Genomic DNA, 72,089 nt, shown 5'->3' with positions numbered 1-72,089 from the left:
AGAGAAGGAAAGTGAATAAAGAAGATCATATAAGAAAAAGGAAAGAGAGATATAGACGAGAGGAGAGAGAAAAAAAGATAAACAAGGAGAGAGATGAGAGAAAGAGAGATAGGAGAGGAGAGAGAAAGAGAGAAAAAAAGAAAGAGATAAATGAGGAGAGAGAGAGAGAGAGAGATGAGAGGAAGAGAGAGAAAGAGATATGAGAGGAGAGAAAGAGAAATGAGAGGAGAGAAAGAGAGAGATAAAGGAGAGAAAGAAAGAGAAATAACGAGGAAGAAAGAGAGAGATGAGAGGAGGAGAGAGAAAGAGAGAGAGAGGAGAGTGAAAATTACCTTCATCAAAGGGTACCAGACCTTTTTTTCTCTCTCCTCTCTCTCTCTCCAAGATGTGCCCACATTTTGAACGTGAAAACTCTCAAATTTTATTGATGAGTATTGAAAAATCAAGGGTCCTTTGACATTTGTGTTTAGTATGTACTTATAGAATTGGGCCCAAACATAAATGCATGCCTAAAAACTACCTAAATTGATGATAATTACAATTTAATTGAATTAAAAAATCTAAAAATGGGTGAAAATGATTGTTTTACCCCTGCCCAACAATAGATGAAATTCCAAAACAATCCCTGCTGGGGCCCAAGAACTTGCGTAATCTTCCATGGATGATTCAGGGTTGCTCCGACATCCATTTGCTCAAAAGATGATTGCTTTCTTGTCGAGCTCTGCATGATGATTGATTTGATACTAACTTCGAGTTATGATCATGCTTTTCGGACACGATCATGCGACTCAAAATTTGTATAGATCTTGAAAACTTTCGATCAATAGTGTGCTTGTTTCTTGATGATTTTCTTTGATTTCTTTACTGTGTTGCACTGAGCATGCCGTCACGATCACGTTGCAATGAACACAGCTCGATTTCGCATCCGAACGAAGATTTTGTCGTCTTGGCCTTCTACTAGAATCTAAAAATCTAAAGGTCGGAATCTATAGAAACTTTGACGCCTTCGTGTGCCTAATCCAATTCATCGTATGCAAGGTTCGGACCAGATGTGGCCTTGGACCTTACACACATAATGCAATTGGTTTTGCGTTGATCGGGTATGCAAGCGTCGTGATATGCTCTCTCGAGCGAGGCGTACTGCTGCTAAATTTTCTGTAATTATCTTCACGAATCGTCAACTTCTCTCTAGTTTTCTTCCTGTTCGGGTATCGTCACGAGTCGTGCCACATATCAAAAAGCTCGTCTTGACAAGACGAACGTGCCCACCAAATTTGAGCGCGTTCTAACTCAGAATGAGTGAGATACGAGTCTTTGAAGTTTCTGCTCGAGACTGTGCACACTTAATGGAGATTGGTGTAGGGAGGCCGCACGGGAATAGCATGCGGCCTACCCTTTTTAATGTTTCATCTATAACTTTATCTTGGAGCTCCCGATTAAATCGAAACTTGACTTATAGGGGTTTTCGACCATGTCGGATCTAATAGCGATGGTCCCACAGCTATTTGATGTACCGAAAATAGAATTCTAGTTACATTGTCGTTTCAGGGTGCTAGAGGCTGATTTTTTCAAAATTGTTTCTTTCTCTATGCTGCCTTAGACATGTCGGATTGAGACAAAACTTGGCAAGCAGCCTTTTTAGAATGCTTAGGAAGATTTTGACCTATTCCAGGGCAATTCTGAGACTATCAGGAATTCCAAAGTATGTCGAGGCTTTATTGATTGACTTCTCTTTTATTCCGCATCGAGGACCCAAGGTGCTGAAAAATATATTCAAATACATAACTTCATGGCATCATTCACATAATACTATAGCATTCAGTATTCATCACATGAAAATCATCACACATCACTCATGCTTATCAATTATCAAGGTTAACACTTTGCCACTTGAGCTGATCAGTAAGTAGTCCAGTAAAAGATAACACTAGACAAGCACAGAACTAAATTTTTTGTGACGAATAAACGTGACGTATCCCTCTTCTCAGAGGTGTAAGTTCCAATCTAGGGAGAATTTCAAGATGGTTCAAACATGCAGCTTTATGCCTACACGTGGATCTTTAACATGGCAGTAGTTTGAAGGTGTTTAAACAACATTTGATAGGTCAAAGCTCAGCACAAAATGAGTGACAGTTGCTAGAATTTCCTGCAACTATGAACAGTGATATACCCTCACGTCTCGGGGTATAACTCTCAATCTATGGGGAATTTGAAAATGAGTGCAACATGCAACTTTAATCTCATTCATAGATCTTTCAAATGGTGGTAGTTTAAAGGTGTTTAGACATTTTTTGGTAGGTCAAAAAATTGGCGTAAACTAGGTGACAATTGCCGAAAATCCCAGCAACTGTGGACAAGACTCAAAGAGGCTTTTAACGTCTTCAATCTCATTGGACATAATTGAGGACCTTTTAACATCATAACCCTTGTTGGATGATTGCAGGGGATCTTTAAAATCATTACTATGCACAGATCGTTGAGTCTTCACCTTTATCAGACTGTCGTGGGGTGCTTTTAGTGCCATCACCCGTATTGGACAAATTTTGAATTTCTCTATAGTTATGTATTCACCGCCCTCAACAAACAGAACTTACCTTAGGATGAAGTCATGCAGAGTAGGAAGAGTGGGAAGAGCGGGAAGGAATACTGCTTCGATTGGGTGTTGAGGAAGCTTCAACTTGTAGCGTTGAACTCGTGAGGCCCTTTCATTTTCTTTTCTTTTCTCGACAAATCGAGCCTTTTGAGCTTGGGGCACTGGCACCGCATTTGCTTAGCGAATAGCCTCCCTCTTAATACTTTTCATCTTGCCACCGCCATGATACTCTTTCAATGGTTTGTGCGCCATAATAGGGGTTTGAAGAATGGGTGCTTTTGAGGTGTCAGGGACGGGAACTTGAGTCTGTTTGATCTTCTCTTGTTGTAAAGTTTCGAATTCATGAGTCTTCTTTAGAGGTGGAGATGATGCATTACCTACAACTATCTCACCGCTTTGTATAAATCTCTCCAAAACAAATCGAAATCCCCCGCAGTGACATATATGGTGCCCTTTTAGCTGGTGATATTGGCACCACAAGTTCTAGTCTTTTTCTCCCACCTATTTCAGCTTTTTGGGTGCACAAGGCATGCTCATTTCTTGTTGCATCATCATGTCAAAGAGGATGGGGAACACGTGGGGAGACAGTTTAGTCGTTGGGAAGCTCCAGGTCGGCTCTTCTTGGACTATGACCATATACGAAGCCTTTGTAGTCTCGAAAGTTTTCTTGAGACTATCCAAATTGATTTGCCCTTTTTGAATTAAGGCTTCAATGTTTTCTTTAAGTTGAAGACAATTTTGCATAGGGTGGCCTAACGTTTAGTGATAGATGCAGTAGTGTCCGTAATTGACAAGTCTTGTCTGTTCTGGCCTCCTGATGACAGGAAGAGTCACCATGCCTTGTTCAATTAACATCGTCAAAAGGATCGGGACCCATGTTTTGTTGAACCAATATTGCTGGCTCAATCTTTGCTCAAACTGTTCAGTCTAAAAGAAATTTTATGGCAGGGGTACCTTATTGTAACTCTATGTTTGGAGCTATTGTTGCTGGGGTTCCCCTTGATTTCTAGGTGATAACCCCCAAGAGTATCTAATGTTTGGAGAGGAGAAACATTAGCTGAGAGTTTAGGGTGAAGAGGTGTGGCAGTGACTGTTGTACTCTTCCCAGGAGTGGACTGAGTACCACTTAAAGGCAGGCCCAACCAAGGTCTCTACAAATTGCCGAAGAAGCAGTCTGGAATCTAAAGCTGATTTCTAACACGCTGACATAACATGAGCCACTTGCTGCTGGGGCGAGCTAGTGCCATCAAATACAAGCAACCTTCCCTCTTGATATCCGATTGGGAAGGGGATTTGATCAATAAAAAGTGGGTAAGGCTTCTTATAATGAACTCCTTCTTGTGTCTTTGAAGCTTGTAAGCCTTGGATGCTTTTGTTGATCATTCCGTGGATATCTTCTTGAGTAAATGCTGATGGCATAGCATGAGGTTGGGCTGGTCATCAAAGAAGATAGGGGGTTTTAGAGGTCATGGAGTTTAGGCCATTGAAGGAGGTCGGGGCCTCTCTTCTTCTTCACATTGGGGTTCAAGAGGGGAATTTTCCTCTTGATGAGAGGACACCATAGTCAGTCAAGCATCTTCGAGTCCTTTGAGTCTATCCATGATGTTGCTCAGCATGTTCTCAAGTTGAGCCATCGGATTTTTAGGTTCCTCCCCCCCCCACCCATGGCTTACTACCATTACATCAACTTGTTCGCCAGAGATCAGTAATTTGGCAACAGGGGTAATCCTATCTCTCTTTACACCATGATCTGGCAGTCCAAGTAATAAGGGCTCTGACTGGCTCGATTGAGCTTGAGACTGCCTTGCAGTTTGAGTGAGTACTGGGTCTTGATGCCCTTGGGGCCGCATTGCTGTTGGGTGTGGCGCTTGAAGGCCTTGGGGCCCTCATTCAACTCGAATGGGCTCAAGATGGCCTTGGGGCCATATTTCTGCTAATTTCTCATGATGGCCTTGGGGCCAAGAATCAAATGGATCAGGTTTATCTTCTTGTATCTCTGTGACGCAATAGTGAACAGTGCCCCCTGTCTTAAGCTCTTCCGTGGCTTGCAACAGATAGAACTGACTTTGCTTTAGTAGGTCTTCTGAGATCAAAGAATCTACTTTTCTCTTTCAAAGTGGTACTTTCATCCCTTGGTGCACAAATTCTAATAAATTTTCTCCCATAATCGGAACCGACTTTGACATCCCTCTCAACAAGCTCGCGTCATAAAAATGAGGGCAAAGTTGATCAACTAGGGCAATGTATGATGTTCAAGGAGAAGGGAGCTCGGAGTTGACTTTGGATGTCCAGATTTTCCTAGAGAAGGGATGTGTTGCTTTGTCATCTTATGGGGCACCATCTTGCCCTGAGTCCAGTCTCGAGGGCTAGCTCGTGCATAGAAAGAGGAAGGATGGCATAGAATGGTGCTCAATGGGAACTTCTTTGAGTACCATGTGGTCAGAGGTTTAGGGGCTGTTAAGGGTGCATTCAATACCCCTTTTCCCTTATAGCCAGTAACATCATGGGACCTGTGTGTGTGTGTATAGTCTATAGAAGTGCTTGGGGTGGTTTGTGATCCAACCTCCAATGAAGTGAAAGGCTTGGTATTTGGAATACTTGCCTCCACAATTCGAGAGACTTTAGAGTCGTTAGCATGCATGTGCAATTCTATATGAGACCTTCGATTGATTTGAAGGTCGTGTGCTCGTTTGGATGAAGTCTTTGGGTTACCCCGAGCTAAGTGATTATCATGGAATGCATTAACGGTTCGGAGACCGATTGTGATGGGTACATGTCCTAAAAGACTCAAAGCAGGTGAGGAGATGGGAGTAAGCTATTTCTTGCCCCATTTTGTCACGGTGATAGTTAAATCATCGACCATGATATGCGTGAGTGTATGCAGAATGACTTTGAAGCCACTCGAACTGACAAAGGAATTGCCAGGGTGTAGTGTGTGTGGCGACATGCTAGTACTAGTAGTGCCCTTATAGAGTGGGGGTGGGTTGGTCTTACGATTGCCCACATAGATGGTGATCCTAGAAGAGCCTATAGGATGAAAAGAAGAAGTGAGTGGGGGTGGGGTGGTCTTATGATTGCCCACATAGATGGTGATCCTAGAAGAGCCTATAAGATGAAAAGAAGAAGTGGCATGGGAACCACCTTCAATCTTAGGACTGGTAGAGCGTCTGCCAGTAACAGGTTGTGCATGAAAGGAGGTGGTTTTGGAGCCATCAGTGCAGCTGACATTAACAGACTTTCCTTTGATGTCGGAAGAGAGAGGAGAAGGAGTTTGAGTACCTTTTGCAAAAGTTTTCCTAGCCTGAACTAGGACAGCAAGACCAGCCAGGCCACTCGAGGAATACATGGGAGAAGTGGATTGAACTGACTTACTCCCCAAGGGTAAGGTCACAAATAGGGGAATGACGAAATCCCCGATTTGGATAAAAGATGAATGTTTAAACTACATTGTAAGTTTAGAAAAAGAAAGAAATGAGATGTGTGTTTGAGAACAATCCGGACCAACTATAGGGTGGCATGTCCCCAGTGGAGTTACCAGTTTTTCAGGCCTAATTTCTTAGTGAGAGAAAACCCTCTCTCAAACAACCACGAAGGGTCCACATGTACTCTTCCTGATGTTGATAAGAACCAAGAACGAGAGAGATTTTTTGACAAGTGTGTGTTTAAGTGCCTACCTCATCGTCAGGGGGTTCGGGGACAAGCCCGAGCAGTCACCCTCTTAGAATAGTTACGAAGCAATTCGATTGTCTGCTAGTGCTGTTTGGATACGAACTCTCCTCAAACTTCAACACGTCACCTCATTCCTTTGTCTCGAAACTTGCAATGTGAATTCAAAAGCTCTCCTTTATGATGGTTCACTCGAGTAGGGTCTGGCTGGCAAAGAAAGAATAAAGGAGAAGTGATGACAGAAATCCTTTTATCCACACAAACACTATGAAACTTGGCAATAAGAGCGACTAAAGAATCAAAACTCTCTCGACCACCAACTCATGATGACTCCTCCCAAGTGAGTGAGGACGAGAGCACATATATCTCCCACAACTCGACTCAATTGTATAGAGAGGAAGTTAGAGTGCCTATCTGAGTGTTAAAACTCTTAAGAAGGCTTTGAGAGATATCAAGTCGGCGTATGATGGATAGAGGGATAGAGAAGTTGGGGCTGCGTGTTGCCGCGGCTACGTATAAAACGGGGTATAGCACAGGAGAGGAAGAATGGGGCCGCAGATTTGTTGTGATCATGTTCAAGGCAAAGAAGAGAAGAGAATGAAGGGAGAATAACAGGGCCACAGGCTTGTTGCGGCTCCAGCTTGCTATGAGGAAGAGAAAAGCATAGAGAGAGATGGGACTGCAGGTGCTACAGCTTCGGGACTTAATGCGCACACGAGAACGAGAGAGAAACGGAGCCGCATGTGTTGTGGCTCCAAGATTTAATACGCACATGAGAATGAGAGAGAGAGAGAGAGAGAGAGACAGGGATGCGGGTGTTGCAGATTTGTGATTTAATAAGCACACAAAAATGAGAGAGAGGCGGGGTTGCAGGTGTTGCGGCTCCACTCACAGTAAAAGAGAGAAGGGCACAGAGAGAGACGAGAGAAGAGACGAGAACGCAAGTTTGCTGCAGTTTCGGGTTACTGTGAGGAAGAGAAGATGTTGTGAGCGAAACAAAGAGGAAAGAGAAGAAAGAGAGGAGAGAGAGTAGGTCTGAGGCGTGACCTAGCCTAGGTACGCCGCCTTAACCTCCTTGTTTGCACGCGAGAGAGAGAGAGAGAGTGGTTGGCCACGAGTCAAGGTTAGTGTGTATGGACCATGGAGTAGGCTAAGGTGTATGGATTAGGGTTATCCAAAGCCTAAATGGGGATGCAGGGACTTTGGTGTAGGTTAGGGTGTAGGGGCTAGAGGTAGTTTCTCTCTCTAAAAGTTCTCTCTCCTCACCACTGGATCCAAGAGTTAGAAGCACAGCGAGGCGAACACAAGTTAATGCCTCAATTTCATTCACAAATGATCCAGCCTTTTTATAATTGACCTAAGCTGGTGGAATACTCAAAACTAAGCCAAATTGCTGAAAATTACATATTAAATAAATTAAATTAAAATCTCGTTTTTGGGTATGATGACCAAAATACCCCTTCGATTTTTTGAGCAAATGGCAAAACCATCCCTCCTTGAGGAACCTCTTGCCATTGCTAGACTTTAGGAGCTTTTTTTAACCCTTGCGACAGTTACTCGGACAATCAATCATCATAGAATCAATGCTTGATCTATCACGAACATTTTGATGCCTTTTGATAGTCTTGAAATAGATTTTTCCAAGGGGGCAAAAATGTGGCCAAGTCCATACATAATCTTCGACTACCAATGCAGTACAATCTATGACGTTTCAAGTCTTCATTTTGATCATGAGTGAAAGAGGACATTGCCATGATCATTCTGCACCAAATTTTATCTGATTTGATCTCCATTTGAGCACATTCCAATTTTGGGAAGTCGTTGAAAAATGGGATTTCGGCGACTTGGAAATCCCACCATTTTCAACCTTGAAATTCACATTATTCGGCCCTCAATTAAGCGCAAAAACTATCCCAAATTGTACCCATTAGCGATACGATCACAATGGACTCGTATTTGCAACGATCTGACACCCGGATCTCAAGTTATTACTTCACGAAGTACGAGATATATTCTTTCAAAATTTTGATTTTTATGCTTTTGGGTTCATCTTCTCTCTAGAAATTCTCTCGTCTTGAGCCACGTCATGACGTGTGCCATATACCACGTCGTGACCTTACTTGTGTCCGAATTTGAGCGTGTTTCGACCCAACACAAACAAGTTACGAATATTTAAAAATCATTACGAGAGGTGAAAACATAGTTCTCATGAATGGAAACTGGTTCACCGAAGCCACACCGCAATAGTGTAAAACCCTCCCTTTTGTAGTAATTTGGTCCCAGAATGGCCCTAGTAGGTCCAATTGAGCCCAAATTTGGTCCCTGGGGTTTTTTTTAAGTTTCAAATCTAATGGTGGTAGTTTGGTACTATTTTGAGATCCCCAAAATAGGACTGTAGTTATAGGGTCTCTTTTTAGTATGATAGGAACTTGATTTACGAATCGAATTTCGTCCTAAGGATATCAAAACTTATCGAAATTTGACAAAACGTTATGAGCACCCTTTGGGCATCCCAAACTATCATTTTCATGCCTGTTGAAGCCGTTTCATTACTATTTTCAAGGTTGCCCAGTTTTAAGCTTATTTTGTAGTGTTTTCATGGTCCGACGATGTTTCGAGAACCGACAGGACTAGGTTGTTACTGGCTCTCTCCTTATGCGACTCGGGATATAAGTACATCAAAAAATATACATAACATAACGAAGTTTAGGTTCTTATAAGATTAAAGGAAAAGATTTATATTTAGAGATTAAGAAATTGACTTCCCTTGTGCAACGAACATCTCCCAAGCCTCGCACGTTCCAACTTATAATCTTCATGTGAGAAATAGATTCACCAGGTCTCTCTAGGAAGCCACCATCTTCATTAAAGTATACTGAGCAAGAGAAATCGTTGCTGCCACTACTATTAGAGCTCGACTAAGAGGCATTATGCAAGCTATAAGGACCCGAATTGATGAGGATAACACTTGATGATCTAGGAGTAGAGCTACATGCTGCTAGCCTTATCGATATGTTTTGACTTGAGCAGAGCCAAAGATCCAGAACCAAATAGCATTGGGACTGAAGGTTTGTTAGAACTGTCAAAGAGTTCAAATAAATCACCCTCTACTTCTTTTCTCACGGAGGGTGCATCTTGTTCAGGTCACGAGCTGCTTTAATCACTATATCTAGAGGCACAATAGCCTTAGGAGTGGGTGATTGAAAGGCCGAACCCATAACTTCCAGCATGTTCAAGTAAGTAGCAGGGTCAAAGGGGAAGAAGGGTTGTGGTGGTGGCTCTGCATCAACAACTGTGTAGCAAGGTCAAAGGGGAAGAAGGACTATGGTGGTGGCTATGATGACCCAAACTTTTCCCGGCCAATTAGAATGTATGGCGGGCTAAGGAGGCCAGTGCCGGTTGAGTTGTCCAGCGCCAGAAGGAGGCCAGCGCTGATTGAGTTTGCCAGCAGCGGTTGAGTTGTCCAGCGCCAAAAGGAGGCCAGTGACGGTTGAGTTGGCCAACGCTGGTTGAGTTGTCCAGTGCTAGAAGGAGGCCAGCACCTGTTGAGTTGTCCAGCACCAGAAGGAGGCCAGAACCGATTGGGAAGAGCAGCACAGGCTATGAAGAGGAAGAGCCAAGCATCGGTGCCTAGTGCTGATTGGATATGAGCAGCACCGGCTGTGTAGAAGGCCAGCGCCGGCTGTGTCTCTGACATGCATGAGTTGAAGGTGACACTTGTTTGATGCATGTTGATGTGAGTGCCACTTGGCCAATGTTTTAAGCCCCTCGGTGACACTTGGCCAGCCACCCCAAACATGAGAGTACTTAAGCCTCTTTTCTCACCCACGCCCCTCATTCTTACCCCTCTTTCTCTCTCTAAGACACAAGTGGAAGAGTGACGTTGTGAGCAGCCACTGTTGGGCGGGTGAGAGTTGTGAGCAAAGGTTGAAGGAGGCCCCATTGCTAATTAGGTAAGTGGATCCATTACCTTGTATTGTAGTCATGGGAATGCATGGAAACTTATGCATATGAATTAGTAATAGAAGTGTATGCAAAGTGGAAAAAAGAACCTTTGCCTTTTTCAATGGAAATTTGGGGTTTTTGTTCCATAATAATGATGAATGTAAGAATGAAGTTGTGATTTAGATTATATAAGAAATGCATGTTATGTGTGTTCACATTGTAAGAGAATGGAGGTTATCAAGTTCTTCATTATGAAATGGTGATTACAGAAGGCATTCTTGACACATGTTAAATGAAACGGTGAAATTTCAAGAATATGTGTGTTCTTGAATGAGGGCAAATGGAGTCCAATTGACCTCAAACTACCACCATTAGAAAGATACACGAGCTTAATATAATATTTGTTTATTCCCAATATTAAAATTCTTTACAAAAATGAATTTATATTTCGAAATGAGAGGGTATGTCACTGTAGACTATTTTCCTGGATTTGTCATTAATACCACTGTGTTTATCGATTTTATCTAACCAAATGACATTCATTTTTGGCCAAACCATAGCCATTTGAAAGATCTTTGAATGACTTAAAAGTTTCATGTAGAAAATATTTTGGAATTCTATTTAGATTGAAAGTTACGCTTCGTTTTATGAAGGTATGTCGTTGTGGACCGTTTTAGCAAAAGCATAGATTTAATGCCTCTGATGTCACTGAATTTGACTGACTAAAAATTATCTATTTTAGCCCAAACCCTATCCATTGGAACCGGTCATGAGTCATTCTTAATTCACATGTTGAGCACTTTATGAGGTTCCTTCTTGATTATGAAACATGGGAGGAATTTCAAAGACATGTCACTGTCTTCACTGTGCAACAGATTTCAGACTAAGTGTCTCTGTTCTTGGATTCTTTTGAGGTGCTAAATAAGGTACAATTGCGGTCAAACCACCTCTAATTGAAATATATATGTCTCTAACATAAAATTTATTTTGGAAATATCTTCAAATTCAAATGAACTAAAAATTTATATCCTTGTTTTGTCCTGGATGTCACTGCCTGAATTTTTATCTAGCGTGACATCGATACTCTGACTGCTGTTATATGAAATCTAGTTCTGCTATAAGAACTCTGATTTTGTTATATGAACTCTAATTCTATTGTATGAACTCTGATTCTATTATAAGAACTCTGATTCAGTTATATAAACTTTGATTCCGTTATATGAATTTTGATTATGTTATAAGAATTTTGATTCTGTTATATGAACACTGATTCTGTTGTATGAACTCTAATTCTGTTATAAGAACTCTGATTCTATTATAAGAACTTTGATTCTATTATATGAATGTTGATTCTGTTGTATGAAGTCTAATTCTGTTATAAGAACTCTGATTATGTTATAAGAACTCTGATTCTGTTATATATTGTCTGATTCTGTTATAAGAACTATGATTCTGTTATAAGAACTTTGGTTCTGTTATATGAGCTCTGATTCTGTTATATGGACTCTGATTCTGACCGCTACACAATGGACTCTCCATTGGTAGTGAGCCCTCGGACTCTGTAAATGTGAATATGGACTTGCCACATGATCATTCCCTAACTCCCGATGATAGAAAGGGAGTTAGGCTATGATAATACTTGGGAGGGTCGCGCCCCCCAAGATTTTGGGCACTATCTATCGTGACCCCTGTGGTAATATGACGTCCTCTAGTGGTGAGAGAGTAAGAGGGTAGTGTCTTGCAAGGCCTCAGCTTATCAAAAAACCCCAAAGCGCGTTGGGGATGTATGCGTGAGTGAGGACACTATGAAGTAAGGCGTCTACTTATCATTGTCCTCTCTCTTGAATGAGGATAGAAGTCCCAAGCTCAGGATTAGCTTAGCCTGATCACTATGGCTTCTACTTCGGGAGTTAACTACTATGTTCTGCTTGTCTAAATTATGTATTCTATAAGATGACTGTAACTGTGATATGCAAGTAATGTTCTGTTAACTTATTTTAATTCTTTTATATGGCCTTCACGTGCACTCTGATATGTGACCTTACTCTGTAAGACAAGATATGATTTCTGATGAACTGTGAGAATGTTAATGTGTATATACTGATAGTAAGGAATGCAAGGGTAGTGATCTACTTACTGGGCTTTTAGCTCATTCCATCTTAATTTCATAACTGTAGAGTGAAGGGTGGTGACAGCTGTGCTTAAGGTGGGTGACAGGTTTTGAGGGCTTAAAGCCTGAAATCAAGAAGTTTGAGAAACCGTCTTGCTAAGACTTCCGCAGTATGTTTTGGCGATTTCAGTGATATAATGTATTCCTCATTTTGTGTATCTTTTGGGCCAATAGTTCCTTAACGATCTTGTAAAGACTTTGATTTGGGAAGAAATGAATTGGCTGTACTTTTTGGAATGATAATTGTTGGATGTATGGATTTATTTTAGTTTTCTTTCGTGGTTTGCTCTCGATTCTGTGTTTTCATACGTTGAGCCACTCCCACCTGAGTGACATTCGCGATCCCGCACTCTGCCCCCTTCCCGCAGGGGTCAGGGAGTGGGTCAGAGAAAGTACCTAATTTTTTTAAAGAGAGAAACTATTTCAAATATTTTAGAGAGAAAAACTATCTCAAATTTTAACTTTTAGAGAGAGAAAGCTGTACACACCCCATTTTAAATATAGCAAATTTTGTGGTTTCCTGAACCCTTAAGACTACATTATCCTAGTAAACCCAAAATCCATAGTCCACACAGCCTACCCTGTGAACTAGAACCATTCTGCCTACCCAAGCATATACCCTGTTTTGACCCAGAATCCTGCAAGCGTCCTGTTTTACCAAAAAAATCATTAAAAATAGTAAAAAATCATTAAAAATAGTTAAAAATCCTTTTTGATCCAAATTTTCTCTAAGAGCTTTATAAGAGGTTGAACTACACACTGGAATCAACAAAATTTAGTTTTGGTTAGATTGGGTATGGAGGCCTAGCCCTGATTGGGTGACACCACTGGTGTCGCCCAAGCAACCCCTTTTGGCCCAAAACAGAAAATTTCCTTTGTGGGTCAATTTCTTGCTCCTTTGTGATGATTTTTACCATTTTGTTTGGGCGACACTAGGCGTGTCGCCCAGATCCGGATCCCAAAATTAGAATTTTGACTGGAGGATCTATTGGTTATGCAAATATTCCCAATAAATCCTTGGCCTTTATAAACTCTTTTTCGTGACCATAGGATACAAACTATTGCTTTACAGAAAGACAAACCTCTAGCTAAGAGAAAGATTAAAAACCCTAATCCTAACCCTAAGCCTGAAAAACCTTAGATCTTCAGGGCACAACAACCCTAGTTCTAAACCATCCTTAGGGCACAATAACCCTTTGAAATCAAATATCTGCTGGTCAACATCTAGATTAGAGAGGCAAAGAGGACGCTGGTTCTGATACGGGCGAGCCCTCAAAGGCTCGGGAGTCCCGAGCCATCTGACCCTGTTTGGTATTGTTTCTTCCTCTTTCTTTCTTGTTCTTCTTATTGTTTTCATTTTATTTTGATTTGTTTTGATTAATTTTCTTTAAAATCGTGTTTTGATGTTTTGGATCATGCTGGCTCTACCACAGATCTGCTCGTTTCCTGGTAGATCTGGCCTCATATCTAAATTCGATTTGTTCCAATTTCTCTATCACACCATCTTCATCAATTTAAGGTGTCAAGATCCGAGAGATCTTCGTTGGAAGTTATGTCTAATTTTCTTCATAAAAAGTTTGACGCTTGACTGTTTGTGATGAAAATTAGACAGATCTTTTGATGAAGATCTCTCGGATCTTGACACCTTAAACTAATGAAGATGATGTGATAGAGCAAGTGGGACAAATCAAATTCAGATATGAGCCAGATCTGCCCAGAAACGAGTAGATCTGCTTTTAGATCTGTGGCAGAGCCAGCATCGTCCAAAACATCAAAAGATTATTTTGAAGAAAATTAATCAAAACAAATCAAAATAAAATGAAAACAAGAAGAAGAACAAGAAAGAAAGAGGAAGAAACAATTCCAAATCGGGCTGGATGGCCCCAGACTCTCGAGCCTTCAAGGGCTCGCCTGTATCAGAACTAGTGTCCTCTTTGCCTCTCTGATCTGGACGTTGACTAGTAGATCTCTAATTTCAAAGGGTTTTGTATCCTAAGGATGGTCTAGAACTAGGGCTGTTGTGCCCTGAAGATCTAAGGTTTTTCAGGATTAGGGTTAAGATTAGGGTTTTCAAACTTTCTCCTAGCTGGAGGTCTGTCTTTCTTTGAAGTAGTAGTCTCTGTCTCCTATGGCCACAAAAAAGAGTTTATAAAGGCCAAGGATCTGTTGGGAAGGGCATCTTTCCATAACCAACGGATCCTTCAGCCAAAAATTCCAATTTTGGGGATCCAGATCTGGGTGACACTAGTGGTGTCGCCCAAACAAAATAGCAAAAACCTTCCGAAAAGGCAAGAAATCAAAGCCTTAGGGAAAATTTCCAATTTGGGACAAAAGGGGTTGGGCGACACCAGTGGTGTCTCCCAGGGGACACTACTCGTGCCGCCCAGTCTGCCCAAACGAAAAGTTGTCCAAATTGAAGTTTTTCGCTTAGAGTGTGTTCTTCAACCTCTTATGAAGCTCTCAAGGAAAATTTAGGTTAAAAAGGGATTTTTTTTTCTATTTTTAATGATTTATTTGGTAAAACATAGCATCTGCAGTTCTGAGTCAAAATAGGGTTTCTACAGGGTTCTGGGTAGGCAGATTGGTTCTTGGTCACAGGGTAAGCTGTGTGGACTATGGGTTTTAGGTTTACTAGGTTAATGTGGTCTTAAGGGTTCAGAAAACCATAGAATTTTTCAAATTTAAAATGGGGTGTTTACAAAAGTATGTTAAAATTTTAGAGAGAGAAAGTATCTTAAAATTTTAGAGAGAGAAAGTACCAAATTTTTTAGAGAGATGAATTATCTCAAAATTTTAGAAAGATAAACTATCTCAAATTTTAACTTTTAAAGAGAATGTATATTAAAATTTTAGAGAGAGAAAGTATGTTAAAATTTTAGAGAGAGATCAATACCAAAAATTTTAAAGAGATAAATTATCTCTTTTAAAGAGAGAAACTATCTCAAATTTTAAGTTTTAGAGAGAAACTATCATATTTTAGAGAGATAAAGTACATGCAAATTTTTAGAGAGAGAAACAATCTCATATTTTTATTTTTAGAGAGAGAAAATATATCAAATTTAGAGAGAGTCCCTAAAAAGTTTTAGAAATGGAAACTATCTCAAAAGAATTTAAAGAGACAAACTATATCAAATCTTAAGTTTTGGAGACAAATATTCTTAAATTTGTAGAGAGAGAATGTATTCTTAAACTTTTAGAGAAAAAACTATTATAAATTTTAGAAAGAGAAACGGCCAAAAAAAAATTTAGAGAGAGAACTATCTCATTCTTAGAGAGATAAACTATCTCGAAATTTAAGTTTTAGAGAGAAACTATCTCGATTTTTTAATTTTAGAAAGAGAGAATATATTAAAATTTTAGAAATAGAAATTATATCAAATTTTAGAGAGAGAAACTACCTAAAAAATTTTAGAGAGAGAAACTATCTCAAAATTTTTGGAGAGAGAAACTATCGCAAAATTTATGTTTTAGAGAGAAAAAGTATATTAAAATTTTCAAGAGGTAAACTATATCAAATTTTAAATAAAGAAAGTACATGAATTTTTAAAGAGAGAAACTATCTCAAAAAAATTTAAAGAGATAAACTATCTCAAGATTTAAGTTTTAGATAGAGAGTATGTCAAATTTATGTCAAATTTTAAACTTTAAAGAGAGAAAGTATATCAAACTTTAGATTGACAATATATCAAATTTTAAAGAGAAACTATTTCAAAATTTTAGAGAGATAAACTATTTGAAACTTGAAGTTTTAGAGAGAGAAACTATCTCAAACTTGAAGTTTCAGAGAGAGAAAGCATATTAAAATTTAAGAGAGTAACTATATCAAATTTTAGAGAGAGAAAATACATAAAACCTTTTAGAAAAAGAAACAATAGCAAAAATTTTATAGAAAAATTATCTCAAATTTTAACTTTTAGAAAGAGAAAGTATCTTAAAATTTGAGAGAAAAATTATATCATATTTTAGAGAGAGAAACAACTTAAAAATGTTTAGAATGAGAAACTATCTAAAAATTATTGAAAAGGGGAATTATCTCAAGTTTTAAGTTTTAGAGTATCTTAAAATTTTAGAAAGAGAAATTATATAAAATTTTAGAGAGAATAAAGCACCTAAAAAATTTAGAGAGAGAAATTATCTCAAAATTTTTAGATAGACAATTTCAAATTTTAAATTTTGGATAGAAGTATATTAAATTTTAGAGAGACAAACCATATCAAATTTTAGAGAGAGAAACTATCTCAAAATTTTTATAGATACATTATCCCAAATTTTGAGTTTTAGATAGAGAAAGCATATAAAAATTTTAGAGAGATAAATTGTATCAAGTTTTGTTACCAAACAATGGACAAAAAAGTGATTGCAAGCAATCCATGAACTCTGTATAGTTTATCCAAAAAAGAGATTTAAAGAATCCATGACAAAAATCCTTGATATTAAAAATCCATAGATTTCTTTGAATTTCAAATATATAATATTCCTAATTTACTCCTCTCAAAATGTTTGGTTCATTCTGTCTTGTTGAACCTATTCCTTGACAATGTTTGATTCATTCTGTGTTGTTGAACCTATTCCTTGACAATGTTTGGTTCATTGTCTTGTTGATGTGAATGTTGATTTGCGTGCACACCTCCCCTACCATTATTTCTTTATTCATGCCTAGCCTATTCATCTTTTGCCTATTTTTCTTCCTTCTTAAGCCCTATGACCAATATGTCTAGTGAACTATGTGCTAAAGCAACTGAAATTGATTTGAGATTCACATGGCCTTTGGTCCAGCTCAAAAAACAAAAAAGATAAAGATGAGAATAGCACTCTTGGAGGGGTAGATAGATGAATAGAGTCCTCAAGAAAACTATTAAAGAGAGAGAGATGCATCTATTGAATGGGACTTTTAGTCATGTGAGTGATGGCAGCACCAAAGGGAACCTCATGAAAACAAAGTATGAGAGAGAGAGAGAGAGAGGTGAACCTATGGGAGAAAAGAGTGAACCTAAGGGAATTCTAATTGGACATTAAGATGTCTTAATTTTACTTTAAACAACTCTTACCTGTCAATATCTCTATAATTTGCAAACTCCAATTCTTATACATGCCTGAGTAATTAAGGCCCATCAAAATTAATTTGTATCCTCTAAAAATATGCATATAATACTTTTTTTTTGGGAGAAAGAAATCCATAATAAAGGTGAAGAAAGATGGGCAATGAGAAGAAATACAGGAAGACTAGGCAGCTGCCACATGTATAAATGAGTACATAACACCAATATAGAAGCTATTTTCTGCAAGGACCAAACATGTTCTTTATTCTCTCTGTTTTTCTAGAGTAGAGTCTCTCTTTCTCTCTCTAGTGGTCCTCATTTTCCAGCTAAGCTTCTTAAACACTTTCAAATGGCTGATTTTATTGAGTGACTTGCAAATCTTATTCAATATAGGCAAGTCATCACTGTCAAAATCTTATCTCAATTATTTGAAGTCAACTACACAAATATTCCATCATTCTGCTCTATCAAATATTATACCTTGAAAAAAACCATAAATCTATATATTTTTTCTCACTAATTCCATCTATATCCTTTTAGATCTTCTCTTTATTTTTTTAGAGCTTTCTACTTGAACCACATCGCAACTCCTAACCAGTATTATATTACATCACCCATTTGATTCTACTGTCTCTTATCTTATTGTCTATTGAAACCATACCTAAGTTCCCCCAAGATTTTCTTATTTATACTAACTGAAAAAATGAAAGTGTTATTATAATTTATTACTAGCAAAATGTATCACGTACCTCAATCATCCAATGTTGAGAAAAAAAAGTATTCTCATAAATAGACATTAAGCATAGGAACAATTCATCTAAAAAAGCAATTAATGGTTGCAATATTGTGATACATGTAAATATAGCACGTCCTTCCTCGACCGCCTATTGTCAATAATAAACGATTATGATGAACAACTCATCCCATCCTCTGACCATTTCTCCCCATTGATTTACCTTAAAAAAAAAAAAACTAACCACTTACAGACAATGGACCATTACAAACTACTGTGCAACAGAGAGAGAGAAAGGTCTATTGTCAAGAACAAAGAGAGATTAATGTCAAGTAGCGGATTTGGGTACCATCAACATCTTTGGTTCACATACCGGAATGTGATAAAAGCGTGCAGCCTTTACTCAAAGTGGCCTTCCAACTTTTTTTTATCATTATAATCCATTTGGTCCACCTAAGCAACATCCCATCCTCCATCCAAAGGGTGGATTTTGACCTGTCTTACTCATACTAGAAAGCCCTTCTTAAAATGGTAGTTGCAGGCCCAGTATGTATCTTGTCACAAGATAATCTTTGTAATGATCAAACATTCTCTTTAATTAATCACAATTACACATTTCATAACTCTCATGATTACTAAAGCAACCATTATCTCGAAAAACTAATTGCAAATCTGTTCTGGGTAAAATCCAGAGAAACTCTTCTCAAATGCAATTTCAACAAAATGATACATTCATCAAGCATCAGGCCTCCAAATCAGTAAATCTGTCCATCCATACCAGTACCTATGTACATACATGCACATATACCTACACATACACGCCTGCTCCCATAGATAAATACAATAAATGTACATGTATGAATGTCTTAATAGCTTAAAAAAATGATATATGCACATTTCAGTGTGTTTGAAGTGTGCAAGTGCACAAGTGCGTGTACACAAGTGTGTGTACATTCACAAAACTCTTTCCAATAATGTGACCCTCTACTATATACAAAGAAAGTATTGGGAACCTATACTCACCATATTGGGTACTCATACTTACCATCCACTCATCAGTACTCATCCCTAGACTTTGGGGGTAGTATTTGTTCCCACAAAAAAACAAGGGTGGCCTTGGGAGCCCACAAGTCATATCCAACATCAATAAATAAGTATTGATAGTGGGTGTTGGATCTAAGTACCCTGCACCATACCCATACTGACCATTGCATACTTTCCCTAAAACAGCCCAACATCTTGAAAGACTAACATCATGGATTATTTGTGCATCCTCCATATGGACTCTTAACATCCTTACAAAATATACAAACAGTTTCGAAATGTACCCTCACAAACAGTTGATCATGCAAACTTCAAAAACATGAAACGTAGAAAACAAAAACTTGAATATTATTTACATGTATGCAATATTCAAAATATACATGCAAATACCCAATTAGGCCCATTCACATGCCTAATAAAAGCAGCAATTTACATGCATTACATGTGACAAAAACCTTCAAGGGTGAAACAAGTCCAACAAATGTGGGAAGTTTTGAAGTGAATTTCCTATTAGAATTTGGGAGGGGAATTTGGATAATGGCTGTCATGAAATGGACTGATACTAGTACAATAAGGTGATTTATGATTTACATTTTCATGAAGACTTGAAAAATCACATGTTGCCAAGAGGTAGTAAATTTGAGGACACTCAGAAGTATCTCAATTTTTTTGGACTTGTTTCACCCTTGAAGGTTTTTGTCCAATGTAATGCATGTAAATTGCTGCTTTCATTAGGTAAATGAATGGGCTTAATTGGGGAGATGCCAACTCAGCTTCAATATTGTCATCTCCAGCGTTCTCCACCCTTTGTGCTCCTCTCCACCTATAAATCAAAAAATAAAATTAAGAAAAGCAAGGGGTCAGCATCAAAGCAAAACTCCATGTTGTCAGAGAAAAAATTGCATGTCAAACAACAAAACTCACTTGTATTTTGTCCTTTACAGGCAGTCTTAGTAGAAGTGGGCATTGATGCTCTCTCTCTCTCTTCATCTCTCCCCACATCTTTCCCTTCAGCAGATGACAGACCCAAAATAATTAAACCCACACAATTCAATGACCAAATAGATAAAACAAAACAAAATTTTTTGCCTTAGAACCGAAAATAAAATACACACCCTTTACACCATGTCAAAATTCATTTCAACCTTTGTCATTCCTCTCAACTGCACTCTGTTCCGACGTCAAGAAAGCTCACTTTGGCATAAGAGATGACTTGCAGGTTTTGCATCACAACAGTCCATTTCCCTATATAGGATTTCTGTTTTACTATTATTGCATGGCTGATGGTAATATGACTGTTCCTCCGTACTATAATTTGGAACGTATGGATGATGATGTTGATCTGCATTGGAATTGGGCCTCATTGATACCATACTTTGTCTAACCAATCCCCATAGTTCTTGCCAACAAATTCTGATACTTCACTTTCAGAATCACCATCAGTTTGCGAAGGAGGATTCGTATCAGGGGTGGTAGTTCCACTGTGACTAGTAAGAGAAGGCCTTCTGGTCAACACATTGCTACAAGTGAATTCCTTCCTTTGATGCAGCAATGGATATGATTCACGGAGTTTGACATTATTCCTTATTCTGTCATATACCTGAAAAAGAATAACAAGGAGAACCAATCTTTGGTCATCCATAAAATATTTTTAAAAACAAAATGCCCAAACCTTTTCCCACGAGTATTTGGTTTTGAATTAGTTCTATGCATAATGCTTAAAACTCTAACTCTAAAGTCATCAAGGTTTTATGCCGCATGGGCACTTAGCGTTACAAGAAAAATGCATGTTAGAAATTTCGTTTTTTTTTTGTGGTTTTATACTCTTATTCAATTGTTTTGAATCTAGAGACTCTTATCTATCAAGAAATATGTGTTTTATAGAGATCACAGAAACCCCCTCCCCTGCCAAAGTTCTTCCAATTATGCATCCAGGGTTTTTAGCCCTATTGCAATGCTTATAATATGCTACCATTTAGAGATCATGTTGTACTCTAAGCCACAATTGAAGAATAAATTATCAAGAATGTACAACTTCAAATACATGGATAACTCGGAGATTTCAAATTGGATTATTCCTGTTGATTTTTAATTTACTAGCATCATGTTTTGTGACCCGCTATAATTCACGAAAAACAGGGCCCCAAAAATTGAAAGGTTACCCAAGACATGCGACCAGAGTTGTGGTCGGCTGAAGTGAAGATTAAAGATGTCAACGTACAGAAAAATACGATGGCTCAGAGCTACATAGATTTCTAACCAACGCCGAGGTTGATCTCTGACCGACTCCAGCTGATGGTATTCCTCCTCTCAGACTTCGCCAACCTTCTCCTAAGTTGCAGTCCTCTCTTTCCCCTCTGGGGTCGGGTCAAAGCTTGACAAATTCAGCTTTTGGTTCCTCGCTAGACCCCTCTGAAGGCCTTCACTCCCATCCCTCGGTGACGTTCTCTTTTGTCGACCGCATGGATGAAGCCAAAGCACAAGGAAAAATTCATCAAGTAATGCAGGTCATGGGCTTCCGCACAAAGGCCCTGATGGCCCGTTCCAAGAATTTTCAAGGCCGATGTTCAAGCTCGGCTCAAGGTAAGCCGGAAGGGTAATCGCGAGCTAGCAAATCTCAACTCAGGTATCAACTATGATCACCCTATCTCTATACCCCTTGCTATCTCGAGCTCACCATTAGCCCTCTCCCTAGTGGCTCAGTGGTTCGACGCTCTCCCAGGAATGCCTCTCTCTCTCTCTAAATTACTAATGCTGATCTTATCTTGGAATATCCAGGGTATGGGATTTCCTTTTGAAAAGCAATTTGTTTGAGACTTGTGCTTTAAACACCACCCAACTATCCTCGTACTCACTGAGACTAAACTCCCCTCCCCCACCCTTCAACAAGTTAGACAGGTCTGGGCTAGGAGGCCTTGTCAATGGGAAGCCCTTCCGGCTGTTGGGGATTGAGGGGGCATTTGGGTAACATGGAACCCAATAAAAAATGCTCTCAATTCCTCACTTATTGCATCCTATTCAGTCTCAGTGCTACTCACCAGGGTCTCTGACGGCCTCCCCTAGAAATTCTCAAAGATTTATGGCCCTAATCAAGGCACACTCAGACCCCAACTTTGGACCGAATTAAATTCGATAGCTTCGCCTCCTCACCTAATTTGGTGTTTAGGGGTTGACTTTAATGTCACCAGCTGGTCACACGAGCAAAATTCTTCTTCCAGAATTTCTCCAACCATGAACCTCTTCTTGGACTTCATCTCTAACAACCTTCTGCTGGATCTTCCAAACCAAGGCTCTCGATTTAACCACTCCTCTTCTCCCTCTCTTTCTAAACTGGATCGCTTCTTGATCTCACTAGATTGGAATGCCATCTTTGTTGGCACCCATGTGGTGGTTCCATCCATAGTAGTTGAAAACGCCTAGGAACCCGAATCGTTTTAGGAACCGGAATTGCGGAATCACGGCCGGCTAGAAGATTCTTGTCTTAGAAATCGATGTCCGTACAATAGGAATCATTAGAAACGAGATTCCTAGTTTTTTATAATCGTGTTTCGACTAAAATAGATCCAAATTTCATCCACAAATGGAATTGTGATTTCGTCCTCCTTGGAATCGAGATTCCCATCCCCCTGGAATCGACACTCCAGAAGTCAAGATTCATTAATATGCGGAATCGAATTTCCGACATCTATGGAATCGAGTTTCCAACATTTATGGAATCGAGTTTCTGACATATGTGGAACAAAGGTATGTTGTTGTTTCGAATCGTGATTCTAGCATATTTGGAATCAAGTTTCTGAAGTATATGGATCAGAGATCAATCCAGTTTGAGATCAAGATTTACAATAATAAGGACTATGGAATTCATTTGACGACCGCTACCAAGAATTGAGATTTCATTTTTATGGAGAAGGAAGCCACAAGCACATGTTGAGCCTTATCAACTTTAGAACCTATATTGGATGTCTTTTATTAGAAGGTTTCCCAAATTTTAAAATGATGGTGTTGATTATTGAACTTACGATCATTATATATAAAAAACAAGTATTTCTAAATTGTGATTTTGACTTCATTATTATGAAGACAAAATAGGAGTCTACACCATGGTTTTAGTTTTATTTGTATTTGTTGCATTTATCAGTTATATTTTAAATTTAGTAAAGCCCGTCCAAGGTGGCACAAGTACAATAATGAAACCCTGCAACCACTAAAAGCATTTGAAGGAAAGTTTCTACTCCAATTTCCTTTAGGAAGTACACAACCATCATAGACATTGGACATTATGTACTTTGAATTGGTGTATCAATTGACGTTAAATCAAAATTTAATCCTTGTTGAAATCCAAATTCAATATATTTGGGAACATCTACCCACAATTTATGGATTCAAGTTTCTAAATATATGTTGGATCGAGATTCTGAAATTAAGGAATCGAGTTTCCTTCGTTCTGATAAATGGTTTCTAAAGATGTGTTGAATCGAGATTCCGAAATTAAGGAATCAAGTTTCCTTGGTTCCGAAAAATGGTTTCTAAAGACATGTTGAATCGAGATTCCAAAATTAAAGAAATGAGTTTCGTTGGTTCCGAAAACCGGTTTCCATGGAGATTCCTTAACAGAAACGCGGAACTGGAAACGCGATGCCGGTGAAGAGATTTCAATAACTCTGATTCTACCTAACCCCACCTCAGACCATTGTCCCTTGTTACTTAACACCAACCCCTCAATTAGAGATTCAAAACCTTTCTGCTTCGAACTTTCCTGGCGACAAGAAAGTTCCCTCTCCTCCCTATTACCATCCTGGTGGACATCCCTCTCAAACTCAACCTTTGGGTGGGCTGGCTTTCGGGTTTTGGCTGCAAAGGAAACTGCATCTTCTGAAAGGTAACCTGAAGGTCTGAAGCAAGACCCTCCCCGGTCTTTTTGCATCGCAGAAAACTGACACTTTAGAGGAGATTAAACATTTAGGCGTGGAAGAGGAATCCAAACCCCTCCTTCCATCTAAGCCCCTTCGGAGGTCTAATCTTAAAGTTCTCTACCAATCTCTCCTAAAAAAAGAGATCTACTGGTCTCAAACGTCCAGGGTCAATTGGCTCAAGGTGGGGGACCTCAACACAAGGTTCTTCCACAGAATGGCCAACTGTAGGCGAAGGGATAACACTATCTCGCATCTCATGGTTGGGGGATAAGACTCCTAGATCAACCTTTTGAGATCGAGGAAGCAATTATCTCTTTCTTCAAAAACCTTTTCACAACACCCTCTTGGCCTAGACCAGAGATGGGGGACCTCCAATTTCGAACCCTCCCCTTTGAAAAGGCCCTTGGGCTAGAGAGACCGTTCTCAGAAGAAGAAATTATGTCCGCCATCTCTAGTCTGGCAGCAGATGGGTCTCCCGGTCCATATGGATTCCCCATTGCACCCTTCAAAGAGTTCTGGGATTTTTTTTAGGCCCGACTTCTTAGCACTCTTTTCAAAGTTTCACTCGAGAGGGGTGATCCACCGAGCAATGAATGCTCTACTTTTATATCTTTAGTCTGTACGATAGAAGGCATCAAATGCTTAACGGATTTTCGGCCTATACGTCTAATCAATTCGACTTAAAAAATATCGCTGAAGTGCTAGCATCTCGCTTAAAGGAGCTTTTCCCTTTGGCATTGATTTAAAAAATGCATCACCCAAGCCTAGGTAGTAAAATTGGGAGGTCCATCCCTAAGCGGTATGGAACCCGCCTAAGCGGCCGCCTAGGCGGTATGGAACCCGCCTAGAGGAGAAAAAAATGATTATTTTTTTTTCCGTTTTGTTATTTTGAAAGACTTAAAGGTTAAGAATGATGGCTTTTAGGTTCATTTGAATCCTAAACCCACAACAAGCCCCTTTAGACTAAAATAAACCTCCAAAAAACTACATTTCATTAGATTGATCATCAAATCATCGAAGTGTTTCTCAAAGTTTTGGAGTTCAAGCAACCAAAGTAAGTGTATTTTTTCGATTGCTTGCTTTATTTTGAGATGTCTTCTTCAGGAGTTAGTCAGAGTGAAGATCCGGGTTGGAAATATGGATACAACCCGAATTCAAATGACAAAAATTGTAATAGATGCAATTTTTGTGAAAAAGATACAAAAGGAGGCATAAACCGGTTTAAGAAACATCATTCCGGTATTAAGGGGGATGTTGCCCCTTGTAAAAATGTTCCTGAAGCTGTCAAAGAGGAGATTAAGCAATTTTTAAGTTATGTAAAACAAAAACAAGAACAAAATCTTTGTTATAGATCTATTTCTACTACTCCTAAAAAAAGTGATCCGAGTTGGAAGTATAGATATAACCCAACACCAAATGATAAAAATTGTATAAGGTGTAATTTTTGTGAAAAAGATACCAATGGGGGTATTACCCGATTCAAAAAACACCATGCTGGTGTTAGAGGTAATGTTGCTTCTTGTACAAAGGTTCCTGAAGCAGTTCGAGATAAGATTAGACATCTTTTGAATTTTGAAGAACCAAGAAAGAATGAAAATAAGCCTTGTTCTATGAAAGTATCTTCTCTAGCTTCTAGCCGTCGGAGTGGTGATTTGGGTTGGAAGTATGGTTATACGGGGGATGTTGCCCCGTATAAAAATATTCCTGAGGCTACCAAGGAGGAAATTATATAATATTTGAGTTCAAAGAAGCACAAAAAGAAGGGTACAGCAACCAAGACTCCTAGGGCCTCATCTGCACAGACTACACATGCTACTACGAGGAAGGTAGAAGAAGTGGAGGAGGAAGAGGCAGAGTCAGAAGAAACAGAGGAGGATGAACATTATATTGAAGAGGGAGATGACTCTAATGATGATGGCCTCGACTCTAATGCATATGATGAGGCTTGCGCTATTGATATGATGATGATGATGATTGAAGACTCTTGCCTCTTGGTGCTGAGTGTTGAGTCTGTTGACTTTTGTTAGACTGTATAGTCTAGTGTTGAGTCTGTTGACTGTTGTGTTCACTTTTGTTAGACTGTATATTTTCTAAATTTCTGTATATTTCTGTTGTGTTGGGTATTGACTTTTATATCACTTGTATGCTTTTACAGTTTACTGTATTAACAATATGAATTATCAAAATTCTCTCGACTTCTTTCTTTCTTTCTTTCTTTTTGTCAAGTTGGATTCTTGGAATATGGTATATTGGAACAATGGGATTTTTATTTTTTTTCAAGCGCTTTTTGATACACTGCCCTTCGGTAATCTCCCCCACCCAAAGCGCCTTTGTCAAAGATCGTCAGTTCTTGGACGGGGCCTTAATGGCCCCTGAATGTATTCACTTGAGACATACAGCAAAAACCCAGGTCTAATTGTGAAATTAGACAGGGAAAAGGCTTACGATCATGTGGATTGGGCAAAACTAGAAGAGACCCAATCTAGAATGGGATTTGAAAGCAAGTGGAGAGGTTGGATGAGGGCTTGCTTTACCCAACCTTACTTTTCCATCCTAATCAACGGGTCACTGGAAGGGTTCTTCTCCTCCTCTAGGGGGGTCTACGACAAGGGGATCCTCTATCCCCCTTCCTTTTTGCCATTATGACAGAAGTTTTCAGCTGCTCTATTTCAAGGATGTTTGCAACGGGTCTGATTAATGGATTCCCTAGTGGTAGAAATGGCCCTCTTGTTAGCACCTACAATATGCCAACGATACGTTGGTTTTTTGTAATGCTCTACGTTTTTGTAATGCTCTACCAGAAGAAGTCGACTATCTATTATGGTTTCTCAGATGTTTCGAATTTGTTACTGGCTTCAAGGTGAATTTCAAGAAATAAAAAATGATGGGGATAGCAACTGACCTTGCAGTAGTAAAAGGCTTCGCTGATCTTTGCGGCTGTGAAGCCGAAGAACTTCCTTCATTGTATCTTGGCCTACCTCTTTGTGTAGGCAAACTAAAAAAGAGGCTCTGGTCCTACATTCAAGACAAAGTGGATAGAAACTAACAAGTTCGAAGGGCAGGTTTCTATCCCCTGCTGGTAGGTCTACTCTTATCAAAGCCACCCTAGCCAACATCCCGGTATATAACAGACGTCCCTTTTTCGGATGGCTGCAGCTGTTTGCGATAGGATCGAAAAAGTAATCCGCAGATTCTTTAGTTGGCTGATGCCACTACACACAAGTTCCACCTTATCTCTTGGGACAAACTGTGCCACCCAAAAAGATAGGTGCGTTTGGGAATCAGAAATCTTAGAATCCAAAACTTCGCCCTACTAGGAAAATGGTGGTGGCAGCTTTTCACCTTAAGAGACCAATTGTGGATAGACATCTTGAGGTTCAAATACCGAATCCCCTACTCCCCTTGGATTCTTGAGATGAGACCTTATCCTAGAGCTTCGGGGTTTGGAGATCCATCATTTCGACCTTTCACAATTTTTATAAAGGTCTTAGGACCCACCCAAAAGAAGGAAATAGGGTACGTTTCTGGTTGGACCTTTGGTTTGGCCAATAAACTCTCAAGGATCAATTTCCATTCTTATTTTCATTGGCGCGCAACAAAGGGGCTACTGTTGCTGAAGAAATGACAATGACAGGATCTTTCAGATCATGGAACCCACACTTCAGGAGAGAAATTTCAGATGCTGAGATTAGGCAATTGTCATATCTCTCCTACTCCCTCCCCTCTCGCTTTCTAGCTCATCAAGGCCGGGATAGGGTTGTTTGGACATCCTCTGCCTCAGGAGTCCTCTCCGTCTCTTCCTTCTGCTCGTTTCTCTCTCAATCCCCAACCTTCCCTTTGCACCCTTCCTCTCGAGTGGCGCAAGCATGGAACTCCTTCGCCCCTCCAAGATTACAGGTGTTTACATGGATAGGGCTTTCTTTGAAAGCCTTAACAGTAGACCCACTCCAAAGGAGAGGTTTCTCCATGCCTAAAAGATGTTCTATGTGCCTCAACAACGAGGAATCCAACTCCCAACTATTCCTGTCATGCCCTTTTGCTTTTGAAGTGTGGGCAAATTACTTTCTCTTTTCAAAACTCAGTGGGTCACTCCCAAAGATGCTCCTCTAATTCTCAGTGCCATAGAACCATTTCCCTAGCCCAAAGCAGGAACTCAATTGGGGAAAACAGCAGTGGCAGGAACTTTTGGGGGGCACCGGTTTGAGCGCAATCAAAGGATATTTAGAGGAGAATCCTCAACCCCAAATCTCATCTTCACCAAAATTAAAGCTAAGCTGATTTTTTGGGCAGAGAGCCACAAATACTTCGAAGGTGTGGCTCCATTAGCCTTTTATCAGAACTGGAATGCGATACTTCATCATTCCAAAAGAAAAGTGCCTAAAGCCTCAAAATGTTGCCCGCCCGAACCGGAACACTTCAAACTCAACTTCGATGGGTGTTCTTTAGGGAACCCAGGTCCTTCAGGAGTTGGCGTCATCCTTAGGAATCACCTGGGGAAATCGATAGCAACCATCTCCAAATTTATCGGTCAGAAGGAATCCATGGAGGCAGAAGCTTCGGCACTCCTAGAGAGCATTAGGCTTCTCTCACTACATAGGATTGAGACTGTAATAGTAGAGGGATATTCCAAGAACGTGATCACCTGGGCCCAAAACTTCTCTTCCACTCCTTGGACTCTGTTTCACATCTTTGACGAAATATTCCAGCTTTGCAGGGGAATTCGGGTTTTCTAAAAGCACACGTGGAGGGAAGCAAACCACGACGCAGACACCCTGGCCAAAGCAGCAGCGACCAGTGAAGGACTTCTATGATGTTGGATGGCTTTATTAGTGAAGGACTGCTTATTTTTTGGATGGGTTTCTTTTTGTTGATTGCCTTGTTCTCAATGTAACCCTCTAAAAGATGGCCTTTTAATTCTGTCCCCTATCCTCTTTCTTCTCTCTCTCGCCCCTGTACCTCTGCTAGCCTCCTGTGGCTAGCTTCTACTATCTTACCCAGTTGGGACCCTTTACTATATATAAAAGTTAACATTCTCAAAAAGAAACAAAACAAAGACACCCTCAACTAGCAGCTTCTTCTTTTTTTCAGATCATCAATGAAAAAATTATTTTAAAAATAGAAGAACAAAGAACCTATAAGAACAAAAACCTATAAGAACAAAATACACAGGTCAAGAGATGTCAAGCAACATATCAGGAATCCTACATTGAAACTGCTTGAACAGAAAGCAACTCTCGAAGAACCCCTTGATCAACAAGGAAGTTGACCTCAGCCACTAAGGATTTGCACAAAGGTCACACCCATATTGTCATAAATGCCATTTATATCCAAAAGAATCATAAACCACGGTGTAGGGGACTCTTTACCGGCCCATCTTATGGCATTCAAACAATCTAAATGAAAGGGCAATTCTGTAGACCACTAAGCAATGTGTGAGCCTCCAACAGTGTGGAATCACAAAACCCAGAGGAGTCAAAAAATTTATGAGCTTCCTACCTTCTGTAACACAAATATTCCACTCGTACCTGCCCTGCCTGGATTAACCACAAAATCCACCAAAATTTAGCTTGACAGCACCCCAGCAGCCCAAACTGTGCTATGCCAAACCAAAGATGGACATGATAAGGCGAAAAGCTTCTAATCCTTGACTATCATTCTAAAGTATCTCCTCAAGTCAGAGAAAAAACCCGCATACTTTGTTTCTAGAGATACAGAAACAATATTAATAAGGAGCTGGATATTAGATGACTGAAAGACTATAAAAGTATATCTACGATGATTTCCTTTCGACCATAATAAAATGAGGCCAAGTTACAGCTAAGAATAAGGATAATAAAATATCTGCTCCACCAAGCAAACCAACTTTTCTCTACGCCAAGCAGTCAACTGTATACCTTTGCTAATGATCACAAACCAGAAAGGGGGTACAGTATCACCTAAAAGATCCACCTTACTCCTCAATAAAAAGTTATCAAATGACATAGCCCATCACTTAAGAGTGTCTTCCAATTGCCTTCTTCAAGGGAGACACCACAGCAAAACCTGCCACATGTTGGAAAGAATAGCTAACTTGGGTCCCTTATAAAAGAGCACTGAAAACAAATCTACAAACAAGTCCTGTAAATGCCAACTGCTACATCAAACTTCATATAAAACATAATGTCATCAACATCTCAGGCCAATTTACTCCACCTATCAATAACTAACCAAACTTTTCCATAAAAAAGATCCCCAACCTTTATGCTACCACCTCACCTTTATGCCACCCTTTACAAGGTATCTATTCATCATCTGCACATTCTAATATCCAAATCCATGTAAAGTGAAGGCCCATACTAAAGTTTATCGATATTACAAGATTTTAGACTTTGAACATCTGAAACCATAAATAGAATCCTGTACACGTCATTCCTTCCCTTGAGAACTGCAATTGCATCTCTTACAGTGGATATTTTGCCAACATTGGGATTTTGAAAATGGTGCAAAAGATAACGAAAAAAGGATTTAGTTAAGAAGGTCCTACCATCCTTAAAAAGCATCATTCCAAACGACAAGCCTTACTGCTGTTCCCGCCATGGATTAGGGAAGAGGTTACAGTTTTGATATTTTATGATGCCTCACACTAATCCATCCCCAAAAAGAAGATACATACCACCATTCTATCATAGATTTGGAAACTGGAAGAAATGACGCTAAAAACATATTTGTCTAAAAGTTAACAATTACAAACTTAAGCAAAATGCTTTTTTCCATTTTCAGAAGGCAATGAAAAATTGTATTGCCCAGACCATTGCATAGGCTTATAAACCAAATACAGGCATCATCTCAAAATAATATTTGGACCCAGCTTCTAATAGCTTCAATATAATATGCCCCCAAATTCCCCTGCTCCCATTTGCCTTGTTAAAAGAGATTGGTTGTTGCCAATGGTATCAATTCCCCACCATTCAGAACTACAGATAACATACCGTATCATTCATTAAGATAAAATGATTCATAACTAAGTCATCATAATATGCACAATGAAAAACAGCCAAAAAGCAACTTTGAAGCTTAAATCAGACAGGCGAATACCTAATGGAATATGAAAAAGTTTCTTAGATATGCCATTGCTGCAAACTAGGTCTTTCCACAGAAAAAGAAATATCTAGTTACCATTCCAATTTGGGATTCATTTGTCACTCTTGACATGTTATGAGCATTATGCATGATGGAACTTCCAAAATGATATGGCGCTGTGAAACATAAGAATCAAGAAAGACAAAGACCTGGTATAATGAGTGAGCTGAAAACAACAAAAAATAGGAAGATGTCACAAACCAAATGTATCACATTAGAAGTTCTTCCAGCAAGAGTTAATTGTAGGAATTGAAAGAATATTTAAAGAGTATAGAAAACAATGCTGAAAAGAAATGCTACAAAACAGCATCTTGAATGTTATATAATGACAATATGATAAAAGAATGCCACTATATATTCAGATTTTGTACAGTGACTTGTCCCTGATGTAAATATAATCATTTTGTCATATTTTAATTACTTTTGTTCAGGTTGAATTTTTCCTAGAATCTGAAACCAGAACAGTATCATTGTTCAGATGCCAGGGTTCTACTCTTCCATTTTAGAGTGATAGAAGAATTTGGAGATTACTTCTAAATTTCAAAACCAAGATAATTAGTTATCCTTTGATCAAGTAAGGAGCCAAGTAATGAAGATCTTTTCTTGTTCCCTAAACTGCATGACTTTTGTACTTTTTCTTCTTTGAAGAGTTGCTAATAATTTAAAACCAGTGTTATGGGACTTACTCAGGCAAGGCCGAGTAGCCCCAAGTTGTATGTACAACTTCAGGTACATAAAAGAAATTTAAAAAAAAAAAGAGAAACCTAAGAAAAGGAGAAGGTGTGAAATTTTATTGTATATAATTTGGATGTGTTTGGAAAAGATTGGTGAGTTCTTTTGCCATAGTACCTATTTTTATATTTTCCTTTTTTTGGGATTAAAAATGTTCCAAACTATAAATCATTTTTTTTAGATCTATTTCTCTATACTTTATAAGCTTCTTTGGAATTTTCAAGGTTGATTTTAGTTTTATTTTACTTTTCTTATATTTATTTTATTTTTCACATTTTTTATATCTTTAAAATTTTCTAGGGTTTTTTGCCCTGTGCAGGACTTAGGCTAGTCATTTAGACTCGCCCAAGTAACTCGCCTCAGCCAAAGGCTGAGTACCTTGGCCGAGGTGAGTCCCATAACATTGTTTAAAACAACAAAACATGAAACAGATTAACATAGACACTGACTGACACATCTGATTCATGTTTTAGGAACCAGTTCCTTCAGCTTCCTACCTTCTTCAATCAACCTAAGAAAGAAAAGACACAGCTCTACAATTTATAATATCCCGTACTATATTTAGAGAGATGTATCCGGAGATGAAGAGGCCACTAAAGAAATTCAGAGGCACCAATTATATCATAAAAATTGTTGCATGAATAAAGATTTTCGCTTCCCAATTATGAATAAGAAAAAATACATTTCTGATGGTCCCTAGGATGATTCAATACACTAACCTTCCTCCTCAATCTTAGCTACCAGGCCTAATCAAAAAATTAAATTTGCCAGTCCACTACATAAAGAAGCTGCCTCTAGAAACAGAACTCCAAACTGTCACTTCAAAGTACCTTCCTATGACTTACCCAGTAGTTTCTACTTTCTACAACAATGAACAGATTGTTTCAAGTATGATAAAAAGCAGAGGCCATAAACTATCCAAATGGAATATAGATAAGTTAAATCAGGAGGACTTAAGAAAGGAATAGAAGTTTTACCAGATCGAGAATCCTCAAATGATGCGTCAAAAGCACCAGGAGGAAGTGGCTGGAATACAATGCCAAGCATTGGGCCATCTTCATGGTAATGCCTTCCAAGCTTTCTTTTCACAGAAGAAATAGTGGGATCCTCACCATTCTCCTGAAAGTATATGTCTTCATCCAACACAGCATATCCCCTTCTCACTTTGCCATCCATATTGACATACTCATTGTAATTGTTGTGTAATGAAGAGTATATCAAAGGCTTCATATCGTAGTGATCCTCAGTCTGCAAAGATGACCTATCTTCTGAAGCTGAATCGCTTTCAGAAGAGGCATTATTATGCATAGCACTGCAAGTTCTAGTCAGAACATATCGATGCCTAGGCTCTGAGGTGAGACTGGGGTCATTAAATCTTTGGCTCTCTACTTTACTCAAATTAAAATTCTTGCTCTCCCCTTGTTTTGAGCTGCTAACTAAATCCTGTCTAATTCTCTGAGTATCTTGCTCTCCATTAGCGAGTGCATCTTCTTTGAAAACCTTTTTGTCCTTCAACCTTCTGTGCCAGAACCATACCTGAATCTGTTTCATAGATAAGCCCCATTTCCAGGCAAACTGTACTTTAAGGGACTCTGGCGGATACTTATGTTCTAAACAACCAAACAATGTAGTTGTCAATGGCACTTCCTAAAAAAGAGAATAATAGATGAAGCACACACACGCGCATGCACACACGCACGCGCACACAAACACACGGGTTCACCACTCATACCATTGTAGAACTTCTCTAAAGCCTCAAGTTGTGATGGGGTCTTCAGCTTTCTTTTCTTATTCTTCTCATGAAAGATCATATCATCATCGGAGGCAATATTACAGGATTCTAGAACATTCATAAGAAGAATGCAAGAATATGTTATGCTGATATTAGTGGAGCACAAATCATATTAATGATGAAACCAAATACGCAAGCATCAATACCCATCAACGAATGATCCATTCAGAATAGGCCTTCAGAACACAACCAACTCTTCTAGATTACCGGCATATAAGGAATGAATTATGTTATACAGTAATCAATATTCTTTCAAAAAGCAAATGCACAATGAGAACCATGTCAACATCGAGGAAAGACTAGAGCTACTGAAGTGAGAAAAAGAAAAAATAAGAGACGTATCACAGTTCACTCGTTATTAATCTAATTTTCCTACTTAAAAAACTGTTCAAAACACCAATTAGAGAAAATTTTCAAAAACTTGTAAGATTTATTTCGAAAGGTAAACAATTAATGAGAAAGAGTAGACTCTAGACTTAGGTGGGCTGGCCATGTGTGACGCCGACAAAGTAGAACACTCGTTAGGAGGTGCGAGTTAGTTCAAGTGGAAGGACTAAAAAGGGCATTGGGTAGGCCCAAAAGGACATGGTTGGAAGTAGTTCGAAAAGAAATGGGGACTTTTGGTCTCATTGAGGATATTGCCTTTTATAGAGCATAATGGAGAACCAAGATTCATGTAGCCAACCCCAATTAATTGAAAAAAGGCTAAAATGATGATGATGAAACACTTAATGAGAAACATGCCAATATCCCAAAAGACGAAGCCAAATACAGGGGAGAAAAGCATTCAAAAGAAATGAAGTGAAGGTTCACTATACTATGTAGCTGATTTTCTAATTGAAGAAACAATCAGAATTCATTAATCAGTGAAATTTACAGAAAATAATTACATCAATATATGCATGTATGAGCTCATGCTAACAAGTATAACCTTCCAAGTATCAACACATAGCAATAAATTTCCTCATGATGTTGATAAACTAATTTTGTTATATTTTTTATATAATCAGCTTTGGGTCGACAGAGTTAACACTCCATTGTAGCATTTTTTTAAAACCCTTTTATTTAAGCAAAACTTTGTTGTAGTTATGTTGGAAAATTTTGAAGTCAAAAAATAAGTAGAGTTTCATAAGTACTGCTGCAAGTGTACACTTCGTCATGCATATTGCCCAAATCATCATCATTAGTAACAACCATTCAGCTCCATACATCAAGAAAAGGAGAATTCCAAATTTCATTGAAGATTAATGTGCCTTCTTGCCTATTATACTGTTGCAAAGACACCTTATCTAGTGTCATCAGATGCTACTCAAACATCAACAGATGAGTGGTATTCGACAGCTGCTTTACGAGGAACCATGATGGACACAGCCAGTCAGTGACTAAATTTGCATAACTCTAACAAAATTGCTAATCCATCAAATGTTGAATGAACCCTTTATATGACACTTGTAAACTACAAAGACACTATTTAATGTCCAAAATACCATCAAAGCTTTGGCTTAAAGAATACAACCTGGGGAACTATTCTAATTTCTGTCAAACAAATATAAGCATTTCAACAGATCACTGCAATAGTGCATGTTCTCAGAGCTATCATTCATCGTACAGCCTGCAACTGGATATGATAACACAATTCCATCTCTCCCAATCTTATTCTTGGTTTTTTTTACAAAATAAAGAGACAGCCTCTCCAGCTAATAAAGTTTCCATAGGAAACTAATAAACTATGAACACAAGCCTAAACCAATTAATTTTCTAAGACTCAATGTAGGAAGCTACCAGAACCATGAGGAGATTAAGAAATTTAAGGAATGATTAAAACAAAAAAATGTAGAAATTTGTAGACTTGTTTGTTGTGATATTCTCCACAGGATATGAAGGTTCCAACAGCTAAAAGAAATTACATTTAAAGAGTATTGCACCCTCATATAAAAAAAGATTATTTGCCAATAGGAATAATGGGTTACAACCACACTGCTTCCAAAGTTGAAACCCAGCTAAACCTTCCAGAAAAGAATGATGGGTTGTTTACATATAAACTATGAAAGTATGAATGACACAATACCTAAGGGATGAAGAGAAATATAATGAAAATATTACAAGTTTGGAATATTAATTATCAACCATAAAATCTAGAAGTAAACCCTCAAATTCCAGATGAGTTCCATCAAAATTTGAGTTCTGTCCTTGAAGACTTACTAGCTCATAGTACTTCCCCGCAAATTCCAGATGAGTTCCATCAAATTTTGAGTTCTGTCCTTGAAGACTTACTAGCTCATAGTACTTCCAATTTCATCCATCAAGGGTATTTCAAAGTTGCGAAATATGAAGTTCCCATATCAAGACTTATCTTGATAATTTTTTTCACTAATTCCAAGATTTTGCTCGAGGTAAATTTTTTTCATTCATTTCCTAATCTAATTCTAAGATTTCTAAATCTTGATAAATTTTTTCACTAATTCCAAGATTTTGTTTGAGGTAAAAATCTTTCATTCATTTCCTATTCTAATTCTAAGATTCGTGTCAATTTTTCACAAAGCTATTATAAAAGAATCATCATATCCCCACCAACACTTCTAAATTTTTCTCATCACTGTACAACCCACAAATTGTTAGAGAGTAACTTGTAGGATAACTAAAATGCCATAAAACCTCCTGCAACTTATATGTACCACTTTTTGTATAATGTTAATCCACAGTGAACTGAAAAGGGAGATTAGGGTTCATGGACTCGAACCCCATGGCATGAATCTATTTGAGTCAACCATAATATTCGGCCCTCTATTCGTGTCAATAACTATCAGGTTCAAGATTTGCATATCATCCTAACCAAGAGAGAGAGAGAGAGAGAGGACCTGATCTAATACCAGCATGGAAAGTAAAATCTGCTATTGAAAACAGGATTATTAATTGTAATAAGAGTAGCAGATTCACATGGCAATAATCCCCACAAATCTACCCAAAAAACACTACCCCATCACACAAAGCATGAATCATTGAAAACCACACATAACCCATTAAAAAAAATCCAAGAAAAACTAGAAACAATCACCAAAAAGCAAAAAAGGATTCACTTTAGGCGAAAAGACAAAGAGAGAGAAAGGGAAAAAAAATTACCTCCCATCTTGGTTCTGAACTTCTGATCTCACATGAAAGAAGACACTGAAAGACCAAAAACCTTCAAAACCTGTTCTAATCCAGATAGAGAAAACCTCATATGATCTAGAGAAAGAAAGAAAGAGAGAACAAGGAACTTTGCGTGGGTTGGTTATGTTCTTTTCCCCTTTCTTCCATGTTTTTTCTCCTTTATTTTTTCCTTCCAATTTTCACAAGTCAAATCAAATCAAACCCTTTTTTTTCTCTCTCTCTCTCTATTTCCCTCTTTTTCATTAAGACGTTCTGCATTAAGGCCGTAATTAACCCTCGTCACACATTTGATTCCACTGTTTTTGTTTTCTGTTTTTTGTTTTTTGTTTTTGGTTTTTTGTTTTTTGTTTTTTTTTCATTGTTGAAGGCTTCTGACTTGGGATTAAGATGAGAGAGGTTGGCATGGATAAGGGAATAAAAGAATTACAAGCAATGGAATGAGGGAGGGAGAGAGGGCAGAGAGGGCTCTTTATCTCATTAACAGCATCCTCGAAATTGCTCCTGCTCATGCTAATATCAAAAAAAAGTATGGTGAGAGGGTCATGGAGAGGGGTATCTTACTTGATAACTTTGACAAAATTGCTCATGCTGTTACCAAGGTTTTGAATGGATGGATTATCTGGAATGTTTATATGAAAAATTGGGTCGGATCGACAGATTTGGATTAGAAAATAAGTTTAATCGGTCGGATTCGAACTAAAAAAATTTAAAAAAATCACTTATGGGCTTTCCATAAAAATGAGGGTAACATATTATGTATTTTTGTGAAAATAAAAATGAGGGTAACATATTATGTATTTTTGTGAAAATAAGTGGTATTGAGATGTCGTTTTCTCATTTGAATGTTTGTTGATCACGATGTTGGTGTGTTTCTACCCATTACTTTATAGGGCTTTTCACTTTCCCTTTATAGAGATGGTGAGGGAGGAAATGTTGGTTATGAGATGGATCTAAGCCCTTTTCTCTTATGACTTTGGTTTTTATATATTCCATGTTGTTTGTGATGTAATAAAAATAAAATTGATATTTTGAGGTTGGCATATGCGATTTGTATTTTGAATTAATGACATGGTCGCAAAATATCTAGCCTCTATCTAGTCTCTTTTTTTCTTTTCCCTTTGAGCAAAGTTTTATTTATTTATTTTATTTATTTTGTTTGTTTTATTTATTTTAATTATTAAAAAAAAAAAACTTGGTAGAAATTTGATCCGTGGACATAAGTTTGATTATCGAATTCCTATTATTTGGGAGTTGGAGCCAAAAAGAGGCTCGGCACATTTGAACTCCTATGTATATGTAATTATGAAGAGAAGCGATATGTTGGTAAAATTATCCTAACCAAAACGTTATCCCACCCCATTTTTTCTTTAGGTAGATCAGTAGGGAATACAGACCCCTACTCATTTTTAGAAATAATTAGCTGTTTTTTAATAAATCAGTGGGAAATCTCTACCCGATTTTCGATTGGTACACAAAGAAACTATTTACTTTTGGTACAAGGAGGTTACAAATACTCGTCTGATTGAAATATTTCAATCAGGTAATTGTAAGAGTATGACTAACATTGCTCATTAATAACATATCTCTTTTCCACAACTAAAACAGTTGTTCAACAATTAAAACTATCCTCTTAATCTACAATTGATTCTTTCAACCAACATTGCATGTTGATAACATATTTATTTTTTACAATTAAACTACTATTCTACATGTTTGGTTCGTGTGAAAATATTTTCACATCAAAAAATTCTCTCATGCGGTCAAATGTGGAAATATTTTTACATCAATTAGTTGTCAATTGGTATAAAAAGATACACTAAAATCAATTGATATGAATACAACATAAGATAATTTTTTCATATAAAAATATTTTCTTAAAAAACCATTTTCACGTGAAGCAAATGTGCCAACATGCATTGTCACGCCATTTCACTTCTCTGTCGATAGGCCTTGCTTCTCAGTGTAGATGGCCCCTACCGATCTCCTTAGGGATAGCTCACTTTTCCCATCTGCAATCTCTCTTTATTACATATCAGATAGACTCCACGATACCCCTCACTCTCTAAACTTCTAATAAGGAAATTTGAACTCAAGAGGATGCACATCATGTCTTCCATCTAAGTTCAAGGGATTTCATAACCTATATACTAATGTTATCAAATTCGTCTTTGCTTCTGTCGAAGAGGCCAAAGCTTTTGGATTTTAAGCATACACCGAAGCAAAGAGAAGCGTTGTGTTGTTACTTCGGTCAGATTCGAGTCGTTTCGAGCTGCATCGGCCTGCTTCGGGTCTACTTCGACCGAAGCTTCGGGCTGCTTTGGTCAGAAAAGAAATACTTATATAAAAGTATCTTTTTTAATTTATTAATTTTTTATTTTTTCCATCATTTTTATATATTTTTTATGTAAATATCTACTTTTTATATTAAATTAAATTTTAAAAAAAAGAAGGAAGTATGAAGTCTTCCCGAATTGCTTCATTTTTCTCATCAAAGAAGGCTCCAAAAGAAATATGACAACATTGCTATATAGGATATCCTTATCAATCCCATTTACTAAGGGATCTTATTGTTAATATTTTTGGATATCAACGTATTCAATGCATACTCTCGTTTACGTAGTTCACCTCTCTCATTTATCTCTTAGATCAAAGTTCAAGTTATGTTGGAGTCCAAATAAAATCAGTTGGAAAGGAGCTATTGAATTTTTCTTTTCTCAAAACCGCAAAATAGAAAAGCACGAACAAGTTCCCATGATTTGTTGCCTCATTAACAACTTCAAAACTCTTTAAAATTCAGATAGGACAATGTATTACTTTTCTTGCAAGCTTTGTTGGTTCTTGGGAGGGATACTCCAAATATATGTGAAGAGTCCGTGGATGCCCTTTAGATATATGTGAAGAGTGCCTTTCCCGGGTTCAAATTGAGAGATAAAGAGAGCTTTAGTTTGGTTTTGGGGTCGACTATATTAATATTGTTTCATTATTATGCTCTCTCAAGGACCATACTTTCAAAGTTAGACAATAAGTTACTTTTCTTTATATCATCCTATTACTGTAATATCGGTCTAAGGTTTATTATACTTTAAAATATATGACATTTATCGGCTAAGTTTTCCCTTGAAAGTTAATATATCAAAATTTATGTTCCTAAATATTATAAACTTTTCCAGATACGTTAAGAAAAATGTTTATGAGGAATGATTTGTCAAACATGATATGGAATGGTAGACTGATGGTAGGATTGTCATCAATACTGATGATTATTACTCAATTGTGAAAATTTAGTAACATAAAAGACTCTAAAACAGGTGGCTCTTTAGACAAAGAGAAGTCATTTTGTATCTTGGAAAAATATTACTCAAATTTGTATTTATTTGAGAAAAGGGAGCGGTTTGTATAGAGCTTAGGCTCTAAACAATCCAATTAGAACCTACCTTCAAATAATGTCGAGGAATGTGGTTTCAATACTGGAAATCTTTTTGATAGCCTTAAAACATATTTTCATATTTATTTATAAAGTTTAAAGCTTCAAAAATAGTATAGATCGAGATATCTATGAAAAACTTGAAAATCTTTAAAATTGACGGTCAAAAAATGCATTACATATCTCCAAAACTTGAAATCCATTTTTTTTCTCATGTCCATGCATCTTGACGTCGAGATGATCAATTTGAGGATATTTGAGCATCAAAACAACCTCTTCTAATGAAAGTTTTGTAGGCTCGAATTTGATTGTTTAGAGCCTCGGCTCTATATAAACTTTTCCCTTGAGAAAAAAAAGGTTCAAGTAGTAGAATTAGAATGAGTTATCTGAATAGTTATTTCAGCTCTATTACTATGTCTATTGAAAATAGTTGACATTGATTTTCCGTCATCTTTTGAACAACATAGATAGTTAGAATTGTCTAAAGAAGATGAACAAGATAACAGATGGACTGCAAATGCATCATAATAACACTGTCTATTATTTAGTGGTTGGATATATCAGTATATTTATAGAGATCTAGCCAGAAAAGGAGGTTCCTTACAAGCAATCTGTATCTATTTTAAAAAATTTGAAGTTATGAATAATGATAAGCGTGTTGTTAGGTCTGAAGTGTTTCTTTCAAATTATTTCTTAAGTCTTATGTTGAATTTATTTGAAACAGGTTAGAATTGACTTGGAATATTTTATAAGCATTAACACATAATGAACATTAGTCTTCTATGTCATAGAATAGTCTGTCTAGGCACTCTTCTTTAATCGTATAGTAGCAATCTCATCAACTCATCAATTGTTAACCTCTTTTAGTATGCATTTATTTTGATAAATCTAAAAATCCGATAATATCATCTCTATGCGTGTTATAGCTAAAAAATTAGTTCTTTTGTTATTTCATACACATACCCATATTGAATATTAATGATCCCCACTAATTTAATAATATTATTTGCACAAAACGGCTGTTTTGATGCGAAAAAAACCCTCAAATTAATCATCTCAACCTACAGATGTCAATATAAAAAAATATATTTCAAGTCATAAAAATAATACATCTCGTAGTAAATTATCTAGACTATTATTTAAAAAAATTTGACCCGAAGACCCCGTAATTGTCCATTCTAATGCCCAGAGTTGAGCTCTTGACATTGTTTGGTAGTTTGGTTACATAATGATAAGGCTCAATTCTTACCGATTTGTGAAGGTCAAAGTGAGCAAGGCATAAACGGAGGAGAAAGAGTTTCGTAAGGGTGACTACCAAAACTAAATCCCATTTATCAAAATACAATATTAATAGATAAAAGTTTATATAAGGCTACAATTTTAAAATGTAGAATTAAAGATACACCTCAAAAATCTATTGGAAAAGGTTGTTTTAATGTTGAAAAACCCTCTAATTGATCATCTCGAAATCGAGATGTACGAATATGAAAAAAAAAAAAAAAAGAAGTCTTAGAAATAGTGCATTTTGCAACACATTATCTAGACCATCCATTTTCATCATCTCTTATAGAAAATTAGGGGGCACGCCCCACTTAGATAAAACTATTTCTCTCATCTTGTTTTGTGATGATCTAAGGGTTGGGTGGAAATCTTGTTTTGTGATGATCTAAGGGTTGGGTAGAAGTAAATAGACGCTATCTCTCTTAAACTAGATTTTATGAGTTATACCTAAGTTTGAGATTTGTGATTAAAAAGAGTTCAAAAGTTCTATTGGAGAGTTTGGCCTAAACTTGCTTTTTCGGTTGAGATTGAAGGTTGATCATTGATCTCGTGTTATCAAATGGCAGTGACTCGGTGTGGATTGTAATAAATGCGGTTGAGGTAATATCCGACACTCTTTTTTTTTTTCTTATCATATTTAATTATATTGTATTTATATTCTCACCCGTAAGAATTGTGGTCATCTCTTTGATTAAATAAATTGGTTTAGTGGCATCAAGTTTTAGGATTTTAGATTTGCTAGTCTTTATTTTCTTTGAAGCAAAAGTTTATTGTATTAAAACTGCTTGTAAGTGATCTTTGCCAAAAGAAAAAAAAAAATATGGGTGAAAAATTCCTGTCAGCCCAAGGGCGTACTGCTACAGTAAACGCCAATGGCCTAAATTGAATATGGGTTGATCTGATGATCTCGAATGTCTGGTAGTGTTCGAATTTTAATTTTTTTTACAAATTGGATGGACCTGAAATTTGGAGCGTGTGTACATAAAAAATAGGTGAATATTTGAAAAATATGAAAAAAATACTTTATATGAAACAAATTGACCAAAATACCCCTGTAAAGTTTTAGGGGTGTTTTGATAAATATTTTTATTGATTGTTATTATTATTATTATTTATTAAGTGCACCTTGATAAGAAGAATATACACCTAAAATTTTAAGCGATTTAGATTTATAAAAAAAAAATTAAAATTAAAATACAAAAATAGGTCATGACCATCAGATCAACCCAAATTCAATCTGGGCCATTAGCGTTTATTGTAGCGATCAGTTAGTGGGCGTACAGAATCCACGCCACATATATATATATATATATATATATATATATATATATATATGGAATATACTACAAAACGTTTATAGGCGAAAATGAACACTGATTTCGCCTACCCTTATCACCGTCCAAAGTTCATCGCACGATCACGATTGTCCAGTAGTGTTTTATTTTTTATTATTTTTTTCAACAAATCAGAATGAGTTGAAATTTGAAGCGTGTGTTCATAAAAAATAAGTGAATCTACGAAAAATATCAAAAAGATGTTTTACATGAAAAAAATTAACTCAAATGCTACCAAAAAATTTTGGGAGTATTTTGGTCAATTTATTTTTCACGAATAATTTTTTTATATTTTCGTGTATGTGTGTATATATATATAGATATATATGCCTTGGCAAGATCACATTAGTCTTTCTTTCAATACCATCCACCAAAATTGGGTCTCATAAATAATAGTTCTCCAATGAAAAAGTAAAATCAACGATAAAAAAGTAATGTTTGTATAAAAAATAAAAAAAAGAAAATTTACATCAAAAGTTGAAAGAAAATTTGCACCAAAAGTTAAAAACGAAAAACACAATGTTTCGGCAGTGGATGTAGGCCATGATGTAAACAAACTTTTTATTCCACTAATATAAAAAGTGCCATGCAAGTATGAAGAATACAATAGTTATAAGTTCTTTTATATGCTCTAGAACATGATTTCTCTCTCTGTAGAATACCTATCCAAATTAGAAAGCAACGCCCAATCTCGCAACTAGCCACAAAGAAGAAAAAGTTTAATACTATTAATTTTTAGAGAGTTAGATCCAAATCTGGATTCAAGTCTCGTAAACTACCAAAATTTTAAAAATCGTTGATCAAGATTAAGAATTGGCGGGGCCTCACGTTTTGATTTATTGTTGCTTTTTACTCAAGCTTAAAGAAATTTCACTCCTATCTCTCTTCACGAACAAGTGAACAACTTATTTTAATTATTATTTAATATGACTTTTTTCAAAGATCAAAACTCTTTTTCTTTTGAACAATTTAGAACTCCAAGTTAATAGCTAAAACTTCACTTCGAATTTCCCACTTTTCTCACTACTCTCAAGAACCCTTTTGCTACTCTCTTCACCCTTTCAATGTTGAGTTTTTGTGTTGGCACATGGAATCAACCACTCTATTAGTACTGCTCTCTTCTTGCCACGGAGTCAACAATACTTGAAATAGTGATATATCTATGATTTTGCAAAATGCCAATCTAGATTGGAAGTGCTCAATTAATTTACGTCGATTTGATTAATTTCTTTACATGGATTATTAATTAGAAAGAAAATATAAATATAAAACCTTTAGAGAGAGAAAACATTATTAAAATTCAAGGGATAGAAATAATTAACTCGATAAATTACTTTTCAGGGGAAAAAAAAGAGAAAACATGAGTATGATTTCAAAAAATGCTGATCTAAATTGGAAGTGCTCAATTAATTTAGGCTGATTTGATTAATTTCTTTACATGGATTATTAGAGAGAGAAAAATTAGATATAAAACCATTAAAGAGATAAAACATTTTTAAAATTCAAGGGAAAGAAATAATTAACTCAATAAATTAGTTTTCAGGAAAAGAATAGAGAAAACATGAGTACACAAGACCCTCATCTTTACAATAGCAAGTGGCATCGACGATTATAACAATATAAAAATAGAAAGTTTGACCTATCCATTTTATTACCATAAATTATATTATAAACTTTTATTTTGACTATAAAATAAATATAATGGATAAAAAACATTCACATTAGACAAGATATCAGTATTTACATATTTTTTATCGAACAATTAAAAAAACCATACTTAGAAATACCACTATTTTTTCTTTTAGAAACCTACGAAGGTAAAAAATTTTCACATTTTTTTTAAAAGAATTTAAACCAAAACTGGTCGATCCAGCCGATGGATCCACTGATCTACCCCAATTTTCGGGTAGCCCATCCAGATCATCTCCGATTTTTAAAACCCTTTACAAAGTACAATACAAATACTTTTGACCCAAGGAGTAAATATACCATATGATGTCGCGGGATCACGTTATGCATGACGCGTACGCACGCGATGCCCGTAAATCCCTTCTCTCTCTCTTTAATTACGTGCAAATCGATAAGCCATTGGTGAGCTCCATCTCTCTGTAAATAAATATTCGAGGGACAAATTTCTGAGAAGGGGGAAGCTCTACGGTTCAAGCCTTCGAGGTGATATTTGATACGGTTTTGAAGGTAATAAAACAAAACGAAATATCTCTCTTTCTCTCTCTTCCAAATTATGGGATAGGTTTGAAAATCATCTCTACGATGCTGCTTTAGTTCTATCATTTTCCTCCACTTCATACTCTATTTGAATTAATCTTGCCGTTGTCTTCAGAAAAGCTTCAAAATCTTCATGAGAATGATTGAATTTTGTAAAATGATGGCGATTCTGGAACTGTTGACACTCCAAACGGTGAATTAGTTTGTGGATCATTGATTGTTACGCTCCTTGATCTATGGCATAGTCCTGTAATTTTCCATACTCAAGTTTTTCTCCTCATGACTTTGGTTTAGAGAATTGAAGGATCTTAGTGAAAAAACAATTCGTGTATTTGGGTTTTGGAGAATTTGATGGGACATGCCAAGTTTTTTATTAAACGACTGGAGGAGATGTTGTTTTATGGACACGTTGATCAGTGGCCAAGTGGGTGTGCAAAACCCAGCCTTATCGCGGAGGTTTGCCATTTTGTCGACGAAATGCCCGAGAGAAATTAAGTTTCATGGAATGATACAGTTACAGCTTGTGTACAAAGTGACATGTTCCAAGAGGCTTTTGAGCTCTTTGAACGAGCGCACGAGAAATTAAATTTGGATAAATTTGTAGCAGCCAGATAGTGGTTTGGAACTTTGGATCACGGAACTATGTCAACAGTTTCAGATAAAAAAACTTTGGATCATGGAAACTCTTTTCCTTAATGGTGTTTATTGTGTTATATTTGTTTGACCAGTCTCTATAGCCCAATTTTAACCTTTTCCACTTTTTGTATTTGTAGATATGATTTATAAAAATGGCTCTTTATGTGGATGATGATTTATTATTTTCTCAAATTTCTTGAATTCCTACAGTATTGGATCAACTCCTGGATGTTCTTTATACCAAGTCAAGGAGTTGTTAGCTCGGTTAGATTTGGTGGTCATTGGTGAACCCATTCAAGGAATAGTGTCTCTCTTTTTCAACAATCTATTTCTCTGGGATGTTTTCTTGGTTAACTCTGGGGCCTAGCCCTATGTAGATCTATTGGATTAAAAGGAAATATTTGCTGGCATTACTCTAGCTCCAGGTTTTTATTGTAATTTGTGGGATCTTTAGAGTAAGGGAAATGGATCAATGGGTACAAGAGTGGTATTGAATTGGACATGATGTATGTTGTAAATATGGATGCTTGGAGAAAGCTTTCGAAGTGTTTAATGGCTTGCCTTAAAAGAGGATTTATCCTTGGAATTGTATGGTGTCCTGAGTGCTTGTGCACATTCAGGCATAGCAAAAGAAGTGTACTGCTGTTTTGAGTCTAAGACGAAGGTTTATGATGTCAAGCCCAAAACGGAACATTATGGGTGCATGGTGGATTTGCTTGGAAGAACTGGCTTGTCAGGGGAAGGAAAAGAGCTCATTGCTGGCATAACTGTAAGGCCAGATCTTCTTGGTGCTTTTTATAGATTCATGGTAATCTTGAAATAGGTGAACTAGCAGGGAAACAAGTCATCAAGCTCAGAAAGCAGGTTCTAGGAAGAGGCGGTCAGGGTGGAGAATGCCAAAATGTGACGTTTGGACTTCCATTCTCATCTTGTCCCAAGTCATCAAGCTCAAGCCTCACAATAGTGGGTGCCATGCTCTTGGCTAATTTAATTTATCACAATAAGATCTCTAGTAATATATCACATTGTTATTAAAGAGGATGACCTTTTTCAAATTATTTTATCTTATGAGAACTAAATATCATTAATCTATGTTAGAAGATGAGTTATATATACAAAACATATAATTTCAACGTAGCGTACTATTAAGAATTTCTTTTATCATTAGATAGAACGATATTGAGTACTATAAGAGGGAGATAAAGTTTCTAATAAACTTTATACAAGGATGACTTTTGAATGAATTTCCATTTGATAGCTATTGTCAGTCACGCAGTCTAATAATGCCATACCTGGCGATTGTGTCATTTCCATACCCCTTAACAAATTATATCTTTCATGCGTTCAAGACCACCAATAGGATCCATTTTCACAAAATCTCAAAAAGGTTTTTTGTGATTTTATATATTTATTTTGATGAACTGAAAAAGAATGAATTTGGTAATAATTTCATTTTATTGTAAACTTGAGATGGTTATAAAAAATAACTGCTGATTGCTAAGACATACAGGTTCAGAGGTTAATGGACCTTGATGCCCACTTAAATACAACCAGGTTTTTGAAAGATGCAAATGTTAATGCTAGGTCATCTTATCATTCAACTTTATAGCAGAATGGAGAATGTGCAACCCATCCGCTAAGAGATATAGTCATGCTTCTGGATCACATCATCTCATTTTGTAGAACAATAATCTAAAATGTGTAGTGCACGTACCACTGCTATATTCATTTTTTTGGATGGGATTCAATAATATGGAGATATTTTTGTAGTAGCAAATAATCCAAGAGTCAAATATGCTTGCTCAATATCACCATGCATAAGCTTTTAGAACCTAAAGATCTGACTTTCATTTGGTTCTTTTTCACTTATATTTACCACAAAGCCCCTATCCCGTGTGTGTGTTCCCTTAATAAACCATCTCTCTCACCATTGGTCTCCCTCTGTCACTTTTTGCAGCCACCGCACTCTCCCTCAAATCGCCTGAAACCTCTTTGTGGATAGGGACAGAACCCCATTTACTGCACAGGTAGGTTTAGTTAAGAAATTACACTTCTTCTCCCTAAGCCTCTGCAATTCTTTCATTTTTTTTCACTTGTACTTTTCTCTCTCTTGATTTCAGATGAAAATTACAGTGAAGTTTAGTGTATAGAATGAACTTCCCAGTATTATTCAGCAAGGTGTAGAAACTGATTGTTTTCAGCTGTTTTTAGCGAGATCAATGCAAGTTTTTTTTTTTTTTAGGTTTGATTGACTGACCTGAAGTTCCAGGTTCTCCCTGTCTGTTTGTTCTGCACGGATGGGAAGTTCAGGTCTAGTATTCCATTTGATGGATCTAGAGTCCCTGTAGTCAATTATGTTTACACATTGTCAGTTTTTTGTTATTCATCTATGTCTTTCAGAAACAACAGTGTCTAGGTTGCAGAAGACTCTGTCGACAATCTCAAAGGTTTTGAAATCACCATTGTCTGATGCTTGAGTGTTGCCAATTTTTCTCATTGACTAGAAGGCCATGGAATAAACAAAATGTAACACAGAGAAAGTATATTGTATTCGGTCTAATTTGTGAAGGCAATAGACAAAATTGAAGAGGGATTTTTGAGGAACTGAATGTCAATTAAAGAGAGAGAAAGAGAGGAAAAAATAAAAAGACCTACAATTAAGGAACTGAGTAGTAAATGCTACAATTAAGGAACTGAGTAGTAAATGCAAATCATCATATGGGATGCCTGAGTGTCGCCAAGTAGGAGCATGTGGCTTATGGATTTTGACTGCACTCCTGTAATTCTCCTTGAAGGTCTCATTTATGTTACTATAGAAGTAGAACTTGGTCCATATTTCGATGGTTGGGGTTCTTAGTAGCCAATTGGCTGTACCGAGCTGTTCATCACTACTCTTAGTAGTCAACAATGGAGGGAGAAAATTAACTTCTTATTATCACCATCATCATAGCCTTTTCTCAATTAATTGGGGTAGGCTTATTATTTAATATAGCTTCTTTCAAAAATCAAAACTCTTTTTTTTGGATAATTTTTATATATAAAAAAAAACACTTCAAGTTAGTAGCTAAAACATAAAAGAACTAACTTAATCGCCTCTGTCTATTTTCTTGTACAGCTGATCATTCTCTTGGAGTTCTCATGTATTAACCTTTAAGTCTGAAAGGCCTTTGATTATGTATTAAACCCAAAAGATTTTATATACATAGTTGAATAGACTGTGCTAAGTTTATATATATATATAGATAGAGAGAGAGAGAGAGAGAGAGAGAGAGAGAGAGAGAGAGAGAGAGAGAGAGAGAGAGAGAGAGAATTATATTTTATGAATCAATTCTGTAAACAACCTGATGTGCTTTGATTTTTGGCTAAAATTTAAGTTTTTAACAATACTTTCAATGGATTCGATGCTTAATGGATGCACTGCAAAACTCCAGTGCATTGATGCTTTTCGCTTCTTTGAGTTTTCAATGAGTTAGGTCAAAGTGATGCTCAGGCTTCATATTATGAGGAATTTTGTGTTTTGTATGAATTTGTTAGTTTAAAACCCTGAGTATTATTACAAATGTTGGTTTGATTTATTTTTAGGTTCTATTATTTTTTTCTCTTGTGTGTGTGTGTGTGTGTGTGTGTGCTGTGAAAAATCATGGGATAGACTTTACACTCATGGTTAATGTATGTAATCCATTTTATTTGGTAGAAATATAAGTAATAGGGTTGTTTTCTATGTGTAATGACAGACAACCCTGGACAAAGCATTTGTCCAATTTTTTGAGATTTAGATTTGATGTTTCAACAAGTATGAGACTGAAATTTTTTGAGTCAAGCATGTCAGGAGTTGGTTTTTTGACAAATGCATTGATTTGATTTATGTCATGCTTGTTTCCATTATTTTGCAATTTCTATGCATTTTATTTTTCAATGACCTTTCTTTTCCATGTTGGAGGTGACAAACTGTATTTGGTATAGCAATCACAAAAACAAAATTGATTGCAAATCCTCCCCATTTTGGAGTTCTCTTTGTTGATATTTAGTGGGTGTACATTCTTCTAGGGCATTCATGGAACAAAATTCAGGTAGTCGACCCCAAGTAGTTGGGATAAGGGTCGGATAACTTTCTTCCAGGGCATTAATGGATGCCCTGTTAATTACATCCAAAAAGGGATCGCCTTGATTTTTTATGCCAAGGGCCATTACAAAGAGAGAGAGAGAGAAAAAAGATAATACAAAGGAGAAAGTAGCAGTTTGCTCTCTAACATATGACCAAAGATACTTACCATGTATCTTATGGATTTTGAAGTGCAGAAGAAATATGTGAAAAAGTTTTTATATGTGATGCAATGCAACAGAAAGGAAGCATGTTGTGTTGCAACCCAAGTGAAATCAGTTACTTATTCTAGGCTCTTGATAATCTAATTGTTTATGCAGGTCCCTCTTTTGGATATCAACTTAGCCTTCCATAATGACAGGTACACCTTTAGGGTTGCATTATCAGTAGGTCTCTACGCTGTGCATAATTAGGGTTTCCTGATTTTTAGTTATCATTGTGTGCTTCTGGACATATGACTTAAGTTTGGACAAGTTGGCCAGATATGAGGCAATCAATTGCAATGTATTGAAAGTTTTTGTTAAGTGTTTCAGGTCTTCTCACAATTTTTAAAGTAACTAACATATAGGTTTCTAAAGCTATTAGAATAATTTAGACCTTTGGATAATATTTAAAAATAGAAGTTTATGAAAAATTGTTCACTTGATATTTGTCTTGCTCTAGCGTTTCAGGTCTTCATCTTTTTGCCATGGGATTGATCTCAAGGAGAGTATGGAATGATAGAGCAAATTGAGGTAGGTTAATTGAATTAATTTAGTTTTTAGAATGCTTAGTGTGAGTCTTAATTTTTTCTGCATCATAGTTGGGTGCATTTTTTTTTGTTTTATTTTTTTGTAATTTCTTACAACAGTTTTAGTTTAAATATTCAATCGTACTTTTTCCATACATAAATTGTATGTGAGGACGCCTCGAATGTTTATCTGATACATCATGCAAGTGTGCATTTTGATGATGTGGACAGTGTAAGTTTTATTCTCAAGTGGTATATGGCTTACCATTGAAAAAAATAAAATGGTACGTGGTTTGGTGCTCTTAACTTAGTTTTATTCTCAAGTGGTATATGGTTTACCATTCAAAAAAATAAGATGGTACGTGGTTTGGTGCTCTTAACTTTTCCCAGTAAATACACAATAAATTGAGAACCAGATTACTTCTCCAAATGATTGTTTAGATCCCTTAAAAGGGATCACATCTTCACTTTTTCCCTTCAGACTATCTTAAAACAGAGTTACATGCCCAATGTAGTGCTGAAATTATCAAGATCTCATTCTTTACGGCTTTGTTGAAATCTAAGAATTGGTTGGCCATCATCAAAATGGGTTGACAGTTGCACTCCATTGTATTCAAACATACCCTATTTATATTATAAACCTACCGTTGTTTATCCAGATTAAATCTGAAAATGGACTGTGCTCTGTCAAGCGTCTAATAATTCTATTGAGAACTTTTATCTATTTCAAACATCTCCCTTGAGGATCAAAACACTTCTAGATTGAGGGATGCAAGTGTTTTTGGTTGCATCTTAAGGAGACACTAGTATCTTGTAATGATCTTTTTATAGATTTCTTTGTTTTTTCTACAGTTGATTTGGTTATTTTTATTTATGTTATTATTTTTTGTGGGATATAGTTTCTTAATTTTTGTTGCAGCTGAAATATACACTGCACAGTGGTACAAACAGATTCCAGATGCAAATATTAATGATGGTTGGGTGATAATACCTTTCTTCAGGAAATGGGCATGTGGAAATTGGGTGAGTTGTATGGGATTGTATACAATGAGACCATTTACCTTTGATGCTAGGTGGTCACAATTACTTACAACCATCCGATGTGAATAATTGCCTTTGATGCTAGCTTGGTCAATGGAATAATTGCAGCCAGCCAATTTCACATCCCATGGTCAAGATTAATGTCTCACTTTGTACCAAAGGTAAATGGTCTTATTCTATACTTTCCCAAGTGTTATTTTCTTGCTTAGGTGAAATGCGGATTTGACTCGTGTATTCCCTGTAAATATTTGGAAAGTGCTAACTGTATTAGCTCTGTAATATATATTTGGAAAGTGCTAACTGTATTAGCTCTGAAATAGATTCATTGGACGCTTTCATATATTTTAAAGACTTCATTCAACATCTATTTGAAGAGGAATTAGCATCCTACATTTCATTTCTAAAGTTGTTTCTTTTAGTTATCTGCACCATATACGGTGTTTGTGATCATACTTGTTTTGCAGGAGACAAAGATCTCGAATGTTGTTTAAAGATATTCGTATTTGGGAATTTTGGTTGAATCTTTATGCATGGATTTCTTAGCTAGTGGTGTACTCCAATCTTCTCATAATGGTCATAGTCATCGTCATTGTTGTGATCATGTAGTTGCATAGCCTACTTATCTTCTTTCTATAACTATAGAGCTCTTTTATTCAAAGTAAATACTAAACAAAAAATAGAAAAACTTTACTTGTTTAGAATGAACTACAAACTTTGGGAAAGCCTTCCAAACTATACATGCAAGGTTTTGTCAAGCTCCTCCAAGATACAACTCTAAGAAAATTGAGGGGAAATAGCAAATTCGTTTCTTTTGAAATTGGGGTTCATTGGCCCACACTTGACCTAGACAACCATCTCTCTCTCTTTCTCTCTCTCAATATATATGTGTATGCATACATACATATAAACATATATATACATACATATATACATACGAAAAAAAATTATATAAGGTTGAAGCCTTAAAATTGTAGAATTAAGGTGCACCTCAAAAATTCATCTAAAAAGGAAGTTTTGATGTTGGAAAACCATGTAATTGATCATCCCGACGTCAAGATGTATACATATGGGAAAAAAAAGGATTTTAAGTTCCAAAAATAGTAGATCTTGTAATGCATAATTTGGACCGCCTATTTTCAAGATTTTCATGAGTTTATCAATCTACTTGATTTGAACTACTTTTAGAGTTCGAAATTTTATAATTATAGATTTGTAGGTCATCTTAACTTTTTTGACACCAAAATTAAGTATGATGATAAAGTTTGGAGGTGCACCTTACTTTGATTGTCTAAGGTTGCAACCTTATGCAAACCACACATTATACATATATCAATATATATATCTATATATGAGTAGAGCTACCAATAGGTTGTAGTAATCTAAAATAAGTAGCAGTTTAGGTTATGCTTCCAGCCGTCAGATCTTGATTGGATGGTTGAAAATGCATGTTACTATTTGAATTTAAATCTTTTTTCTACGAATCGGATCAAAATGAAAATTTTGATATACTCTTTAAGAAAAAGACTTAACCTTTTATGAATATCTAATAGCCTCCTTTCCTTCATGCAAGCGACCTATGTGTACACCATGGGACACATTAGACCATATTCCATACCCAGACCCTAGTGCAGCCTTAGAAGATTCCCTATATATTCTTGAGATATTCCATCATCCTGAGATATCCAAATATCCTAAATTTCCCATTTTAGGAAATTGCAACCTGAAAATAAGCAAGAACTGTGCCAGAAAGAAAAAAAAAATCGGGAATTGCAGCCCCAAGGAAGTGTTCGATTTCGGTTAGACCACCACGATCAGACTTTGCACAGTCTCCAGTAGTGACCAAAACTGTCTGGGGTTTAATGCCAGGGGTGCGTCCCTGAGTTCATTTGGCTCAGTGCCACTCCTTGTGCTACCAAAATTTTGACGGCCTAGATTTAATCTGGATTGCTACCTTTCTTTTTTGACAAGTTTTTATCTAAAAAAGAACACATCTAGTTATTTTTAGGGGACCTTAGTGACGAAACCCTAACCCGAGCCTCTAATTCTGAAGATCCAACCCTAGACTTAGGTCATTCAAACCCTAGATCTAGGAAACTGTTCCAGCCAATGTCAAACAAATTCATTCAAATCAAAAGCCTCAGAAGTAAATTCCTAGGCACCAATCTACCTCGGAGTGCAATCTGACAAGACAGATATGCAATCTCGAAGATCAAGGAGCAAGACTCATCATCATTGTCTGATCTAGGCCCAACTTCAGTTGCCGGGCCTGAGGGCCCGACCTCGAGGTAAATGTTTTTGTGCTCTCTTCTTTTTATTATTTTCCTTCTTTTTATCATTATTAACTTTTATCTTACCTCTATTTTCTTTGTTATGCTTGTTTCTTCTTATTTTAGTGTCGTATTTCAGATTTACTTAAACCTGAGCCAACTCGGCTGGTGAGAAGAAAGGTCTTTCAAGGCTGATCTACTCATAAATTGTAAATAGGTGGAACCCACCTCTTCTGATATTTTAAAACTTTAAGGTTGGAGACCATCTTAGATAGATCGGACTTTTAAGTAGTACGCTTAATCTCAGAATCGTGTGAACAATTGTTCCTAAAATGCATATTCAAATTATTTTTGGAGGGTAGATTAGTGATTTTTTTGTTAGGTGTAAGCAGGTGCCATGGTTAGACATTTACCAGAGTAACCAGATGTTGTTGTCTTGAATGCTAATTTTAAAATTTCTTGTAGCATTTGTGATTAATATTCATTTTTTGTTTAACAAGAATGGTTGGTGATTTTCATTACTGGATGCCTGATTTGAGTTTTCTTATCACTGTGTTTAGCTTTATCACCCCTGTTCTTCCCAATGGTGTGAACTTGATCTAAGATGCCCCATGCAAGCTGATGATGATGATGATGATGATGATGATGATGATGATGATGATATATATATATATATATATATATATATATATAGATATATATTTATTTATTTATTTATTTTGCCTAAGATCTACCCTATGTATTTTTATCTTAAATAAGTAAAGATTACAGAGTTCGCAGCTACTAATTGTTGCAAAATAGTAACATAATATAAAAACACAAATATAAGAATGAAAACAGGAAACAAAGAAATATCAAATATAATCCACGAAGTATGAGTGTATTCTCTGATTTTGAATGTAAACACGAATTTAAATTTGCATAACTACTTACTGATTACATATACAAAGGCTGGCAAACTTTCTCCATTCTTTAGGATAGTAAGAAGGTAAAGCAGAGAGATGACAATCACACATTTGAAAATAATATAAAAGTCATATGAACGTTACCGACTTTTATCGATGTACAAGTGGCTGAAAATAGTAACTATCTTACTGTCTTCAGAAAGGAAGAAAGAAAAAAGCTAAGAAAAGAAGAGAAGAGAAGAAGGAGAGAAGAACTATGAGACTTGAGAGCTTGAGAACTTCGGCTGCTGCTGTGTCTAATCCTTGATGCGTTCTGCCTCTTTCATTCGATTGAATGGGTATTTATAGAGGAATACCCCATGAAACGAGTGGCTAAGGATGATGACTTGTTGACGAAGGAACCTTGGGATTGGTTGAAGGGAACTTGTGGTTGTAATTGGTTAGCGTGGTGATGAAGGATTCTTGGGGATAAGGGTGTTGTACGAAGAAGGACACGTGGCAATCTTCAAGGAGTAAAGATAGCAGATGACGTGATAGGGAATCTTGAACAGTTGAAGTATGTGCGATCGACGGTGGTCATGCAAAGTTTGTGCGAACGAAGAAGGAAGAGGAACGGTTGATGTGATATGATGTGACTCCAAATTAGTCACATCGTTCCAAGAGCATCTTACTATTGAGGAGTGTCTTGTCGCTGGGTACAAAGGAATCTTGTACTATTCCGTTATCTTGTCTTTTATGAGGAAGACAACCTTTCTTTTGAGAAGTCTTGTCGTTTTTTGAAGAAGAGAATATTTCTTGTCGGAGCATCTTTCTTTATTCTGGCTGGGTTATATCAGTGAATGATAAAGCTGAAGAGAATCTTTTGCATCTTGCTGGAGAGTAATAGGGCTTTATTGGACTGTATCGGGCTAGATTTCGGGCTGCTTTACTCTGTGGGCCTTTGGCTAAAGTCATCCATTAAGGGGTTGCCTGATTAGACAGTTTCTTCTGATGTTGCTGGTGCAATAGTGTCAAGAGCAAATACATGAAGAAGTGTTTGCTCTATTTCTTCGAAAGTAGCATTGGGATGTGTCTGTTTCAGCTTCTTTAGGTAGGCTGAGAATGTAGGTAGACTGATTGTATTATTTGATGGTGGATTGAGGTTATTGGTTTGCGGAGGTATTCTTTTCAGAGGTAAGGTGGCAAGATTGGTGCTGAAAATATCCCACCATTTGACTTTAAGGGTTTTTCCTAATTTGAGAATATACTCATAGTTATTAGTATTATTCTCAGAAATAGAGTATTCCCATTTTAAAATCCAAGGTATTTGGTAGATTGCCATGAAGTAAAGGTGGTAATCATCTTGGTCTGTACAAGTATTATGTTGTGCAAATTTTGTCTGTAAAATTTAGAAAGTATTAGGTAATATTTGGGTCTGAGATCCCCATAATAAGAACCAATGACGAAACCAACTTGGGAATCTTTCGAGGACAGGGAATTTGAATTGGAGATACCAGGAATGAGCATTATTTGGATTCTGGTAGGAGAATACCTTGTGCCATACGTCAATGTACTCAGAATATTTATAATATTTATATTGGAATTCCGAATTCAATAACTTTTTTCCTTGAAGGGGATTGCATCCCCAATCCTCATAAGAAAGTAATTTTTTGATTTGAAATTTAGAATAAGCATATACTTTAGTCGTGCCTTGATAAAAATGAACAATTGAAACCGAACCGGTTTCTATGAGAATAGCTTCACACCATTCATGGGTTTTGACTCCGTAGGATGGATTCAAATGATTTACAAGATTAAGGGGAGTTATTTTATTTGGGTCAAGTTGTACATGAGTATAAGAGATGGTTATATCTGATAGAAAAGCGGTGTCTATATAAATTGATTTGGCAGAGGTTGAGGTTTGTTTATTTGGGTATGTTGCCGGGGAAAACGTCGGACTTGGAGTAGATATTGGACTTTGTGGAGGAGCCTGTATTAAATATTCAGGTACATTTGAGGATCGGAGAGGTGACATGGGTGTCAGACTGAGAGAGGAATGGATGGGCATAAGAGGCCCATACCTGTTGCTTGGGACTAAATCCATTGGTTGTTTTCCTTTGGTATTTGAAGACTGAGGATTATTCATATTGGTATTTTTATTGGTAAGGAAGAGTTGCAAACCGTAGGACGAGAATCCGTAGGAGATGTGGGTATATACGGTCCCCCATGCAAAAATTCACGGGTTAAAAAGTCAGGTAAGGAATTGGAAGAACCGTGAAGATGTTCAATAGAAAAATCAAAAGCAGATAAAATAGCATGCCATCGGGCAAATATTTGCTTTGAAACAAGATTTTGGACATCCTTTTGCAGAATATCCTTGGCAGCTTTACAATCAGTGCAAATTAGAAAATGTTGATTTAGAATATCAGTTTGAAATTTGCAGACACAATGAATAATAGCAAGTAATTCTTTTTTCACAGTAGAGTAATTCTTATGGGTAGGATTCCAAGCTTTGGAAGTAAAACGTATTAATTGTTCTTTAGAATCAATTGATTGTAATCAATTGATTGTTTTAATATACCACCTAGTTCTAAGTCAGAAGCATCGCATTCAATAATTTTAAAAGCTATTGGATCAGATAAAGTTAAACATAGAAGTTCTTTGGCTTTGAGTTTAATTCGTTGTACCGCCAAAGTATGAATATTAGTTCAGGGTGGATGATTCTTTTTTAATCGATCATATAAAGGTTTAGCATCCAGAGCTAGATTTTGGTAAAAATCACTTATATAATTTAGACATCCTAAAAATCTTTGTAATTCAGTTTTATCTAAAATTTTGTCAGGAAATTTATCAGCAAAGAGAATTGATCTATCAATTGAAATGATTGTTCCTTGGTTGATATTGTGTCCTAGGAATCTTATTTTTGTTTGGAACAAATTTATCTTTTTAGCACAAACAACTAACCCAGCTGTTTTTACTGTGTGAATAAAAGTATGAAGATGCTTGAAATGTTGTTCAAGTGATTCAGAAAAGACTAGAACATCATCAATGTAAACTATCATGAATTTATAAAAGGGATTAAAGATATCATTCATTATTTTTTGAAATTCAGATGGAGCATTAGACCGAAAGGCATAACGTTCCATTCATATTGTCCAAAAGGGACATTGAAAGCTGTTTTATATTTATCTTCTTCTTTTATTTGGATTTGCCAAAAATCAGATTTTAAATCGAATTTGGAGAAGATTACAGCATGTAAAAGTCTATCAAGTAAATCTTTTTTATTTGGAATGGGATATCTAATCCATTGTAAGACTTTATTGAGGGGTTTATAATTAATAACTAATCGTGGAACTTCTCGTTCTTGCTCAGCATTTTTATTGACATAAAAAACAGAACAACTCCAGGAAGATGAATTAGGACGTATAAGTTTCTTTTGGAGTAAATCTTTTATTTCAAGCTGACATGTTTGTAATAATATTTTTCCAAACTAATGATCTTTTATCTAATCTACGATGTCCTACACTATCACACTATAAATGGTATAAAGACGTCTTTTTCTCTCGACTACTTATACGAGAAAATAGTCATCTTGACCACTGGAAAGAAAAGTTTGTAGTAGGACTACCTTACCTATTTGCTGAAAAGGTCAAAGAACGTCTAAAAAATAAGAATAGTGGTGTAATAAATTATTCTCAATATACGTTAGGAGAATTATCTTCAGAAATCTGTGCTGAAGGCTTAGGCCTATGTATAGATCTGAAACTCAAAAAGCAACTTGATAAACAGAATTTAAGTGGTAAAAAAGAATTAGGAGATTTCTGCCAACAATTTGGCTATCATATGGACCAAGGTCATATAGATAAAACTAAACCCCATAAAATCTATAAAGTATATAAAAAGAAAAAACATCGTAATAAACCAGACAAAACATATAAGTCTTTCCCAACCAAACAGAAAAAATATAAGAAATTTACAAAACGTTTTGCTTTCAAAACATCCCAAAATAAAACGAAATTACCTGTTTGTTATAAATGCGGCAAAGTCGGCCATTATAAAAGTCAATGTAAGGTTAAGCAAAAATTAGACTCTATTACATTAAATGAATCTATCAGAAATAAAATCTATGATATTATTCAATTATATGATTCGTCCGATAGTTCAGATTCAGACACTACTTCTTCCAGTAGTGATACTTCTTTTATAGGAACAATACATAATGATGAATTTTATTGGTCTGATAATAGTTCGAATACAGAAAACGAAATATGTCAATGTCCTATTACATCTTCTGATATTCATACATTAACAAAAGAAGACAATCTTATCTTAGATTTAATAGAAAAAATACCTGATCCTAATGAAAAAAGAGAAATAATTACTCAGTTTATCAATTTAACTAAAACAAAAACAAAACATACACCATTAGTTAAACCTCCTGATAATTATAATTTCTTTGACATCATGAAACGAATTAGTCAGCATGAAGCCACCCAAAAGGAATCTACTATTGCTGACCTCAAAGCTGAAGTTAATACAGTAAAGGTAGAATTAGCTCAATTAAAAACAAGAATTCAAATCCATGAACTTCATGATAATACTTCTGAACTACATACTGAAGAAGACATAGTAGAATTCAATCATTTACTTAAATCATATCATCCCAATGATTATTAAATGGATCAAGGCGAATCATCGAATAGACATTTGGTAAATGTTTTAAATAGAGTAATAACACAAAAATGGTATCAAATCCAACCCTGTTTTAGAGATCTACAGTTACTACTAGTTTTTCTATCTTAAGAAACTTAATAAATTAATCCATTAAAGAAAGTTGGTCCAATAATTGAGGTTAGAGACGCTCAGGACACCCAGTCAGTTGACCGTTTAGGCCAGGAGAGCCGCTGAGGTTTGGAAGACGTAAGAGGTAGTCAAGGAGGACTGTCCAGATAACACTCAATCGCAACCTAATAATGGAAAAATTTATTAAGAATCTGACGGATAAAACAACTAGTACAACTAATAGAACTTTAAGGATAAAAAACTAAGAGGAAATTATTATCAATGATATTGAAAACCAAATACAAAATTGGAATATACCTAAGGTTCCAATATTAGATATATACAAGAAAGGTACATTCGACCTCAAAATCGGATATGCTATAAAGACAGTAGAAGAGACTCTTTCTGTCACAAATAATCAAGAAGACTTTCAATTACTATCTCAAAAAATATTACAAGTCCATAAAAACAAAAGTTATAAATATCTACATATAGGATTAATAGAAATAGCTGTCAAACCCTTGACTCGCTTAGGATTAAATAATTCTATCCTAGTCTGTCTACGCGATACTAGGCATAATAGATTTTCTGATTCACTACTAGGAATGGTTGAATCTAGTTTATGTAGTGGACCAATATATTTCAACTGTTTTCCCAATTATTCTGTATCCCTTACAGATCCAAATATTTTAAATGTTTTATCTTTAAACCTTAAAACACAAGGATTTGATATGATAACAGGTTCTCAAAATATAGCCATTGTTTATAGAATATATTACAAAGTAATGACTACATTATGCCCAAACGTACTTCAAATAGATACTAGAGGACAAACAATATTTTTCCAAACTAATATGGAAAAATCAAATACAATTATACCAAAAACAATATCATGATCAGATATTGTTCTACCCCAAACATGGTCTATCCATAATGAAAACCAACCATCACAAAATCCCACTCAAAATATTCCAGACAAGATTATTGAATATACAGACGGAAATATTGAAATACAATTCACTACAAATAATAGAATTATAGATAATGCATTCATTACAAGTACTTCAAATACTCATTCTTTCAGAGAACCAGAACCTTCAAGAAAATCTATTCACACTTATAATAGGATTCTTCCTATCATAAATATTCCATCAACACCAAAACCACAAATTGATGGACTTCTTCGAACATCTGATAATATCATTATTCCCCAATATAGAGAAGCTCAAAGAGAACCTGCTGAAGCAGAATTCATTCAAGTATTACAACTTGAAGAAACATTCACTAAAGAAGATATTATCAATGATTTTTTATCCCCAGAAAATAAAAATATTAGAGAATGGTATGTCAAAGAATTTGAACCTAGATTAGTAGAATTATTTCACTCACAATTTAATAAATGGAGAAAAAAGGGAAATAGAGGAAAATGTTTCTTTAATTGGTTAAGAGACACCTTAAGCCAACACAATATCCCTATTCCTGACTTCGAAATAAATACCTTAGAAACCCAATACACAGTATTCAATACTACAGAAGGAAATATTATCAAATCTATACATCCTCCTGAACAAAGCTTGAAAATACAAGGAGTTGCTACTACAGTACCAACTGCAAAAACTCCAGAACAAAATATACGATCTTCATCTACAGCAACCCAAATGGTTGTCTATGAAACAGTAGCCACACCATATAAACTTAACAATGCCAATATAGCTCGTGTAGAATTACTCCCACACATAATTGAACAAAATAATTATACAAATCTTTGTCTTCATACGCTTGGACAACAAACAAATAGAATAGAAAATTTACTACAACCTCCCACTTACAAGGAGAAAAAACAATTATTTTTTAAACCACCTCCTGACTTGAATAAAGACAAATTTCATATCGGCGATGATAATACAACACTTATGGGTCAACTAATCTCTAAATTATCTAAATTAGAAATAAAAGATCCCAAACCAACAATCATTTTATCAGATAATGATAAAGGAAAAGCAAAAATCTCTGAACATGATAATATGACTCTACAAGAAGAAATACTTTTCCAAACCACTGAAATGAAGGAACCACCAATTGCCAATACAATACAAAATATGCAAACAGCGTTTTCTGAAATACAACTTACTCCTGATAGTATAAATCGTATCAATTATAGTAAAAACTGGCAACCAATAAATGCCCGACCATATTATAAAAGATCAACCCCAGTTGATATCCAATTAAAAGAAGACTTGACAAGTCATACTTTTACATATACAGGTCGAACAATTATAGATTGGAATATTGATGGAATCTCCGATCACCGAATACTAGATACAATGAAACACATGACTATGTATGCTTCGGCGTGTAAAATGGCTGGTAGTCATGACCAGGAAATAGCAAAAGCTATAGTCTCAGGATTCACTGGATGGCTAAGAGGATGGTGGGATTCCTATCTTAATGAACAAACAAAACAACAAATATTAACTAATACCCGACAATGGACAGCAAAAAATGAACATAACCAGGATATGGTATATTCTGAAAGTGATGCTGTCAATTCTTTAATATATACAATTGCCCTTCATTTTATAGGAAATACTTCGATACTTGCAGCACGAACTGCTGATCTTTTATCTAATCTACGATGTCCTACACTGTCACACTATAAATGGTATAAAGACGTCTTTTTCTCTCGACTACTTATACTAGAAGATAGTCATCTTGACCACTGGAAAGAAAAGTTTGTAGCAGGACTACCTTACCTATTTGCTGAAAAGGTCAAAGAACGTCTAAAAAATAAGAATAGTGGTGTAATAAATTATTCTCAATATACATTAGGAGAATTATCTTCAGAAATCTGTGCTGAAGGCTTAGCCCTATGTACAGATCTGAAACTCAAAAAGCAACTTGATAAACAGAATTTAAGTGGTAAAAAAGAATTAGGAGATTTCTGCCAACAATTTGGCTATCATATGGATCAAGGTCATATAGATAAAACTAAACCCCATAAAATCCATAAAGTATATAAAAAGAAAAAACATCGTAATAAACCAGACAAAACATATAAGTCTTTCCCAACCAAACAGAAAAAATATAAGAAATTTACAAAACGTTTTGCTTCCAAAACATCCCAAAATAAAACGAAATTACCTGTTTGTTATAAATGCGGCAAAGTCGGCCATTATAAAAGTCAATGCAAGGTTAAGCAAAAATTAGACTCTATTACATTAAATGAATCTATCAGAAATAAAATCTATGATATTATTCAATTATATGATTCGTCCGATAGTTCAGATTCAGACACTACTTCCAGTAGTGATACTTCTTTTATAGGAACAATACATAATGATGAATTTTATTGGTCTGATAATAGTTCGAATACAGAAAACGAAGTATGTCAATGTCCTATTACATCTTCTGATATGCATACATTAACAAAAGAAGACAATCTTATCTTAGATTTAATAGAAAAAATACCTGATCCTAATGAAAAAAGAGAAATAATTACTCAGTTTATCAATTTAACTAAAACAAAAACAAAACATACACCATTAGTTAAACCTCCTGATAATTATAATTTCTCTGACATCATGAAACGAATTAGTCAGCATGCTACTATTGCTGACCTCAAAGCTGAAGTTAATACAGTAAAGGTAGAATTAGCTCAATTAAAAGCAAGAATTCAAATCCTTGAACTTCATGATAATACTTCCGAACTACATACTGAAGAAGACATAGTAGAATTCAATCATTTACTTAAATCATATCATCCCAATGATTATCAAATGGATCAAGGCGAATCATCGAATAGACATTCGGTAAATGTTTTAAATAGAGTAATAACACAAAAATGGTTTGTATTAATAACCATAGTCATAAATGATGAATATGAATTCCAATCTTTAGCTTTAGTAGATTCAGGTGCTGATCTGAATTGCTTCAATGAAGGATTAGTCCCTACAAAATACTTTGATAAGACTACTCAAATCCTTACTTTGATAAGACTACTCAAATCCTTAATACGGCTGATGGTAGTAACTATTTATCAAATACAAATTATCCAATGCTAAAATTTGTACCGAAGGACATTGTTTTCCTACTCCATTCATAATGGTTAAAGGACTCAGTCAAGCTGTAATCCTTGGCGTACCCTTTCTTACTTTGTTATATCCAGTAACAATTTCTCATACAGGTATTGAAACAAATACTCATGGTACTCCTATTAGATTTGAATTTCTTGATAAGCCAAAAATTAAAGAAATTAATACTGTCAAACAAAATGTTAAACACAAAGAAAATTTTTTAGGATCTTTATAACTTGAAATCAAACATAAACTTATCAGTGAAAACCTCCAAACTCATGAGATAATGCAAAAAATACAACAACTCAAAAGTTTTATTGAAAAAGAAATATGCAATGAATTACCAAATGCCTTCTGGCATAGAAAACAACATATTGTTGGATTACCATATGAACCAAATTTTAGTGAAACAAAGATACCAACAAAAGCTAGACCAATTCAGATGAATATAGAATTATTACAAACATGTCAGCTTGAAATAAAAGATTTACTCCAAAAGAAACTTATACGTCCTAGTTCATCTCCCTGGAGTTGTTCTGCTTTTTATGTCAATAAAAATGCTGAGCAAGAACGAGAAGTTCCACGATTAGTTATTAATTATAAACCCCTCAATAAAGTCTTACAATGGATTAGATATCCCATTCCAAATAAAAAAGATTTACTTGATAGACTTTTACATGCTGTAATCTTCTCCAAATTCGATTTAAAATCTGGTTTTTGGCAAATCCAAATAAAAGAAGAAGATAAATATAAAACAGCATTCAATGTCCCTTTTGGACAATATGAATGGAACGTTATGCCTTTCGGTTTTAAAAACGCTCCATCTGAATTTCAAAAAATAATGAATGATATCTTTTATCCCTTTTATAAATTCATGATAGTTTACATTGATGATGTTCTAGTCTTTTCTGAATCACTTGAACAACATTTCAAGCATCTTCATACTTTTATTCACACAGTAAAAACAGCTGGGTTAGTTGTTTGTGCTAAAAAGATAAATTTGTTCCAAACAAAAATAAGATTCCTAGGACACAATATCAACCAAGGAACAATCATTTCAATTGATAGATCAATTCTCTTTGCTGATAAATTTCCTGACAAAATTTTAGATAAAACTGAATTACAAAGATTTTTAGGATGTCTAAATTATATAAGTGATTTTTACCAAAATCTAGCTCTGGATGCTAAACCTTTACATGATCGATTAAAAAAGAATCCTCCACCCTGGACTAATATTCATACTTTGGCTGTACAACGAATTAAACTCAAAGCCAAAGAACTTCCATGTTTAACTTTATCTGATCCAACAGCTTTTAAAATTATTGAATGCGATGCTTCTGACTTAGAACTAGGTGGTATATTAAAACAATCAATTGATTCTAAAGAACAATTAATACGTTTTACTTCCAAAGCTTGGAATTCTACCCAAAAGAATTACTCTACTGTGAAAAAAGAATTACTTGCTATTATTCATTGTGTCTGCAAATTTCAAACTGATATTCTAAATCAACATTTTCTAATTCGCACTGATTGTAAAGCTGCCAAGGATATTCTGCAAAAGGATGTCCAAAATCTTGTTTCAAAGCAAATATTTGCCCGATGGCATGCTATTTTATCTGCTTTTGATTTTTCTATTGAACATCTTCACGGTTCTTCCAATTCCTTACCTGACTTTTTAACCCGTGAATTTTTGCATGGGGGACCGTATATACCCACATCTCCTACGGATTCTCGTCCTACGGTTTGCAACTCTTCCTTACCAATAAAAATACCAATATGAATAATCCTCAGTCTTCAAATACCAAAGGAAAACAACCAATGGATTTAGTCCCAAGCAACAGGTATGGGCCTCTTATGCCCATCCATTCCTCTCTCAGTCTGACACCCATGTCACCTCTCCGATCCTCAAATGTACCTGAATATTTAATACAGACTCCTCCACAAAGTCCAATATCTACTCCAAGTCCGGCGTTTTCCCCGGCAACATACCCAAATAAACAAACCTCAACTTCTGCCAAATCAATTTATATAGACACCGCTTTTCTATCAGATATAACCATCTCTGATACTCATGCACAACTTGACCCAAATAAAATAGCTCCCCTTAATCTTGTAAATCATTTGAATCCATCCTACGGAGTCAAAACCCTTGAATGGTATGAAGCTATTCTCATAGAAACCGGTTTGGTTTCAATTGTTCATTTTTACCAAGGCACGACTAAAGTATATGCTTATTCTAAATTTCAAATCAAAAAATTACTTTCTTATGAGGATTGGGGATGCAATCCCCTTCAAGGAAAAAAGTTATTGAATCCGGAATTCCAATATAAATATTATAAATATTCTGAGTACATTGACGCATGGCACAAGATATTCTCCTACCAGAATCCAAATAATACTCATTCCTGGTATCTCCAATTCAAACTCCCTGTCCTCGAAAGATTCCCCAGTTGGTTTCGTCATTGGTTCTTATTATGGGGATCTCAGACCCAAATATTACCTGATACTTTCCAAATTTTACAGACAAAATTTGCACAACATAATACTTGTACAGACCAAGATGATTACCACCTTTACTTCATGGCAATCTACCAAATACCTTGGATTTTAAAATGGGAATACTCTATTTCTGAGAATAATACTAATAACTATGAGTATATTCCCAAATTAGGAAAAACCCTTAAAGTCAAATGGTGGGATATTTTTAGTACCAATCCTGCCACCTTACCTCTGAAAAGAATACCTCCGCAAACCAATAACCTCAATCCACCATCAAATAATACAGTCAGTCTACCTACATTCTCAGCCTACCTAAAGAAGCTGAAACAGACACATCCCAATGCTACTTTCGAAGAAATAGAGCAAACACTTCTTCATGTATTTGCTCCTGACATTATTGCACCAGCAACATCAGAAGAAACTGTCCAATCAGGCAACCCCTTAATGGATGACTTCAGCCAAAGGCCCACAGAGTAAAGCAGCTCGAAATCTAGCCCGATACAGTCCAATAAAGCCCTATTACTCTCCAGCAAGATGCAAAAGATTCTCTTCAGCTTTATCATTCACTGATATGACCCAGCCAGAATAAAGAAAGATGCTTCGACAAGAAATATTCTCTTCTTCAAAAAACGACAAGACTTCTCAAAAGAAAAGTTCTCTTCCTCATAAAAGACAAGATAACAGAATAGTACAAGATTCCTTTTTACCCAGCGACAAGACACTTCTCAATAGTAAGATGCTCTATGAACGATGTGACTAATTTGGAGTCACATCATATCACATCAACCGTTCCTCTTCCTTCTTCGTTCGCACAAACTTTGCATGACCACCGTCGATCGCACATACTTCAACTGTTCAAGATTCCCTGTCAGGTCATCTGCTATCTTTACTCCTTGAAGATTGCCACGTGTCCTTCGTACAACACCCTTTTCCCCAAGAATCCTTCATCACCACGCCAACCAATTACAACCACAAGTTCCCTTCAACCAATCCCAAGGTTCCTTCGTCAACAAGTCATCATCCTTAGCCACTCGTTTCATGGGGTATTCCTCTATAAATACCTATTCAATCGAATGAAAGAGGAAGAACGCATCAAGGATTAGGCACAGCAGCAGCCAAAGTTCTCAAGCTCTCAAGTCTCATAGTTCTTCTCTCCTTCTTCTCTTCTCTTCTTTTCTTAGCTTTCTTCTTTCTTCCTTTCTGAAGATAGTAAGATAGTTAATATTTTCAGCCACTTGTACATCGATAAAAGTCGGTAACGTTCATATGACTTTTATATTATTTTCAAATGTGTGATTGTCATCTCTCTCCTTTACCTTCTTACTATCCTAAAGAATGGAGAAAGTTTGCCAGCCTTTGTATATGTAATCAGTAAGTAGTTATGCAAATTTAAATTCGTGTTTACATTCAAAATCAGAGAATACACTCATACTTCGTGGATTATATTTGATATTTCTTTGTTTCCTGTTTTCATTCTTATATTTGTGTTTTTATATTATGTTACTATTTTGCAACAATTAATAGCTGCGAACTCTGTAATCTTTACTTATTTAAGATAAAAATACATAGGGTATATATATATATATATATATATATATATATATATATATATATATATATATATATATATATATATATATATATATATGAAAAATGCTAGGGTCAGCTCACCAGCTGATGGAATAGTATAAGTCCAACAACCCAGATTGAATATGGGTTGATCTGACGGTCAGGACTGTATTTCAGTAATATAATTTTAATATTTTTTAGGTGAATCCAAATAACATGAAATTTGGAGAGTCAACTCTTCTCATCAAGGGGCACCTAATTAAGATATTAAAAATTGATAATTCATATAAATTAAATTGACCAAAATACCCCTGAAACTTTTCAGGGGTATTTTAGTCAAATTACTTTTTGTCAATTATTTTTTTATATTTTTATTAGATGCCACTATTTTTTAAGAATAGACGGTCTAAATTTTAAGTGATTTGGATTTGTAGAAAAAAAATATTAAAATTAAATTACGAAAGACATCTGAGATCATTGGATTGGCCCAGATTCAATCTAGACCATTGGGTTTACACTGTTCCATCAGCCCATGGGCTGACAATAGCTTTTTCATATATATATATATTTATATATATATATATATAGATAGATATATAGGGTTTTGTTAGGTTATGCCACTTGGTAGTGTAGACTCTTAGTGTGCTCAACATTTTTTAATACAAAAATACCCTTGAGTTGTAATACAAAATTTTTCAAGTAGGGGCATTTTTGGTTATTTAGGAGGGTAGAATGGATATTTTTATAAGAAAATAGTGGTATTCTATTAGTAGTTAAAAATTAGTGCTTCTTGTGGGTGATGTCACACACCATATCGGTGATGTCACACACCATATCGGTGATGTCATTGTGCACTATTGTTAATAAATGCTTTTGTTTCTATTAGGAATTTCTAGTTTACCCTTGACTAATTACTTAAAATACGCCTAAACAAAAAATTACTATACTATAGGATAAGGGTATCTAAATGTCAAAAAATGTTGAGCACTTTCTACACCACAAGTGGTGTAGCCTAACAAAACCCATATATATATATATATATATATATATATATATATATATAAATGATGATTAAGGACCAGGTTGCTGATGTTGTTGCTACTAATGCACATTAACTTGGTTTGAGATGCATAATACGTTGTTGTTATGTAGTTGCTACATGCATTATTTCGATCTTTGGTCGTGCATTTTTGTGATTTTCAGCTGAGAACATTATCACTGGCAGCATACAAGATGTGACTCTCTCTTTCTCTCTCTCGCTCTCGATCTCGCTCATATGGTACACAGATTGATTAGTTCTTTCAATGGAATGCGATGGGTCTATGGATAACAAGACCGTGCAATCTGTTTCTGAGGACCACAACCTGCAATGAAATCAGTGGCAGCTTCTGGATTCCATTCTCCCAACAGGTGGTTTTGCTCATTCTTATGGCCTTGAGGCTGCAGTCCAAACAAGGTTACTCTCCGATCCAGATACCCTTGAAACCCACATAACCCATATTCTAGAAAACGTTGGCAGCCTTTTTTACGTTTATAAAGCAACAATCTCTCCAAATATGGAGACCTGGTTCGAGCTTGATCGAACACTGGATGCCACACTGACAAATGAGAAAAGTAGAACAACATCAAGCAACGGCCCAGTTTGGCACGCCTCCCCCACAGGTCTGTCCATCCACCTCTTCACCAATCCTTCAGCACTTTTCGCCACTCGGTGGAGCAGTGCTGCACCCCCCATTGGACCCACTAGGTTCAGCCTAGTCGAGGCTGAGATCATATCTCTAAGGGTCAAAAACATGTAAGCCCTTTGAGAAAAGCCATGACCAAACCCTAAGAGCCCACGTATGACGCCAACACTGGTGCATGATGAATTTTAATTTTATCACTCTTCAAAGCCAATTCTCTCATTGAGAAATGGAATCTCTGTAAACACTGAAGCACCCACCCTTAAGAGGCTGAACCTTGGGCAATGGATGACTTCGATGTCAGACTCTATAAGAAAACTCCAGGACCATGTCGAGCGGATTAATGGAAGGAGTTCTATTGTACTTATTGGAAGATGTGATCTAAGTCAAGAGAAGGATTGACATGAGTTTTGTGGCATTAATGATTGCATTTTCCTTGGCTTTTGATATTTGGGCATTTGAAGCCAAAAAATGCCTCTTGAGAAGTTGTGGGCGATGAGATGGGAATGTGGGAATAGTGAAGTTTCTCCAGTTGTGTAACTATTTTAACCATTGTTATGAGAACCGCGTGGACAAGCTCACAGTCCTTTTTCAGAACCTTATTCCATTGGTTCCAATGGGGATTTTGATTGGTTTGTGGGTTTTCATTTTATGGCCCTTGTTTCTTCTAGTTTTGATCTGCGGTTCCCCAAGTTGGGAACCTCGTTTCAAATAGGTACTTCGCTTGCAGTTTCTCATTTTATGGCCCTTGAATCTTGTAGTTCTCAACCTCGGTCCCTGAAAATGGGAACCACATTTCCAATAGGTATTAACCGTGATTCCTATAAACAAGATCATCATTTACCAATAGTTTTGATCATGGCCCACATGGATAGGATTCTTATTTCATTTAGGTTATAACCGCAATTACCATAATTAAGATCCACATTTTTAGTTTGTTAAACTGTGTCGCAAAAATATGATTTTTAACCATGATTCCCAAAAATTATTCATCCTTTCGCATGTTGTACGTGAACCCTTAAAATATTCATCCTTTTGTTCTGCATTTAAAATTGTTTCCAGCTGTGCGACACGAGCCAAGGTGGAATCATGGATAGACCTCCTTTGAATGAACGTAAGGAGGGATTGTGAATGTAAATTCTCATTCTCATGAGGTGAATACTCGAAACTCAAAACTTAGAAACCCCATTCAATTTTGGTCCTTCATAGTCATGCACACATTCATGGTTACTGTCTAACTCTAAGAGCATAATCATAATCATAGTTACAAAACTTGAAAGTTCACATCCAGATCAAGATCTTTTTGCTACAAGATTTAATTTAATTTTTGTTTTATTATTTTATTTTTATTTTGGAAGGGTAAGTTCGTATGTTTTTTTAAAGAGTCTGCGGGTTTTTAATAAGGGTGCTAAGAGATAAAAGAGTCCATGGTTTTTAGCAACTATATTTTAGGAGGTTGGTTTTAGAATTTTGCATCACAGATAAGGCATATTTTTAAGATAACGTGAAGGGAAGTTTGGATAAGGAGATGCTATTTTTATATTGGAGTAGGGAAGATTTTTTTTATTAAGTATTAGATAGACTTGAAGATCATGTGCGTATTAGATTTAGTTGAACTTCATGTGATATGATCTTTTTAGTAAGTATGGTCTTAGATGATTAAGGTGTTGCTTATCTATTAAAAGGATCAGTATGTCAAAGGGAAGTCTTTGTAAAACGGAAAGTTCTACTTTTTTGGAAAAGTGGCGTGGATAGGATTTATCCTAGGAGTAGGTTTTAGAGGGACATCTTTATCTTGCAAGGGAAAAGATGTTGTTTAAAAGGGGGAAGGATGGGTGCATTGTATAAGAAGAATGATTTTGGATGTGAATAAAAAAATAAACAATGAGCTTTTGAGATTGTGTATAATGTAAGAGAGAGTGGTCCTCTGCGGGTATTTTCTTCCCTCTTGTGCTTGTGGCCTGTAGCGGGGCGACTCGGATCCTCGCGTTTGTCCTTTTCTTTTTGTGATTTTCTTCTCGATTGTTATTTCTCTCTAAAACGCGGTTATTTTTCCCGGTGTTGTTTGCCGCTAATTTTATACTGTGTCATCATTCAAACTTCATTTCTCAAACTTCGAAGATGTGTCATTTACCATAGTTTACAAGAAGGGAAAAAAATTAGAGGGACATATATATTGGACTCAAAGAAGTGTCATGCAATTATGAGATATTTAAGGTAGTCCTGCGACAAGCACGAGTGATTCAAGCGATTGACTTTGACTTTGCACCATAGAGTGTGTAGACTTAGAGTGTAATGTTAAAGGTTCATCGTACAAGGCCAAAGCAATTTCGCTTGGCATTGTATCCATTCGCTCGTATCCATCCCCCATCAGAGGTCTATAGGTCTCTGTAAACTTCAACATCTTCCATATTGGCCGTGTAAACCCTAAAATTGTTTTATTACTTGCCCAAAAGTCCTCATCCATAATCACGTGTCAGATGTCGCCATGTTTGGTGTTTGATGGGCCTCGTCGGAGACCGTCCTAGTGTTATTCAACACCAATGTAGTCAAGGCATACCTTACTTCTATAAGCCGTCTCAACATTATATAGTGGTAACTGAATCTTATTTCTGTAACTTATAGTAGCTCAAGTTTAGAAAAGATCCTGAATATGAACATAT

General features: G+C 36.1%; 1 protein-coding gene across 1 annotated transcript; it reads right to left on the bottom strand.

Annotated features, from left to right (window-relative positions):
* Positions 1–19,383: 19,383 nt before the first annotated feature.
* On the bottom strand, positions 19,384–37,405 carry LOC18444553 (Homeodomain-like superfamily protein). The gene is made up of 8 exons (XM_088871665.1): positions 37,324–37,405; positions 36,867–36,936; positions 33,687–33,832; positions 32,932–33,564; positions 31,259–31,338; positions 20,306–20,790; positions 20,115–20,198; positions 19,384–20,013 (listed from the first exon to the last, which is right to left on the bottom strand). The coding sequence occupies exons 1-6, from the start codon at positions 37,403–37,405 to the stop codon at positions 20,551–20,553; spliced, it is 1,251 nt and encodes a 416-aa protein (XP_088727791.1). The 3' UTR covers positions 19,384–20,013; positions 20,115–20,198; positions 20,306–20,550.
* Positions 37,406–72,089: the final 34,684 nt, after the last annotated feature.

The sequence above is a fragment of the Amborella trichopoda genome, chromosome 1 (assembly GCF_054954075.1).
Source record: "Amborella trichopoda isolate Santa Cruz 75 chromosome 1, AtrichopodaSantaCruz75HAP2 v2.0, whole genome shotgun sequence".
Classification (NCBI taxonomy): domain Eukaryota; kingdom Viridiplantae; phylum Streptophyta; class Magnoliopsida; order Amborellales; family Amborellaceae; genus Amborella; species Amborella trichopoda.
This window is presented reverse-complemented; position numbering and strand designations above follow the sequence as displayed.

Bases quoted from the DNA above. Each gene is read 5' to 3' on its own strand.
- LOC18444553 (XM_088871665.1), bottom strand. From the start codon at position 37,405: ATGAGCAGGAGCAATTTCGAGGATGCTGTTAATGAGATAAAGAGCCCT. The intron at 31,339-32,931 runs GTAAAACTTCTA...TATGTTTCACAG, and splicing joins ATTTGAGGATTCTCGATCTG to CGCCATATCATTTTGGAAGT. The intron at 20,791-31,258 runs GTAACTAGATAT...ATTCTTTTTCAG, and splicing joins ATGAATCCCAAATTGGAATG to GTATATGACAGAATAAGGAA.